Source organism: Nicotiana sylvestris, chromosome 6, assembly GCF_000393655.2.
Source record: "Nicotiana sylvestris chromosome 6, ASM39365v2, whole genome shotgun sequence".
In the NCBI taxonomy this organism is placed as follows: domain Eukaryota; kingdom Viridiplantae; phylum Streptophyta; class Magnoliopsida; order Solanales; family Solanaceae; genus Nicotiana; species Nicotiana sylvestris.
In genome coordinates this window covers 82,284,286-82,356,374 of record NC_091062.1, presented here as the reverse complement: position 1 = coordinate 82,356,374, position 72,089 = coordinate 82,284,286, and the positions used below count along the sequence as shown (strand labels likewise).

At 37.3% G+C, this 72,089-nt stretch overlaps 4 protein-coding genes and 1 long non-coding RNA gene across 6 annotated transcripts; 3 read left to right on the top strand and 2 right to left on the bottom strand.

Moving 5' to 3' along the window:
• Window positions 1–30,932: 30,932 nt before the first annotated feature.
• On the top strand, window positions 30,933–32,939 carry LOC104216701 (protein VACUOLELESS GAMETOPHYTES-like). Its single transcript, XM_009766819.2, has one exon. It carries the CDS (start codon window positions 31,123–31,125, stop codon window positions 32,116–32,118), a length of 996 nt encoding a protein of 331 aa, XP_009765121.1. The 5' UTR covers window positions 30,933–31,122; the 3' UTR covers window positions 32,119–32,939.
• Window positions 32,940–33,420: 481 nt separating this feature from the next.
• On the bottom strand, window positions 33,421–35,388 carry LOC104216702 (large ribosomal subunit protein uL29c-like). Its single transcript, XM_009766820.2, has 2 exons — window positions 34,959–35,388; window positions 33,421–33,742 (listed from the first exon to the last, which is right to left on the bottom strand). The coding sequence occupies exons 1-2, from the start codon at window positions 35,286–35,288 to the stop codon at window positions 33,569–33,571; spliced, it is 504 nt and encodes a 167-aa protein (XP_009765122.1). The 5' UTR covers window positions 35,289–35,388; the 3' UTR covers window positions 33,421–33,568.
• A 1,323-nt stretch (window positions 35,389–36,711) lies between these two features.
• LOC138870856 (uncharacterized) lies at window positions 36,712–40,287 on the top strand. The gene is made up of 10 exons (XM_070148696.1): window positions 36,712–37,356; window positions 37,440–37,589; window positions 37,682–37,780; window positions 38,082–38,358; window positions 38,442–38,624; window positions 38,690–38,833; window positions 38,918–39,064; window positions 39,181–39,487; window positions 39,867–39,996; window positions 40,228–40,287. The coding sequence occupies exons 1-10, from the start codon at window positions 36,712–36,714 to the stop codon at window positions 40,285–40,287; spliced, it is 2,142 nt and encodes a 713-aa protein (XP_070004797.1).
• Window positions 39,445–41,127, top strand: LOC138872030 (uncharacterized). Of its 2 annotated transcripts, XM_070149978.1 has the most exons (4): window positions 39,445–39,608; window positions 39,867–39,996; window positions 40,107–40,619; window positions 40,702–41,127. In XM_070149978.1, the coding sequence occupies exons 3-4, from the start codon at window positions 40,294–40,296 to the stop codon at window positions 40,925–40,927; spliced, it is 552 nt and encodes a 183-aa protein (XP_070006079.1). In that variant the 5' UTR covers window positions 39,445–39,608; window positions 39,867–39,996; window positions 40,107–40,293; the 3' UTR covers window positions 40,928–41,127. The 2 variants fall into 2 exon arrangements, with proteins under 2 accessions (XP_070006079.1, XP_070006080.1); XM_070149979.1 differs by lacking the exon at window positions 39,867–39,996.
• A 1,783-nt stretch (window positions 41,128–42,910) lies between these two features.
• LOC138870011 (uncharacterized) lies at window positions 42,911–43,664 on the bottom strand. The gene is made up of 2 exons (XR_011400174.1): window positions 43,548–43,664; window positions 42,911–43,464 (listed from the first exon to the last, which is right to left on the bottom strand). It is a non-coding gene; the product is annotated as an uncharacterized lncRNA (long non-coding RNA).
• Window positions 43,665–72,089: the final 28,425 nt, after the last annotated feature.

Here is a 72,089-nt window from a genome sequence, read left to right as displayed (position 1 = left end):
GAAAAAATCCTAATTAATTACATGCTTAAAAAAATCGTAACATATTAAATGCTATATTAAGACAAATGTTAACGGAAAGGAATATTACTAAAATTGAAATTATAAATAAAATACGGAATCGACAAATAATATATTTAAAAGAAACTAATTATCCTATAACTAGATTAAACTCGCATTGTTAGATGACTTGAACCATTGGAATTAATTATTTACAACTATTTGAAACTAGAATCAATCTTAATTACTAATGCATATTCGAAAATTTATTAAATTTAAACATTAACTCATCTTGTTTGAACTCAAATCATGCCATAATGCCTAATTCGCGAAATTAATTTAAATTCATGCTTTAACTAAATTTAGCTACATGTTCACGATTAACCTAATGTTGACAATATTAAAACCTTCATAGCTAGTGAACTTAATCAGTTTTGCCAAGCCGATTCACTAAAGACCAACTTATGTTATTTTCCTCTTATTCCAATTATTAAACAGTTTGACAGTAATGAGCATGCTTAAATATATACTACCTAATAATCAAGTTAAAGCAAAGTATTATTTAATACATCACTACAAGATGCCTAGTTATGCAAAGCGATAGAAATTTACAGAATAATAATACATGAAATAGCCTAAATACAATTAGTAAAAGAAACAAAGAAAAAGCTAAATTAAAACTTCAAAGTTCCATTCTTCATATGTATTCATGCTTTCACATTTCAGCTTACAATATGCTAAAGTTACAGTTGTGTACCTGGTATTGCCAATACAAGAAGAAGAAGGTCAGCAAAGTAGTATGTAACACAGCAACAACAACAATAACCAGCAACAACCAACAAACGGAACACCCAGTGACAGATTTGAAAACCAAAATAAAAATCCAGCAGTAACCAGAGAAGTAGTAGCAAATAACCAACCAAACTCAAGGAACAAACCACATGAAAATCCAGAAACACCAACAATAATCAACGGGCAAAAATAAAGTGAACCTTTTTTTTAAATTGAAAGACCAGTTAATGTTTAACCCTTAATTCTCTCTTAATGTTCAGAAAATTCTTTCTTTTAAACTCTCTTCAAATTCGAATCCTCAAAAATCTTTTAATATTTCCGAATTCTTCTCCTCCCCACTTCTGTCCAGCTCTGTCTATAACTGACTCTATTTATATCCCAACACTGGGCCTGCCTCCCTTACCTTATCAGATCCTGCCCATCATTTTCCTTTACAGCCCATTATCAAGTGTTTTGTGCCCAAATGGTATGGGCAGCTTACAATAATCAATTAATCCCCCATGCTTCTATGTTTTGTTCTCCACTAATACTAATCAATTCATTAGTTTAATGGATTTTTAATAATTAGTGGACAGAGCACTCAAACCACCCATTTCTTCCTGTTTTCAATTCCCAGATTACCCCATAAAGTCCTAAAATTACTGCAATCTAACCTAATGAACTTAAGGTTCAAAAGTGATCCTAGGTTCAATTCACATCAGATCCTAACCTGTTATGTAACCCAGCCAATTCCAACAAATACTGAACTTAAGCAAGATAAAAAAATGAGAGATTCAGTGATTCAGGGAAACAAATACACACATATTGAAAGCCTTTGAATTACTACTATCAGAATAACTCATAGGAGAATTACTGATATTGAAATAACTTCGAATTTTCTCAACTAAGCAGAAGAAAGCAGAATCCCAAACAGGCTTAAGCATACAAGACGAACTAACAGATGAAGTTATTTCGAATGATTCACACAGTCAGTAGTGATAATCGACAACAACAAACAAAAATTCTACTGAAAGTGGACCAAATAAACGGTCTGATGAGAAGGAGAAAAACAAAGTAACCAAGCAATCAAAAGATTAATTAAGCAAAACAACACTGAACCTAAAACAGGTAGCAACAACTAAGAACAGAGGATGAAGAAACTAATTGACCCAACGTGAATTACAACCAGATAAAATAGGTCAAGAACAACAACAAAAATGAATGGAAAATAAAAATAGAAAAGATACCCGGAATTAAACCACACGGACCCTGCTCCGTCAACCTTGACTTCGAGTTTTTGGGGATCAAACAGACCTTAATCGAGTGTTCTCGACTGAGAACACTCGACTAAGGTCAGTCGAGACCTCAAGTTTTTCCCCCAATCTAGACGAGCTCCGACTTCTTGGCATCTAGGGCTCTTCTTTGTTCGATTTGGAATTCGAGCGGTTCTCATGAGATTCGAACGGGATTAATGGTGGTTTAAGCATGATGGAGGTTAGGTGGGTGGGTGGTGTGATTTTAGGACTCATTAGGTGATTTAGGGTTTTGGCTCGAATCTTCGATTGAAGATTCGAGAACACTGGGGATGATTCGAAGTTAAGTGACCAGGGATTCGTGTTCAGGGTGGTGTGGAGGTTCAGTGGTATGGCTATGGCGGCCAGCGGCGTTGTTGCCGCTGGGTTTCAGGTGGTAGGATTTGGTGGCGGCTAGGGTTATCGAGGGAGGAGTTTGGTTGGTCTCTGAGAGGTTAGAGACGGAAGGGGTAATGGCTATGGGGGGGTAGTGATTTTAGGTTTATACAGTGGAGTGGCTGAGGAATCCTGGCTGTTGGATCAATCATGATCAACGACCTGGATCATTTTAACAGGAGAAAACGCCATCGTTTGGTCTAACAGGGGGTCCGGTTTGACCGGGTAATGGGTCGGGTACAGGGGACGGGTATGAAAGATGTGATCTTGGCCGTTGATCTATTTGAGATCAACGGCCCCGCTCAACTGTGACAAAAATGGTGCCGTTCGGGCACCTCTGAGGAGACGGACCGGTTTACGCCTTGGGCCAGCTCGTTTGGGCCTGCTTTCATTTTAATTTTTTGGCCCAAACCGAGTTTTCTTTATTTATTTTTTCAACTCTTTTTCTTTTTCTACTTTTAATTAACAATCAATAAAATTCTAAAAATAATTTGTAAAACCAAAATTAGCCTACAAAAATGTTAATTAAACCTTAACAACAATTAACACACAAGGTCAAACATTTAATTAAAAAATAAAATTACACAACGGCACACATAAATGACAAAATGCAACAAATACATATTTTTGTGATTTTCTTTCTTCTAAAATAAAACATGGTTTAATTAATTCCAAAATGCACAATTAAATCTTGAATGTGCATGCAACATGTATTTTTGTATTTTTTAATTAATCACAACAAGGGTAAACATTTACGGACAAAATAATTACCAAAATATCACGCAAGTTCTCAAAATTGTACACAGATGAAATTTATTTTATTTTTTATTTCTTTTGGAGTAGTTTTCGTGAAGCAAAAAATCACGTGCTCACAAGTAGCAGAGAGTAATTTGTTTCATATTCTCTTGCAGTTGTTATTCTTACAGATACTGGGCAGGATTCATGCCTTAGAAGATTTGAGCAAGTCCCTCGAGATATAGATGAGATGTTGAAGTAAGCTAGTTGTATATAAATTTTATTTGTTATGATATACGAGAAAATTACTTTGTACTTTATCTCTCATGCTAATATTATCAATTCAGTGCAACGCCATTGCTATACCAAGTGCTCGAGACTTATATCTTTGAGATTTGGGATCTTTTTTTCTTCTTATGTTACCATATTTTTCCATTTAGTCTGTCAGAAAAATGCTAGTAGTCTATTAGTTTTTTATCAAATATGTTTATTCAATTGTTTAAGCATAGTGACGTTAAGAGTGCGCCTACTTGTATAACCGGATGGAAGCAATACAAATGACTGATCAAATACTTAGCACTTTTGTGTATTTAATTAATTATTATGGAGCTACTCTAGGTTATGTTATGTTTAAGTTAGCGTATATGAGTTTGTATTACTTAGTTTATATGTATTTGAATTTGTGATGTTTGTTACTATAGTTTAGGAGATACCTCTATTGTACTCTTTCCCATTTACCTTTTCATAATGCATGATATGTTTGGGTGCAAAGAAGTATGGTGAAGAAATATATTTCACTGGTGAATATGTGTACAAAAGTTTGCGGATTGTTGTACTAGCATGATAGCATTGAGGTTTAAGTTATGCTTCTTAACTTGTTTCTTGACTAGGTATTCATTTCATAGAAAGCTTATTTTTGCATAACAAATTTCTTGGATTATAGGAAGCTACAGTAATTGGAAGAACATTTGCAGCATCGAACACTAGTTGAAGTTACAAAGAAATGGTAGCCTTCTACATTTTCAATTCTTGCACTTCTCTTCCCCAGGTCATGTTAAGTAACCAAGAATAATTTGTCTCATATTCTTTTACAGTTATTACTTATAAAGATTATAGTGAAATTTATGCCTTATAAAATTTAATTAAGTCCTTTAAGAAACGAGATACTGAAGTAAGCTGGTAGTATATAAGTTCATTTTTTTTGGTTGAAGTTTTGGCACTATTTTTGATTCTTTTACTTGAAATTAGCTCCAAAAGATTGACACTGGTTTGTTTGTTTAACTAATTATTAGTTCCCTCCTATTTTATCAGTTTATTTCTTCTATTAGTGTTCCAGTGTTATTAGCGTTCAACTTTATTGCAAGTTTAACTTTCGTATTGGGCTGGATTGTAGGTTATAATTTGTTTCTTTAATTCTAATGTTAGAAAGCTTATAGAGGTTCACTTAATACTTAGTAGTTACATAGCTGGTCTTTTTCATGAATATATAGCTAGAATCTATATTTCCAAGTAGAATAGCTTGTGGAGGTAAGTTTTGTGATGATATACGAGGAAACAACTTTGTACTTTAGCTCTTATTCATGTGAAAGTATCCAACAACTTCTGTTCAATGTTGTTGTTAGACCAAGTGACAAATTTATTTGTTAGAAGATTTGGATTTTTCGTCTATCTATGTAACTAGATTTGTCTAGCAACTTTTGTACAATGCCATTGTTAGACTATGCTAGTCATTTATATATTTTTCATCGAATGTTTTTGTTTTATTGGTTCAGCATATGATGGAAAAAGCGAGTCTGCTTCGCGCGTGGATATAAGAGTATCATCAAGTGGCAACAATACAAATCACCAAGTACTTTGTATTTTTTGTATATTTGTTTGTTGAGGAACTACTCTAGATTGTCTAATGTTAAAGTTATCATTTAGTATGTGTTTGTAAACTTTAGTTTGATATGAATTTGATTTGTAATGTATGTTACAAACATACAATAGATACTTTAATCGAATTTGTTTTTGGATGTATGAGTTATTTAGTAAAATTATTTGTTGAGTCCTAAAATTTAAATTTTGAAATAGGTATTGCATCATTTATAAACTGCTAGTATTAAATATTTTTTTTAATGATTGAGTTCAAATTGCGGGGGTTATAAATCCCCACAAATAAATTTTTTGTAAACATTGAAATCAAATTACAGGGGTTATAAATTATCACTAATTGCCTTTAGAAACTGCCACAAATTGAAATTTTATTTTGGGGCGGTCGTCGTGGGGGTTTTAGAAAACCGTCATAGAAATGCTCGTGGCGAACATAACTACGGTGTTTTTTAAAACCGCCATAATTCATTTTGTGGAGGTCGGAAACTGCCACAAATTGACAAAAAGACCCTGCAAAATGAGCTTTTTTTTGTAGTGTTAGACAAACATGTCAAACTATGTAATTACATTCAATTACACAAATCCAATTCCTAAGCGACTTTTCAAACAAGCTCTAAATAGGGGTCTCAAAAAAAATAAAGGAGGGGGGGGGGTTCTTAACATCAGTAATGTTTATTTGATTGTGTAAATTTGTTATTACGCTCCGGTGATGGGTACAAAACCAAAGACCGTCTGTTTTGAAGAATATAATTAAGTTTTTGAAAATCAAGTCTAAATGTTTTCTTGAAACCAGAAGCAAACAACAGCATGGTCTTTGATATGATTTTAATAAATCTTGTATATACGCAATAATCTTGAGCTAAAACTTCATTTGATTTCTTGCAAACTGAAAGCTCTCAGTTCTCCTACATATAGAATTTTTATGTTGACAATATCCTAGCTTATATATAAGAGAAATTTTCATAAAGCACTATCTTTTAGTGTTAATTAGCTATCTATAGATAACATTTGCTATTTTACGGATTGTAGATACGTTTTCTGTTGTTATAAGATGTATTAGATGTATTTAAGCTATTGTATTCATGAATATAGTAGCAAAAATAGGTGTGAATCAGGGAAGTCCAGCTAATCAGTTGTTGTATTCGAGTATATTCTACTGTATTCATGGCGTGAAACATGGGATTACAGCTGGACATATTATTGTATTCGACTGTATTCACGGCGTGAAACAGGGGATTACAGTGCTTTTAAACGGAAAGTGAATCAATTAATCATAATAGACTCCTAATATAGCCCAACAAACTCAATTATAACACACAAATTTTGTATTTCCAGTTATAAAAAAGATTCTCAACCGAAAACACCCCAAAAACATAGCAATCTTGAGAGAAATTATATAATACATCTCAATACATAAATTATATTAATTAAAAAAAACATATGAATATATTCATGGAATATAGCGAGACAGTGAATACAATGAAATACATAGAATACAACGGGATACATTGAAATACAATGAAAAAAGAGACAATGAATACAATGAAATTATACATAGAATATAGCGAGATACATTGAAATACAATGAAAAAAAAGACAATGAATACAACGAAATACATGGAAATACAGTGAGATTTTCAAAATTATTAACAAAAAATTCAAGTTGCTCAGCCCCCAACTCCGTCGTCTTTGTTCAAGAACAACCCTAATGTCGTCTCGTTGAAGCAGCATCAGTATCCAATCCTCGCTCGCCGTCACCGTTGCCTCTGGTTGCCGACGATTGGCATATAATTACCAGCAAAATAACGAAGGTTTTTATTGATCCGATATGTTGTGTCAGAGAATGTGGCACGCCACTAGCTGTGAAATCGCCCGCCACTATGGTGCTGACGCCGCCCAGTTTCTCCTTATTGAAGGCGGCAACTCGGGTCCATTAAAAAATGGTGAAGAAAATGTTAGAGATAAATATGGTAGAGGCAAAGAGAAGAAGAAGGGTATGTGGAGGCTGATTAAGGCATTGAGTTGCAGCGGTGGTGCCTCCTACGAGGCACAATCAGTTGCCAAAGGGCTCCATTGGTTGCATTTCACTTGTCTAATACGAAAAAAAGATCGTTCAAGATTAATTTCATTGGCAATGTCAAATACAACCCAATTTTTGATCTATACATAATCATCTAGCATTAGTCGGCACAGAGAGAGAGAGAGAGAGAGAGAGCGAGAATAGATATGGGGTAGGGGATAGGAGAAATTTGAGGGGATATGAGAGAGAAAAATAATACAAAGCTGATTTTATGGCTTAAGGGTAGGAAGTAACCATAAACAGATATTTGACTATAAAAAATCAAAAGGTAGTTATGGAATATAATTTTTTAAAAGGGTATTTATTTAAAATAAATTAGGTAAACTTTGCTATAGGAGATAACTATTCCAAAAATAATACATTTGATTAAAAAGAACAATTTTGCATCGTGTTCTTAAGTTTTCATTAAATTTCTTATTTCTCCTGATTTTAATCAAGTGAGAGAACTCAAACTATAAGCTAGACAAATTTCAAATCTTCCAGCATGTTTTCCAATCTTGTATTCTTTATGAATCCCAAATTGATTTAGCATGTGTTATATTTAAAAGATTTGCTTAAAACTTTTATAAACACAACAAAGAAGCAAATTTAATTCCCCTATATTTCAAAGCACATGACTTTAATTTGCTGATTTCTACCTCTAAAATGCACGGTTCTATTTTTTTTATAGGTAAGATTATTGTGGACATCTAGTGGAGAAAATTAATATAAATCTTGAGGTTCATACTTTTATTTAAAGGCAACAATTTTCATGTATGTTGATGATCAAAATATATTGTTAATGTTGTATAGATCTTCACTTTGTATATTTGTTCCTTTGCTACATATTGTACGATAAACAAATATGTCAATCTTAGTTTAAGCTCCAAAATATTCAAAATCTAACAATAATGATAATATTTTTTTCTTGTAAAAAATCTTCTCATACTTTCTAGAGCAGGCGTCCTAATATTTTAAAAGCCTTTCAAATTTTAAAACACATTTCTGTTTGAAAAGTTCAATTTTGATTTCATAAAATCAAAATAATCTTTGAAATAGAAACCATTTACCTTGTTAGGAGATTCATAGAGCAGTATAGGAATAGAAAGAAGGACTTGCATATGGTGTTCATCGACTTAGAAAAGGTATACAATAAAATTCCGAGGGATGTTTTGTGGAGATGTTTGGAGGCTAGCTAGAGGTGTACCTGTTGCCTACGTTAGGTTGATTAAGGATATGTATGATGGAGTAAAGACCCGAGTGAGGACGGTGGGTGGGGATTCGAACCATTTTCCGGTTATGATGGGGTTGCATCAGGGGTCGGCACCCAGCCCTTTTTTGTTTGCTCTAACGATGGACGTACTGACGCGCCACATCCAAGGGGAGGTGTCGTGGTGCACGCTATTTGCAGATGATAGTGTATTGATTGACGAAATGCGAGATGGTGTCAACGCACAATTAGAGGTATGGAGGCAGACCCTAGAATCTAAAGGTTTCAAGTTGAGCAGGACCAAGACAGAATACTTGGAGTGTAAGTTCAGTAGCGAGACTCAAGAAGGGGAAAGGGAGGTGAGGCTGAACTCGTAGGTCATCCTTATGAGAGGAAGTTTTAAGTACCTTGAGCCTATTATTCAGAGGGGTGGGGAGATTGATGAAGATGTCACACAATATATTGGGGCGGGATGGATGAAATAGAGACTTGCTTCCGGTATTTTGGGTTACAAGAAGGTGCCACCGAAACTTAAGGGTAAGTTCTACAGAGTGGTGGTCAACCAACAATATTGTATGGGGTTGAGTGTTGGCCAGTCAAGATCGCTCATGTCCAGAAGATGAAGGTACCAGAGACAAGGATGTTGAGATAGATGTGCGAATACACCAGGTTATATAGGATCAGAAATGAGGTTATTCACGACAAGGTGGGTATGGCCCCTATTGAGGACAAGATGCGAGAAGCGCGACTTAGGTGGTTTGGTCATGTGAGGAGGAGGAGCACAGACGCCCCAATGGGAGGTGTGAGAGGTTGATATTGGAGGGCCTGCGGAGAGGTAGAGTCAGGCCAAAGAAGAGGTAGGGAGATGTGATTAGGCAAGACATGACGCAATTTCAGCTGACAGAGGACATGACCATTGATAGGAAGGTATGGAGGTCGATGAATAGGGTAGTAGAGTAAACAGTCTAGAGTGTTCATAACAGTAGTATTGACACGCAGTCTCACTTTCTGTTGGTAGCAGGTCTTTATGACTAATCGTTGTTTCCTTCATTGTTAATCGCCTTACTATCTTTTTGTTTTTATTCTGATTTCATATGACTTTTTGGTATTGTCCCTCCTTGTCTATATTTTCATTAATGTGGTGCTTATGTTTTCCTGAGCCGAAAGTCTATTGAAAATAGTCTCTCTATCCTCACAAGGCAGGGGTAAGGCCAGCATACATACTACCCTCCTCAGACCCCACGGTGTAGGATAATATTGGGTATGTTCTTGTTGTTGTTGTTGATCTTTGAAACAGAACATTAAAAAAAAAGGACAAAGGTATGATTTGAAACAAAACCTAACCAAAATGTTCTATACATCTTTTCCCAAAATATTGTTCTTCAAGAATAAATTTAAAGAAACAAAACCAAAATCAAATTAAAATTAGGCAAAGAAGATTAAGGAGACACCTTTGATGATACCCCTGGGAGTAACATTACTTTAAATTCCTACAATCTTCTTAACAAGAAAAAAAATCTATAAATGTCCACACCAAAATAGAGTTTAAAAATATCATGCTTACTATGTTTTACTTCTCTCTTTAATATTTGAACTTTTAAAGAATGTGTCTATGCACATATTAGCAGCGATAAAATTATGAAAACTGGTGAATTTGAGTTTGGATGCTTATCTTTGGTCTGTAAAGGTAAAAGCTGTCACGACCCAAATCCCGGTCGTGATGGCGCCCAACACACTACTAGGCAAGCCCGATCATTATTCAACACTTAACCCAATTTATCAAAAATAGCGGAAAGAAATATCAATTAAGCAAGATTAAAGTACTGAAGAATTTAACAAAATACACAATATAATCTCACTAGGATCCGGTGTCACGAATTTGAGCCTCTAGAATACAGAATATCATCCTAATACATGGTATATCCAAAGTCTGATAATGCGGAAATAAAGAGATAGGATAGGAGGGAGAAGATCAATGGCTGCGAACGCCGTGCAGCTACCTCGATACTCCCAGAAGCTGGATCTGCTGATCAACTGGATCTACTGAGCCTGAGACCGCCTTGGATCTGCACACAAGGTGCAGGGAGTAAAGTGAGTACTCCGACCTAGTGAGTAATAAAAGTAACTACAGTCCGAAGATAAGAAAATCCAGTAAATACACAAAGTAAGCTAAAATCCAAATATACAGCAACATATGGAACTGAGCAGCAAAACAACAGTATAAATAGAAATCCATGAACGCAATGCAATGCATATGATGGTACATTCCAGTACCCACTGCGGCGTGCAGCCCGAGCCATCCATATTTATTTATCGTCGACGACGCTCACTGGGGGTGTGTACAGACTTCGGAGGGGCTCCTACAGCCCAAGCGCAATATCTTGGTCAGTCATTGTTACCTGACCGGTCAGCCATTGTTACCTGACCAATTTATATCATACAGTGCCATTGTTGCCACTGTTCAAGTATATCATCCAGTGTCATTGTTACCACTATTTCAAGTATATCACACAGTGTCATTGTTACCACTGTTTCAAGTATATCACAGTGTCATTGTTACCACTGTTTCAAGTATATCACACAGTGTCATTGTTACCACTATTTCAAGTATATCACACAGTGTCATTGTTACCACTGTTTCAAGTCACTTTATAATCAGTCCAAAAAATAATATAATAAGCCCCTTGGGCATTTACAAAACAGAAGTTCCCAGCCCGGAATACATTTAAAAATATCATTTAAGTTTTCAACACTTAGAATTATGGCTGAGTTTGCAAAACAACATTTAAAACCTTGGACTGAAATTAAATGATATGCAAATCATGCTAAGCAGTAATATCAATCCTCGAAGGATTTTACAAATCGGCACAAGGCCCCAAACATGGCATCAAGCCCAGTAATATCAATGAAGTATGTGTATCAATCACCAGTATAGTATAAACATCACACGGGATGGACCAAGTCACAATCCCCAATAGTATCCGACCCCGCACTCGCCATGGAGTGCGTGTCACGCCTCAATATAGCGTTACGATGTGAAAGTCCGGGGTTTCAAACCCTCAGAACAACATTTACATCTATTACTCACCTCTAACCGGCCGTAGACTATCCGCAATGCCCTTTCCTCTTAAATCGACCTCTTCGCGCGTCGAATCTAGTCAAAATCACAACGAATATGTCACAATAGGCTAAGGGAATATAACCCAATCGAAAAGATTCGAAAAATATCGAAAATCCCGAAATTAGCAAAACCCGAGCCCCGGACCCACTTCTCGAAAAATTACGAAAGTCACATCACCGGATTTCTCGTCTCGCTACGAGTCCGTACATATAAAATTTACCAAAATCGGAGTTCATTTGACCCCTCAAATCACCAAATCTTATTTTCAAATCCCTAGGCCTAAATCCTCAATTTTTCTACAATTTTCATGCTCAAATCCATACATAATTGATGTACTTAACTCAAAATAGGTGGAGATAACTTACCTTCACATTGATGATGAAAATCCCCTCTTGAAGCTCCCCAAAAATCGTCCATGCTTTGAAAAAATGAAGAAAAGTGAGCTAAATCCGTGTATAAAAGAATCTGCCTGTGCTTCGTCGAGTTGTACCTTGCACTTGTGTTATACAAGTTGTACATCCTATTAAAATTGTTCCTTGTCGGACACCTTCTATTTAAACACCCATAATGTCTTGTATAAATATCCAAATGACACACTCCTAAGTCCCAAATAACTTAACGAAGCTATCCAAACCATAAAATTCACATTTTGAATCCGATATCAAAATTTCCACTTCCGACCAAATTTTCTCAAAAACCTTCAATTTTCCCTCTTTAGCCGAACGGCTCAAAAATGACCTACGGACCTCCGAATTCATTTCCGATCGCGTTCCCAAATCCAGAATCACCATACGGAGCTACTCCCAATTTCGAAATCCCAAACGGACATCAATAACACTGAAATGCATTTTAAACCAAACTGATGCAATTTCTTCTAAAATGCTATCTTCCAATAGGCGCCAAAACGCTCCCGTGTTATCCAAAACCCGATCCGGGCATACACCCAAGTCTGAAATCATCATACAAACCTGCTGGAACCTTCGGATCCCAATTCCGAGGTCGTTTACTCAAAATTCCAATCCTAGTTCATTTCTTCAATTTTAAGCTTTCAAAATGAGAATTTCCATTTAGATTTGACTCCAAACTTCCTGAATTTTAATTCTGACCATACACACAAGTCAATATACCTGAGATGAAGCCGCTCATGGCCTCAAACTGCTAAATGACGCGCCGGAGATCAAAACGACCAGTCGGGTCGTTACAATCTCCCCCACTTAAACATACGTTCGTCCTCGAACGTGCTGAGAACTACACTGAAGTAGTCTGAAATCACTTGTTTAACACATCATGCACCTTCCCATGCTACCACTACTCCGTTGAGCACATTAGCTCGATAATTCTGTAGATATACTTATTTATTCAAGCAAATAAGCCATTAGGCCCAATTCCAACATCCTGAATTTCCCTGCCAAGCCTGTTTCCATCATACGACCAACATATCAATCTCCACACGCTGTACCCAAACATGACTGCATAACTTTGCTGAATTCACACTTTGCATCACTTTACTCATAGAACCACAATAACATTCTTTAAACATAATAGTCGGAATTCCATGAATCTGATGCTCCCATTGCATCTCATGATCTACACAGGTCTTGCTCTAGTTTATTTTATTATTATTATTATTTTTTTTCAACACCGATACGACTGAAGAGATGTGCCGAAATTCACAACCAACTGCTGAATCAACAATTCATTGGATCTACACTCCTGACAAGTTCCATTACCTTGTCCCAAACCAAAGAATGATCTTTGCTCTATAATATACTTCATATAATCAGTTTGCACTGACCCCAAATCTAGTAACCTCGTCTCACCCAGTACGAACTGCTCAGGCAATAAGCCACCTCAGACATAATCAAAAATCCCACAAGACGCCACAATGTGCCAGTATGCTATCAATTCGAACGCGATACAAAAGGAAGGCGAACTCTAGAAGGAACTACTCAACTCGCACACTAACATAGACTTCCTCAGAAAACAGGGAAACATAACACACAAAAGCAAATATGGGCACTGAACTGAACATCGCATTGTTGCGGCGTGCAACCCGATCCAAACAACATACCCATGGCGGTGTGCCACCCGATCCACATATAGAACTCACATAAGGAGATATACGTTGAGTTGAAAAGCTCATCACATCAAAATACCGGATATCGGTCATAAACACACTAAGGTGCATAATACCATTCCCAAGGAAACATATAGCTCTATAGGCTACAAACTCAAGCACAACTGAGGTGCGATACATGATCTAAGTCTCAAGAGCCATCCTGCTCATATAATATCACCGCTGAGCGGAACCTCAACAAAAAAGGAATTTACCAAGCCGTCTCACAACTCATACGATGCAATATATCTTTACATGAATTAACTGACCACGAAATAAGACTGCGACTATCCTTCCATAAAGAGCGCATTGCTGAAATAAACACAACTGGCCTGACGTAAGGCTCACTTCCACATTTAAATCTATCCACCGACCTCAAGTCGATCCTGATCGTGCCAAGCTAGGCCAATAATCTTTCACAGGTCCATAACCTAATAAACAGAGTGCCCTCCAGGCATAAATTCTTAAATGGATGATATTACCAAAATCCTCATACTTGGTTTAAATTTCTAATTAATCAAGTGACTACATGTCACACTTATACAATATTCCTGTGGGACAAGCTCCACCATCTTCCGAAATAATTAACGGGTCTGCACATCCAAACTACCGGCTGCACTAACGCTGAAAAGCGATCAAGAATCCCTAACCAGGATGCAAAGCCTTTCTCACAGAACACCGACCTCAGGTGATACTGACGTCAATACCCATCTTACTCGAAACATTGAAACTCATATACTGCTCATCTGAGATCGTGACATTACAGTCATTGACCAAACTGCAACCTTGGTCCTTACTTCAAATTCCATACCACTCACTGCACCTCACGTGCTAATATACGATAGACGCGACTTCCATCACAACTCTTGAACCGCCGATAAGCTAATACTTCATCACATAAGACCTTCCATTTAACTCACTTCAGGAGAACTATAGCAACATACAGGCGAATTCTCATAACCATCGAATATTCCAATCTCTAAGTAGTGGTCCAAGCCACCATAACCCTTTCTGGGATCCGCCTACTCATAACAGGCCCTAACAGAAGAATGATTCAGAATAACATCAATCACTACAGCCGACAAGCCTCACACGCACCGCCACAAATCACATGCATAACTCGATCACGCTGAACGAACCGATCACTGACACCAATATGCCAACTCAACTATGGCTAATCAATCTACTTCCTTCCAGTTTATCCTTGATTGCCTTAGAAATAATAATATCTCCCTTCAACACCTAACTTATTCCAACCGCACTCACCCCGAGTGACCTTAAATCATGAGACCATGCTGTCTCAAAAACCATGACCATTTCATGTCTCTCAATGCTACACCGCAAGTCAAAACATCATAGAACATTCTGTGTCTTTCTTCATAAGCTGCTTCAAAAGCTTGACTCTTAACTGTACTTATAGACTCAGAATCATCAGGCACCACACTTTGCCTCTTGAATTCACTAGGACCACTATTGAGAGCCACCCAGCTCTGACTTGGCCCCGAATGCAACCAACTCTACTGAATTTTATAACATATGAATACCATCTCGATAAAGCACCCAACGGAATCACTTTCCTCGAAGCCTGCACCTATACGAGGCATAAATCATGAATCTTCCCTCAAGTCTAAATATGAGCCAATAAGGCTAACCATAGCATGCATCCAACAATTCATTTACTCAAATTACCACTCATGGTCCTTTTCCGTAGCTGCAATAACCCACCAATACGCCAATAACCAGAATTCACGCAGGTAATAAACCGTGCAATCAGCTAATCAACAGCAAGCTCCCCAACTTGGCTCGAAGCCATAGATCACAACACATATACTCTATTGTTGTCGTAATATCATGGTGAGATTAAACTCACTCCATCATAAGCTCGTGGAAACACGAATCATCTGGAATTTTAACTCTTCTGCAATTCTTGCATTTACTCACACAACAGTTAAGCCCACTCTCTAGGCGACCATTTTTTTTTGTTTTTTACTAAGTCCTAAATTTTTCAAAAATTTCGGCAGAGCCTCCTTTGTAATTGATCCTATCCACCTGCTAGAGAATCACCAAAACCATCCTAACAACACATCCACAACTTGACAAAGCATCACAATGCATATCAATTACATAAATCTAAATTGATACATGGACATGCATTGCACCTATTTGAATCATAACACATAGAAAATACCCTTCAACCCTCCATTATTGGGCTATTCAACCAAGTAGGAACATATTCTTTCTTTAATATTTTCGACCTTCAAGGTGGTCTCCTTGACTCAACGATTTCGTCATAATACATTTACGGAAACGATCTCAGCTCCCAGACTTATCTAACTAGGAGACACAAAAAAATATTCTTCACGCGCCTATAACTCGGGCTACACAACAGATCACAATAAGAAACGAATCACTTAACAGTTCATCTACTATCCAGTAGGCTTCTTCACCACTACCAAGTCGTACAAATACACCTCGCAACACTAACATACTCATCACCTGGATATCCAACCGCCATTCCGGCTAACAAGGACAATAATGAACATATGAGTTCAAAACACTTGCTCACCAAATCAGCACCTCGGTGCTCAAGCCATTGGCAAAGATTTGGCCTCAAGTCCTCAAGACTGGTCTAACTTCAAACTCACAGAGATTACACCTAGCCCCTCGATCGGGGAATCAAAGCCATCGAGACACATCTGATACTGAGCGCCCGTTGGTGCATACGATCACGCGGAAGGAATTTCAAAAGTTTCTTTTCAAGCTGAATCAAGGACGCACGATAAGAATTCAAGAATGTGAAGTTTTCCTAAAGGTTCGGCAGCCTCTCGAGGATAAGTACAGACGTCTCCGTACCGATCCGCGAGACTCTACTAAACCGGCTCATGACTCGCGAGACCAAGTAACCTAGGCTCTGATACCAACTTGTCACGACCCAAATCCTGGTCGTGATGGCGCCCAGCACACTACTAGGCAAGCCCGACCATTATTCAACACTTAACCCAATTTATCAAAAATAGCGGAAAGAAATATCAATTAAGCAAGATTAAAGTACTGAAGAATTTAACAAAATACACAATATAATCTCACTAGGACCCGGTGTCACGAATTTGAGCCTCTAGAATACAGAATATCATCCTAATACATGGTATATCCAAAGTCTGATAATGCGGAAATAAAGAGATAGGATAGGAGGGAGAAGATCAATGGCTGCGAACGCCGTGCAGCTACCTCGATACTCCCAGAAGCTGGATCTGCTGATCAACTGGATCTACTGAGCCTGAGACTGCCCTGGATCTGCACACAAGGTGCAGGGAGTAAAGTGAGTACTCCGACCCAGTGAGTAATAAAAGTAACTACAGTCCGAAGATAAGAAAATCCAGTAAATACACAAAGTAAGCTAAAATCCAAATATACAGCAACATATGGAACTGAGCAGCTAAACAACAGTATAAATAGAAATCCATGAATGCAATGCAATGCATATGATGGTACATTCCAGTACCCACTGCGGCGTGCAGCCCGAGCCATCCATATTTATTTATCGTCGACGGCGCTCACTGGGGGTGTGTACAGACTCCGGAGGGGCTCCTACAGCCCAAGCGCAATATCTTGGTCAGTCATTGTTACCTGACCGGTCAGCCATTGTTACCTGACCAATTTATATCATACAGTGCCATTGTTACCACTGTTCAAGTATATCATCCAGTGTCATTGTTACCACTATTTCAAGTATATCACACAGTGTCATTGTTACCACTGTTTCAAGTATATCACACAGTGTCATTGTTACCACTGTTTCAAGTATATCACACAGTGTCATTGTTACCACTATTTCAAGTATATCACACAGTGTCATTGTTACCACTGTTTCAAGTCACTTTATAATCAGTCCAGAAAATAATATAATAAGCCCCTTGGGCATTTACAAAACAGAAGTTCCCAGCCCGGAATACATTTAAAAATATCATTTAAGTTTTCAACACTTAGAATTATGGCTGAGTTTGCAAAACAACATTTAAAACCTTGGACTGAAATTAAATAATATGCAAATCATGTTAAGCTATACTATCAATCCTCGAAGGATTTTACAAATCGGCACAAGGCCCCAAACATGACATCAAGCTCCGTAATATCAATGAAGTATGTGTATCAATTACCAGTATAGTATAAACATCACACGGGATGGACCAAGTCACAATCCCCAATAGTATCCGACCCCGCACTCGCCATGGAGTGCGTTTCACGCCTCAATATAGCGTTACGATGTGAAAGTCTGGGGTTTCAAACCCTCAGAACAGCATTTACATCTATTACTCACCTCTAACCGGCCGTAGACTAGTCCGCAATGCCCTTTCCTCTTGAATCGACCTCTTCGCGCATCGAATCTAGTCAAAACCACAATGAATACGTCACAATAGGCTAAGGGAATATAACCCAATCGAAAAGACTCGAAAAATGTCGAAAATCCCGAAATTAGCAAAACCCGAGCCCCGGACCCACTTCTCGAAAAAGTACGAAAGTCACATCACCGGATTCCTCCTCTCGCCAAGAGTCCGTACATATAAAATTTACCAAAATCGGAGTTCATTTGACCCCTCAAATCACCAAATCTTATTTTCAAATCCCTAGACCTAAATCCTCAATTTTTCTACAATTTTCATGCTCAAATCCATACATAATTGATGTACTTAACTCAAAATAGGTGGGGATAACTTACCTTCACATTGATGATGAAAATCCTCTCTTGAAGCTCCCCAAAAATCGTCCATGCTTTGAAGAAATGAAGAAAAGTGAGCTAAATCCGTGTATAAAAGAATCTGTATGTGCTTCGTCGAGTTGTACCTTGCACTTGTGTTATACAAGTTGTACATCCTATTAAAATTGTTCCTTGTCGGACACCTTCTGTTTAAACACCCATAACGTCTTGTATAAATATCCAAATGACAAATAATTGAAGATTTAGAAACTAGACTCAAAGATCTTTAATTTGATAGGTTGTACACCACATAACTCTTTATATATCCCGAGATATGAGCTTCTAAAGTGCATCGTAAATTCTGCCGAAATTGCTCCAGCAGCCCTATTCGATCCATCGTAACATTCTGAGATTATTTCCAAATCACGAATGGTTTAACTTTCCGAAAACTAGAATGTATGGGCTACAACTTTTGTGTTTTGCACTTTTTCTGATTTCTTATAGATTACAAGATATGAGCTTCCAAACTGGACTACTCGCAGCAGAATTTCTGCAATTTTCTGCAATTTTTCCTAAGTCCGAAATCACTCGGAGACACCTCCGAAACACTCCCGAGCCCTCGGGGCTCCAAACCAAATATGAACAGTGACTCTAAAACATCACACAAACTTGCTCAAGCGATCAAATCGCCAAAATAACATCAAAATCAATGATTTGAGCCTTAAATCCAAGAATTCTTTCAAATTTCATAAACTTTCAAATTTTCCAATTTAAGGCCGAAACCCGTCAAACAACGTTCGTTTGTAACCAAACTTTACAGGAAGCGCTTAACCAACATATATGACCTGTACCGGGCGTCGGAACCAAAATACGAGCCCGATACCATTACTTTCTGATCAAATTTCATTTTCATTTTCCTTAAACATTTTCAGAAAACAATTTCACGAAAAAAATTCATTTCTCGGGCCTGGGACCTCGGAATTCGATTCTGGAAACACGTTCAACTCCCATATTTTTCTATGGACCTTTCAAGACCGAAAAATCACGGGTCCGGGTCCATTTACCAAAAATATTGACCAAAGTCAACTTTAACAATATTAAATATCAAAATTCTTCAAATTTTTCACATAATTCATATATTTCAACACAAAAATATTCCGGATACACTCCTAAGTCCCAAATAACTTAACGAAGCTATCCAAACCATAAAATTCGCATTTCGAATCCGATATCAAAATTTCCACTTTCGGCCAAATTTTCTCAAAAACCTTCAATTTTCCCTCTTTAGCTGAACGGCTCCAAAATGACCTACGGACCTCCGAATTCACTTCCGATCGCGTTCCCAAATCCAGAATCACCATACGGAGCTACTCCCAATTTCGAAATCCCAAACGGACATCAATAACACTGAAATGCATTTTAAACCAAACTGATGCAATTTCTTCTAAAATGCTATCTTCCACAATAGGCGCCAAAACGCTCCCGTGTTATCCAAAACCCGATCCGGGCATACGCCCAAGTCCGAAATCATCATACGAACCTGCTGGAACCTTCGGATCCCAATTTCGAGGTCGTTTACTCAAAATTCCAATCCTAGTTCATTTCTTCAATTTTAAGCTTTCAAAATGAGAATTTCCATTTAGATTTGACTCCAAACTTCCTGAATTTTAATTCTGACCATACACACAAGTCAATATACCTGAGATGAAGAGGCTCATGGCCTCAAACTGCTGAATAACGCGCCGGAGCTCAAAACGACCTGTCGGGTCGTTACAATAGCTCCATAAAAGCTATAGTACTTCAGTTTTAAGTATAGGACCAAACATTCTGATTAAGATGCAACAATGACTCCATTTGAAGGCTTAAGAAAGCTCAAAAAGTTAGTTTTATTTACTAAATGTCTGAGGGCATCTACTTTAATAAAGGGCTAATGTAGGGTGAGAAGGGATTGTGGAGAAATATAATATACTAGGAGTATCTCCTATAAGAAACCTATACAATTACAAAATAGGACTCAAAAGGGTTATCATTAACTCAAAACCCACAATATTAGTAATAAAAAATGACAGATTTAACGGTAATAATTCTGAAAACTTGTACGTGAGGACGGGAAATTTTTTGGGTCGTCCCTTATTAATAGTAGTAATATAAATGAGATTAATTGTACATTGTTATAAATAGTATTTTATTTATGGTGAATATCTATATTTTAGAGAGATTTTAGGGATTTTATTTGGTGGCTAAGTCACTCTTTCCCTACAAATAGAGAGGTCATATTTCATTGTAATTGATCTCAAATCAATAAGAATTCTCTCTCCCTACTTTTCTCTGCAATACTCTTCTTCTTCTTTTATTGTTTCATAACACGTTATCAGCACGAGACTCTAACTAATTGAATATAAACTTTGGGATTGAGCATAATGATTGTCAATTGTTTTATGAACTTCCTTCATGATTAAATTCTGGATTTAAGGTAAGTATTTACTTTATTTTTCTCTTTTAAATTCTTGAAATTCTATAATTTGATTTTAAAAATAAGAAAAGACAATAAATTTTGATTATAGCTCTAATGGAGTTTGTAAGAAATTATAACCACCTGAGTGGTAAAAATTTTATGCCTTGTCATGATCAAATTCATGTATGATTGTGGTCAAACTATTGAAAACCCGTCACATTGAATTTGCTCCATTCACATTCCCTTAAGAGAATCTGATAACAATATGTCATAAGTCTGAAAGAAGACAAAATTATTACCGTAAAGGTATCAATGGATGTGGACGTGGTAATAAACGAAATTATAATCGTCATCATTGCTATAATGAAAATAATAAGTATTCTCAAAATAATCCTTCACTTTGTGAAAGTAATATTTGTCATCGATTTGACATGAGATTTTGTAAAGCACATACAGATGATTATGGTCCATTCATGATGTGAATGTGATAACATGTGATTTATGAATACATATTCATTCTTGGAAGAATATGAGCGTGCTAGTGGTATATACCACACTCACCTCTAGAAGGAGGTTTGAGAGGAAATAAGAAAATAATGTCATTATTATGGCATAAACGGTCATTGGTCACGTACCTATTGCACGCCAAAATATTTTGGTAATGTGATTATTAAAGAATAACATTAATGCAAATTGCATATAATTTTGACCATAACCATAATGGTATAACTTTCTCTTTAAAAGAGATATTCACCATATGGATGTTGATGAATATGTGGTAGTACCAAATTAATTGAGAGCTCTGGAAGAGCCAATTATTACTATCTTGGAGGAATAAAATTGATTATCAATAAGGCATTGTGTTATAGTAACTCTCAAAGAAACTTATTTGAGTTTCTAAAGTATTCGCGAAAGCGGTTGGTTATATTGAGACTATAAATAAAGGAAAGATTTAATATCTTCTATTACTACAACTTGTAGCGGGGTAATATGTATGTGAAAAGTTACCCGCTTTATTCTCCAGTTTGTACTACACAAACAAAAGAATGCCACAATAAAGTAGAAGTTTATTGATATAAAAACCCATATCATAATAAACTTGGAGTTTATTGATAATTGCACACGTCATGATACAAATATGAAGTTTACCAATATTGATAATTTATCCAGTTGGCATAACTAGTTTAACCATATCAATTTAAGTATGATGTGCAAAAATAAAAGAGAATTCACATGGGTAAATATTAAAGAACTAGAAAGTTCTTTACGAATTCTCTTATGTTGCTTGTTCTTATTAATTAATAGACCAACTAAAATTGTGATTGAATCTTATGAATGTTGAAAATATCAAAGGTGATATACCACATAAGATGCATCTATGAGATAGTTACATGTGCGATTATTATTAAACCGCAACCTGGCCGGTGTTTGCGAGGTAACTTGCGCAGTAATTTAATTTCGAGCATAATTTCAATATTTTCCATTCAAGAAAGTTTATCTTGATAAGTTGGTTTACATAACAGTTAGTTTAGCAAAATAATTATTGAGTGCCTCCACTTAATAGCTAAACTATTGCTTATGAGAATAAAGTTATCTATATCAGTTTGATATACGTTATATAAGAAAGTATATTATATTCTCCCCTCACAAGTGATTTCAGGGTCAGGAACCAAATAATTTCATCTCATTATTATTGATGTATGGTGTATATTTCGATTAACACCATAACGCACAAAGATGAACTTTCAAAGTTGAGGAAGCAAGTTAGTTTTTCTAACATGAGGGGGAGACAAGATAAACAGTTGAGAAAAAGTTACATGGAATGAATTATCATGTGTACATCTAGATCCTCGAATAAAATAATATGAACTTGAAGTTCATAAAAGCATAATTCATTTGCAATATATTGCAAAGCATGGCAGACGCATTTGCTGACCCAAAGATGTCACGATCCCAAACCCGAACCCAGTCGTGATGGCGCCTCTCGTGAAGACAAGGCTAGCCAATCAAACCCAATTCACTTTTTAAATAGTTAAATAACGTAAAAGCGGTCTAAAACATGATATAGCAATACTAAGTAGCAGATAATGTCAATAAAGTGCGGAAATACAACCCAACACAGCCCTAATCAGGGTGTCACAAGTCATGAGCATTTATAGGCCATAATACAAGTCTGCTAAATCCATAAACTAGTACAAATGTTTGAAGGGAAATAGAAATGATAAAAGAGTAGAGACACGGGGCTGCGGACGTCAACAACTACCTCGTAGTCTCCTAACGCTCGCCTGAAACTGGAGGAATCAGCACTCAAGAGCGGAACCAGCTACGCCTGAATCTGCACACATGGGTGCAGGGAGTAAAGTGAGTACTCCAACTCAGTGAGTAACAAATGTAAATAACGACTGAAAGTAAGAAAACACGTAAGGCACAAGGCATTCTATAATGAAGCAGCAAAACCATTTAAGCGCAAAAAAAGTGGAAAGTCAAGTAAATCCTCCTTCAACAAGTAAACAAGTAATTGACAGGTAATTAAGGTAAAGTAAACAAATAGAAGTTCGCCCCTCAGGCACAATATCAACAAATCCACCCCTCGGGCAATATCTCAGAACAATACCAGCCCCTCGGGCTCAATCTCACATCACAATAGGTACCCGTGCTCACTGGGGGTGTGTAGACTCCTGGAGGGGCCCCTTACGGCCCAAGCGTAATAATAAGCCATCTCGTGGCATCAAACTAGGCCTTCGGACTCATATCAGTATTAGTGTTTCCTCACAGCATAACCCTCGGCCTTACTCAGTCAAAAATCATCACAAGCCTCTCGGCCAATAGTAAAACAGTGTTTCTCAGCCCAAACATTATTTAAAATATCATTTAAGTATTAAAATTGAGTAAACATGGCTGAGTAGCAAAACAGTGGAAAATAACATGACTGAGTTCAAGTATAAAGTCAAACAGTAAGGAAATATCAATAAAAATTCCCGAAGGGTTCAAATAGTTGGCACTGGGCCCAAATATGGCATTCAGCGCAAGTAAGGATGCTAGCAAATAGTTTTCAACCAAATACGCGGTAAAATCATCAATTGGGACAGACCAAGTCACAATCCCCAATAGTGCACGACCCCACGCTCGTCATCGAGCGTGTGCCTCACCTCAATATAGTACTACGATGTGCAATCCGGGGTTTCAAACCCTCAGGACATCATTTACAATAATTACTAACCTCGAACCGGCTAAATCTCTAGTTCGCGACGCCTTTGCCCCTCGAATCAGCCTCCATGCGCGTTGAATCTATCCAAAATCAGAACGAGTACATCAACATATACTAAGGGAACAAAGCCCAAGCGAAAACAATTAACAAAGGGCACAAATCCCGAAATTACCAAAACCCGACACCCGGGCCCACATCTCAAAATCCAAAAATTTTCACATCAACGGATTCCTTATCTCCCCACGAGTTCATACATACCAAGAACATCAAATTCCATCCATAATTGACCCTTCAAATCCCAAATGTTTGGTCTCCAATTTCAAGCCCTAGTTCTTCAATTTTAGGCTTAGATTCTATGATTTTCTAGGTGAAATTCACATAATAATCGAGTTTTAAGTCCAAGAAACTTACCTCCCAACGATTCCCCTTGAATCCCTCTTCAATCTCCTTAAAACATCTCCCAAAATGGCCAACTATGGAGGAAATGAGCCCCAAAATCGCGGACAAGATGAGTTAAAAACATTCTGCCCAGGCCTTAATTTCCTTCTTCGCGAACGCGGTCAAACCCTCGCGTTCGCGAAGCACGAACTTACTTAGACCAACTTTTCCTATATGCGAACACGACATGAACATCGCGAACACGATGCTTCCTCTACCTTACCCTTTGCGAACGCACCCCTCTTTCGCGAACGCAAAGAACAACCGCGACCTCAGACCAGCTAACCAAAAAGACCCTACGCGAATGCGACTTACATCTCACGAACGCGATGCACGAGATCCCAGCCCTTCGCGAACGCGGATCCTCCCTTGCGAATGCGAAGGCTAAATTTCAACTGACCCCCACTGATTCTTCATGAATGTGAGGGTCCACTCGCGAACGCGAAGAGTAAAATCCGTCTATAGTTGAACCTGCAACTTCTGCAATTTCCTAACTCCAAAAATGATCCGATAGACCACCGAAACTCACCCGAGGCCCCCGGGACCTCAACCAATGGCACAAAAATATCTTAAAACCTTATTCAAACTTGTTCCAATCATCAAAACACCTCAAACGACATCAAATCACCCAAAACACATCGGATTCAAACCAAACTTTCTAAAATCTTCCAAATTACGCTTTTGATCACAAACGCAACCAAACCACGTCTGAATGACCTGAAATTTTGCACACACATCCCAAATGACACAATGAAACTACTGCAACTCTCTGAATTCCATTCCAACCCCTATATCAAAATCTCGCCTATCGACTGGAAATCGCCAAAATATCAATTTCGCCAATGCAAGCCTAATTCTACTCCGAACCTCCAAAATCCATTCCGATCACACTCATAAGCCATAAATCACCTCCCGAAGCTAACCGAACCATCGGAACTCGCATCTGAGCCCTCTAACACATAAGTCAACATCCGATTGACTTTTCCAACTCAAACTTCCTTAAAAGAGACTAAGTGTCTCAAACCTTACCAAAATCATTCCGGATTCGATCCGACCAACCCGATACCGTAAAAAACGGATAGCGAATCATAAAGAAGTAGAAATGGGGAAACGGAGCGGTAACTCATGAGACGACTGGCCGGGTCGTCACAAAAGAAAGTAACAATATTCATATTGCATGCTCATATTAAGTCATAGAAGGAGAAAGTCTATAGTACGCGTAAAGCGTATAGACAGATCGGTTTCAAATAAACTTCTTGACAAAGAAGATGAGCAAATGATCATAATAAGGAGGCAAGTGATCTAGAAGATCACATGACATAACACTTCATAAAATCTCAGGAGAGAGTCAGGTACCTGAAAATATGAATGAAGAGATCTCTATGTCATGTCTTTATGAAAAAATGTTGGAACCGATATAAAACGTTCGTCGATGACATCGATGATAGCGCTAAGTATAAATGAGGATCTTAAGTCTGTCGAATACAGACACAAAAAATATTGGCCAAATGGAAGAGACTAAATTCGAATAGAATTGGTTTCATATGAAAGACATGTAGTTTTGGACATGAAGTTCAAACACTCTAGAGTCAATGGTGTGTTTGCAATAACTTTCATGTATCTTATATGTCTGGAATGACATAAAAACTTAATATGCATCTAAAGTCTATTTATATGGTTTATTTGGCCATACTTATATGATAATCCCTGGAGGATTTAAATTGCTTGAAGCATATACTATTCTTGATTTTGAAGTACCACTTCCTCAGTGCAATTTGTGCACAAATATATCTTGCTATAACTATAAGCATGATAATATGATAGCAAGGGTTTTCACCTCTATGTGAAGATATTGAAATGACTATTCCAACAAGATCATATGAAGACATTACATATCTATCAAGAACGATGATTTCAAGGTTCAGCATGCTCATTCAAGTTCATATGGTTGACTTGTTTATCAAATCTCTACCAATGATCTTTTGAAGATAGTGCACAAGATTGGAATGTGAATTGATGCTCTCTTCAGGGAGTTAGTACACGTTGTACTCTTTTTCCCTTACAAGGTTTTGTTCCACTGGGTTTTCCTTGCAAGGTTTTTAACGAGGCAACCAAAACGTATTGTTACATATGTGTACTCTTTTTCATTCACTAGAATTGTTTTTCCTCACTGGGTTTATTTTAGTTAAAGTTTTAACGAGACACATTATCTGTTGGATAGACATTCAAGGAGGAGTGTTATAAATAGTATTTTATTTATGGTGAATGTCTATATTTTAGATAGATTTTAGGGATTTTACTTGGTAGATACGTTACTCTTTCCCTATAAATAAAGAGGTCATATTCCATTGTAATTGATCTCAAATCAATAAAAAGTCTCTCTTCCTTCTTTTCTCAGCAATACTTATCTTCTTTTATTTTTCCTAACATACATTTAATACTGTACATCTCTCATTTATGATTTATACTATCTTGTTTCTCTCCGGTAAAATAAGATATTCACCCTAGGAAGAAACGTTTTGATGTATTGTTTAACCGGTACATGATATAACGAATCAGAATATACCACAGGACACTAATTTCTACCATTCAGGTTTTATGGGAACCATCTTTTTTGTAAAGGGGTGATTATATTCATCCACAATGTAACTTCAGAGAAAATTAGAATTACAATCCCTCTCCTTCATGTATTGCATTACTGGTTTATTAATAGGCTTATAGACGGGTAGGGTTTATACCTAACCTCTCACCACAATGGCGGCTTTTGATTAAAAAAAATACTCAATAATTTTATACTGCAAAAATTGTAGATATTCAACGAGTTACTTTCTTGTACCTAAGTATATGACGCCCCTTAATTTCTGCTAGAAAACGTGTGACTAGTAACATCTTGTTTGGATGGTCATTACCTATTGTATTGTATCATATTGTTACTTTAAATATGATATTTGTTTTGATTGTTATTTAAATTTTATAACATTTTCCAGTTATTACGGGGTTGCACCAAGGGTCTGCGCTCAGCCCATTCCTATTTGCCCTGGTGATGGATGCACTGACTCATCATATTCAAGGAGAGGTGCCATGGTGCATGCTATTTGCTGATGACATTATTCTAATGACGAGACACGAGGCGGCGTCAACGAGAGGCTAGAGATTTGGAGACATGCTCTTGAGTCTAAAGGTTTCAAGTTGAGCAGGACGAAGACGGAATACCTCGAGTGTAAATTTGGAGTTGAGCCGACGGAAGCGGGAGTTGAAGTGAGGCTTGACTCTCAAGTCATTCCCGAGAGAGGTAGTTTCAAGTACCTTGGATCGGTTATTCAGGGGATCGGGGAGATTGACGAGGATGTCACACACCGTATAGGGGTGGGGTGGATGAAGTGGATGTTAGCGTCGGGAGTCTTGTGTGACAAGAAAGTGTCACCGTTACTAAAAGGTAAGTTTTATAGAGCAGTGGTTAGGTCTGTCATGTTATATGGAACTGAATGTTAGCCGGTAAAGAACTCACACATCCAGAAGATGAAAGTAGCAGAGATGAGGATGTTGAGGTGGATGTGCGGGCATACAAGGATGGATAAGATTAGGAATGAAGATATTCGAGAGAAGGTGGGCGTGGCCCCCATGGAGGACAAGATGCGGGAAGTAAGACTCAGATGGTTCGGGCACATTCAGAGGAGGAGCACTGATGCACCGGTGAGGAGGTGTGAGCGACTGGCTGTAGTGGGCACGCGGAGAGGTAGAGGGCGACCTAAGAAGTATTGGGGAGAGGTGATCAGACAGGACATGGCGCGACTTAGGATTACTGAGGACATGGCCCTTGACAGGGAATTATGGAGGTCGAGCATTAAGGTTGTAGGTTAGGGGAAAGTGTGAATATTTCTACAGCACAATAGAGTGAGACTAGCCAGTTAGGAGTTAGACTAAGAATGTCATTGGTCGTCTATTGATGCAGGGCTTTACCTGCTAGTTTTACTATACCAGCCATCTATTTCGTATTTCGTATTCTGTATTTAATATCTCTTATATTGATGTTATTTTATTATGCATTTCTTATGGTACTAATATATCGCTCCTATTGCTTTTTTGAGCCGAGGGTCTCCTGGAAACAGCCTCTCTACCTTTCGGGGTAGGGGTAAGGTCTGCGTACATATTATCCTCCCCAGACCCCACTTGTGGGATTATACTGGGTCGTTGTTGTTGTTGTTGTTGTTGTTGTTGTATTGTATCGTTAAATCCGTCGTTACGTAACGACGAAATGTGCCACTTTATGTAACGACCGAGTTGGTGTGGTCGCGTTGTTACCTTGTCTTTTTCTCTCAATCTCACCCTTCATTATTATTAAATACTTTTATTTTATCATTTACCCTACCTTTTTATATACCGTATCATAATTTTTTTATAATATTGCAAGTTTATTCTTCATATTGCTAGTGTGTGATATCATAAAACGACGGCAAACGACATAATCTATCCAAACATTGTATTAATCAAACGATACAGTACAATACAATACAATACATTTTGAAACGATATGTAACAACCATCCAAACAAGCTGTAAAAGTATGGGGTGTTCATGATTCAATTTGGATCGGTTTTTTCGTAAAAAGAAACCAAATCAAATAAGTCGATTTTTCAAATATTGAAACTAAACCAAACCAAACCAATTAAGTCAGTTTTTTATCGATTCGGTTTATGCGGGTTTTTTGTCAATTTTTTTATTTTTCCGGTTATTTATTGATTTTTCCTTAATATGAGACATACATGCACTATTAAACACATATTCTGGCAACTACATTTTCAACATAATACTATCAGACCAATTGCTCTTTGAAAAATATATCATTTACCAAGATATATTGGTGCTAATTGAATCAAATAGTGATGAAAAATTTAAGGACTCAATTAAAAATAGATTATTTTTAACATAAAATAGACTCTTGTACTTAGTAAAAGAAAACTACCAATCAAACTAGAATGTAAAAGCAAAGAACTAGATTATTGTTATAATAGCACAGAACTAGACTAAAAATACAAACGATTAACATGTACCATAGAAATTTAGAAACTTTGTATAAAAAATATATACAGTGTAATAATAAATTTTAAATAACTACTTCTGTAGTTGGTTTGGTTCAGGTTTTCCGGTTACTTTTTCATTAAAACCATAATCAAACCAAATTTGATCGATTTTTTAAATTCAAAACCAAATCAAATAAAAAAAAGTATCAGTTTTTTTGATTGGTTTGATTCAGTTTTCATTTTGGTTCGGTTTTCAGGTTTTTATGAACACCCCTAAGTAAAAGCAACTTAGAGGAGTATCTCTCATGATTTTCACTTGCTTTATTAGTCGCTAGACCATACCCTTGGATGCAATTTTCCGTTTCCTTTTTTGGATAAATCATGTGCACCTCGACTATTCTATTATATACCTGTGATATCCCACTAATATAGGTACATGTAATTCTACCCACCAATGTTCCTTTTTATTTCTTTTTTACTTTGAGTTTCCAATACTTTTCCAAGAAATCCATTTTTCAATATTGAATGAATGTAGAAAAGGTCAAGTCAGTTACAGAAGTTGTATCCTAGTATACGTAAAAATAGCACGGTATAGCCAGTTTTCGGATTGGTCATTCAAAAATAGTCTGTATTTACCAAGTCAATGAAAAATAGTCACTATTCTGCTGCAACAGAGATCCGTCCAGCATAATATACTGGAGTTCGGTGCACCTGTGTATGAACTTCAGCATATTATACTGGACCGGTATACTTTGCTGGTTCCAGTATAATATACTGGAGACTGGAGCACTGGTGCTCCAAACTCCAGTATATTATGCTGGACCGGTATACTTGCTTGAACTCCAGTATATTATGCTGGAGTTCTAGTGTACTTATGTTGGAACTCCATCATATTATGCTGGAGTTCCATCATACTTATCCTGAAACTCCAGTATAATATGTTGGAGTTCAAGTATACTTATGCTAGAACTCCAGCATAATATACTGGCGTATTTTCCGGGTTTTGAATAGTATTTTCTCTCAGATTTATCTTTACATGAAAAGTGACTAAATTTCGGTTACTTTTGAAACTGAGCTATTTTTGAACAACCAGTTGTAAATCTGACTATTTTTGAATTTCACCCTAGTAAACTATTGAGCTTCAACATTCCAGCAAGTTGTGATGAAGTTGCTCCTCAGCTCACTTCGACATCATTGTTGGTGGTTTCTGGGTCCAAACTCAATTTAGTTTTAATGTTATGTGGTAGTATATTTGAAAGAGAAACATCTAATTTATTGCAGCTGAAGTCAAAAAAATTCCAGATAAGAATGTCAATATAATTGGCCAACACATCCTCGTTATCCCCTTTTCATAAACCCATCAAATTATTTTTCTTTCCTCCTAATAACATTTTCTGAAAACATGGATAAACATGCTTTTAATGTATCGTATTCTTAATTAAGAAACTAGAGAACCACCAACCATTCCCTACACCAACAGAAAATTTGAAGTAAACGCCTAAAAGAATTAGTCAAAGAAGAATCAATCAACGCTGTTTGCATAACCACAGATCCTAATCAGTGACAAATACCGTGTTGGACGTTGACTTGATCCAAAAAATTTTAAAGTCAACTAGCAGCCACTCTGTCTTTAGCTACAGTTCATCCCCTCATAACTTCATTTTATAATATTTAAAACTCCCAAATCAGAATAATATGAGGGAGAATAGGAAAAAAGAAGAAGAAAGCGCAAGAAGATGGGGAGGGTGAAATTGAACAATGATCCAACTCCAAGCCTCAGGCACTTCAGTCATCCACATGAATTAGAGCTATGCATCCAACTCCAAGATCTAAGCCCTTGTTCAGGATGCAGACTCCCACCATTAGGCCAAATGTACATATGTAAGCCTTGCAACTTCACTCTTCATTTGAGCTGTGCTAAATTCCCACAGCTGATTACTCACCCCTCCCACCCCAACCACCCTCTCAACCTCCTCCCCACATCCAAGTACCCTGGTGGCCGATTCAACTGTGATGCCTGCAACCACCGTGGAGACGGCTTCAGCTACCACTGTGGTAGCTGTGAGTTTGATCTTCATGTAATCTGTGCAACTAGACCACTCAAAATCACACACCAATTGCACCAATGCTTGCTGGAACTCACCTTCAAAAATCCTTATACTGGTGCCAAAGGCTTCTCTTGTGATGTATGCCGCAAGATTGGAACAAAGCAGTGGCTTTATAGATGCCCCGCTTGTGAGTTTGATGTTCATTTAGATTGTTCAACTGCTGCCCCTAGACAGGCAATTCAAGCACCCGCTTCACAGCCGACTGCCCTCCAGCACCACCACTCATTCCCGGGAGCCACTAACCAATTCCAGCAGCCAACTATGGGTACACAAGCAAGGCCAAATCAATACATGCAGGCTCCTTTGGGTGTAGGCCAAGTGAGGCCAAACCAGTTGTTTCATAGTGCTAGTACAAGTGCAATTCCCCAGCAACAGTTCCAGCAGCCTCCTATAATGCAAGGACAAGTAAGGCCAAACCAGTATATGCAGCCTCCAGGGGCAAACAACGGTTTCGGGAATGGTTTGATGAATGCTGCAATTCAAGGACTTGTAGAAGGTGCTGCTCAGCAAGTTGGTCAGACTTTCATGCAGGGAATCATAGGCGGTGGTAATAATGGTGATGGAAATGAGGGATCTTCAATCCTGGGAGGCATTTTTGGTGACTCGTCCGACACACAATACTAGAATGACATCTTTTTTCTTTCACTTTACTTGTCTGAGTAAAACAGGTCAGAGTTCGGGTTAAACATAAAACTCCGGAATGGATCACACTTTGGTGCCTTTTTTTTTCGAGAAGTAGATACATGCTTTTGTATCTTGATGCTTGTGTTGTATTCTATAATCAGTTTGTCTCAATCAGAGCCATTTACTTGAACTATGCAATGTCGCACATAAGTCCTTTTAGGACTGGTTAAATGTTATTGATTCTACTATAACATTGAGATTTCTCATCCATTATTCAGAATGAAGGTGATTATTGAGAAAAGAATGAGGCAAATTTGAAAGATCCACCACCATTTTCCTCTTTGTTAAGATGGATGGTCCTAACCCAACATCATCTCAGAGCCAATAGTCAGGTGCTAGTGGTTTGTGGTCAGACATTTGACTTTATAGAAAGGTAACCTTCTTTAAATGATAATATTCCATGGACAGGTTACCACGATCCGAGCAAACAACATAACAATCTGCATAGTATTACGCTTTCCATATTTCAATAACGCAAGGACATCTGCATTAAACAAAAGCAATTGCAGTACTAGTGTTAAGCCAACTTAGTTATGAAGAAGCACGAAACAGAGAGTGAAAGAGGAGGGCAGTTGATGGAGCATTAACTGTTGAAATGTTTGATTCATATCCAGGTTGCATTCTATCCAGGAGAAAAAACCCTGTATCCAACTAAAACGGAATGAAGAAGGCTATAGAAGCTATGTATGGAGCATCTTATCTGCATAATTAAAGCAATAAATGAGAAAAAGAAACTACACAGTTTCAGAAATATTGATCAATACTTGAGCACGAATGTATCAAGGAAACTAAATAATGGGATGTACCACTATTTCCTTCCCATAAGCGAATAACAGTTCCACAAAGAAACAGTTTTTAACTATTGCCCAAATTCCTATAGCAGCATAAGGTCTAGAATCTACTTCATATTTCTAATTCTAAAGTTTAAGCCAACTTTGCCATTTATTCCCTATTTGAAATCAACTTTGACAGACTTTTCACCAGACTATCTTTGCTTATAGTTAAGTGAGGTTTTCTTCAGCCCAATCATGTAATTTGCTACTTGTTTCTTCAGCCCAATCTTGTAATTTGCTACTTGTTCTTCCCCAGAGGGTGAAATAGTTCAGATTACAGGAATCTTCTAGCTGATATTTCGTGGCAGCCATAATTGGAGTTTCAGAAAAATAAAATTAAGAGAACTTGGAAGAAACAAAAACAGATTTCACCATTCAGGTGCATGAAGAAAAAGGACACCATCCTCGGTGATTGAGAACATAATAAGAATGATCGCAACTTAACTTGGTTTTATACAAAAACTCAGGAGCAGTTATAGACTATACGTACAGGGAAGCAAGAGGAGAATCCAGAAAAGAAAACATAACATTTGCCTGCTGATTTAAGTGTCTTAAAATCAGGCAGATTCCTTAGCTTCTGCTGCTGCCTCCTCCTCTTGTAGCTTCTTCAAAGAGGGGGGTGGTCTAGGGACAATGCTTTTCTTCCATTTCCGGTCAAGCTTCCTGGATATCCTCTTGTTAATCCCTTCTTCGAGCTCTCTCTCCCGTTTAACCGTAAGCATCCTAGCAATCTAAAAAATTGTGTAAACCCACATCAAAGTGAAGAAAATCAGACCAAAAAGTAAATCTATGAAGAAAAGTAACCTGCAATTACTAAAGTACAGGAAATGGAAAATGAACATGATTATACATTCATGAGTAATGTCAAAAAAAGAATAGGAAATAACGCATAATACCTATTGGTACAAACATTTAAGACAAATTTTTGAACAACATTGAAACCCCCTTAAGCTGGTTAAGCTACTGATTGTGGCCATCTGGTCTGGCTGAATGAATCTATTGAGATAGAAAATTCTGATGTTGTCTCACACAAATATGAATTCATTTGTATTGAGTAAATAGATGCAATTCAATTTTACTTTCATTTTAAGTTAGGCTCACAACTACATACCAAAAAATAAAATAAAATTAAGACTCACAACAAGATGCAGCGGTTTCATAACATTGTTGAATTCACAGGAACATCTACAGCCTACTAAGTTTCTTAAAATAGCTTAAGCAAACACAAACAGATGAGTAATTGTTTCCCCTAGGAGGTAGTCTAATGCCACAATGCAACTATCAGTCAGAAATTTTTAGCACTATGTCTTGACCAAACACAAGCAGCTTCTGAAGCTCTACTTCACCGAATTAATTGTCTAAGATGCTCGTAACCTTAAGATTCCAAATCTTGTAAATGTCAGCCAAAGAACACTTTTTTATAACCGAGACCTTTACCCTTCTCCACTTAAATACCGGTTCGAAACTTTTACCCTTCTCCACTTAAATACCGGGTTTTTGTTTATAGCAAGGGTCCGAAACTGTAACACGCCCCTAACCCACACCGCACATGTTGTGCTCTTACCATTAGACCAAATCCCTGTGGGCAAATGTAGACCAAAGAATTTTGAGCTAAATCATTATAGTGAATTATAGACAGAATAAGTTACGGCATTGATTAGGCACCAGCATAGACATCCATATCCAAGAACTATTCCCTATTTTTGCAGTAGACTTTTACCAGTGACACTTACTCGTCTTTGCTTAATCATAGGCAAATATTATGTCCCCCAGCTATTTTCAGTACTTGCTGTAAGACACAAAGCAAATGTATGTCCAAATCTTTGAACTGCTTTATTTAAAATTTGATTCAGGTTTCACTCAGATATACACCTAATAATAAGTAGTACACAAAAGGCGGAAATAAAAATTAAATATATAGCAATATTAGAGAAACATGGAGAGTACCCTTTTGCGCATTCGAAGAAACTCGCTGGACTTAAACTCATTTCTCGCCGACCTCTGAAGACGAAGCATGAAGAGCTCTCCTTTGAGGTCTACAATCTCTTCCAGAAGCTCTTCAGTAGTTTTAGTTCTAATTTCCTTCAATTCCTCTTCTCTCTTTGCCATTTTCACCACCAAAGATGAACAAGAGTGAGTGGTCCTGATTGTGGACGCGCTTGGTGCACGCGCCGGAGAGGCTTGAGCAATTCGAATGCTATGGAAGGAGGACTTTGAGAGGTTAATTTTCGGAGTGAAGGTAGCACCAGAAGGCGAGGCTATGGAGAGGCTCATCATCCTTTCTGATGTTCTGCTGCTGGGGATAAGGGGTTTTTACTTTCAGCATAGAATTATTATAATTTCCTTCTTCTTTTTTTCCTTTTTTACTTTTAAATTCGAGGGAAGGAATATGGAGGTGAAAATGGCGTGTAGTAGCCACTAAATAAGGGTGTATTTAATTTTTATCCACTATTTAAAATGCTTATCAAAAATAGCCACTACTAAGGGGGAAAAGACACAATTACCCTTTCTCTATTTCTTGTATAATCCCAAAATCAACGAAAACCCTTATTTCATTCGTTCAGAGTTCTGCGTTTCTTCATCTTCCTCGTATGCAAACTGCAATCTCAATTAAACTTTTGCTCCTTCATCTTCCGTCATCTTCATCTTCATCTTCTCCGTCATCTTCTGTCCGTCATCTTCTCCGTTATCTTCGTTTTTCTTTATTTGTAAGTTGGTTCAATGCCGTGTGAAGTATGTGTGAAATTTCAAAAATTAGCATTATATGTTGATTCAGTGTAGTATATTTTGTGTGATTCTGTTTTTGATAAATTTTTAGTGTGTGAAATTTGAAATGTGTTTGTGGTTGATTCAATATATTTGATTATGTAGGTATATTTCATAAAAATAGTCGTAGAAATTCATAAGCTTACTGATTATGAATTTTCAGTTAACTGTGTTCATTAAATGTAAAGAAGAAACGACATTAAATTTTGTAGTTGGAATTCAAAGTTAAGGACTGATTGTCCTTAACTTTTGCACATGAAACTTGAAGTTAAGGACAAAGTGTCCTTAACCTTTGGATGTTGAAAGTATATGTTAAGGACTGTATTTCCTTAACCTATGCACTTACAATTTAAAGTTAAGGACTGATTGTCCTTAACTTTTGCACATGAAACTTGAAGTTAAGGACTAAGTGTCCTTAACTTTGGATGTTGAAAGTATAAGTTAAGGACTGTATTTCCTTAACCTTTGCATTTACAATTTAAAGTTAAGGACTTATTGTCCTTAACTTTTGCACATGAAACTTGAAGTTAAGGACTAAGTGTCCTTAACTTTGGAAGTTGAAAGTATAAGTTAAGGACTGTATTTCTTTAACGTTTGCACTTAAAATTTAAAGTTAAGGATTGTATTTGCTTAACTTTTAAACTTGAAATTTTAAGTTAAGTCCTAATCTTTGTTTGTTTTTCCTTCTTTTCTAGTGTTATAATGGAAGGCGATCATTTTTTTGATTTTGACGATTGGCGTAATTTTTCTGGTATATTGGAAAGGAGATTTTCAATATAAGGAAACAATTAAAAGTTTTCTGTCGAATAGCCAATGGAAGAAATTGAGGGAAAGTATTTTTGGCAACTTCTTCAGATTACAAAGTGTGAAGTTCTCGGGTAACAGAAAGCACTGTGTATTGCTTTCTGAAATTGTTAGTAATGAACCTGATTCGATGACCTTCAAGGTATTTGACCGCGATATTAAGTTTACTCGTGATGCATTCCATATTATTACTGGTTTGAAGTCTTATTCGTCGCTTGACATGAAAGGTTTAAATGAGAAAGAGAATAGGCTTTTAAGAGTCTATTTCCCTGGAAAGGACAAAATTGAGTTGGCTGATTTGTATAGTTTTATTTCTAGTCGCCCACATGGTACAACTTCATCATTTGCTGGCAGTGATGATGATGCTTTGAAGTTGGCAACACTCTATTTTGTTGAGTCGATTTTGATGGGCAAGAGGAAAAATAGGAATATGTCGGAGCAAATAATGAAAATTGTTGACGATGATGCACTTTGCGCTTCCTTCAACTGGGGCTTTCTTGCTTATGAGACGCTATTAAAATCATTGAAGAGTTGCTTGAAATCAAATGAGAATGATGTTCAGAAGGAGAAAGAGAAAGAAAAAGATATTGATAGCTACACTTTAGTTGGCTTTCCTTTTGCGTTTTGTGTCTGGATTATGGAAGTACTTCCTATTTTCCAAGAGAAACAATTTGTGAACTTCAAAGAAGTTGGTTATCCTCGAATGTTATGTTATTCTGAAATGAAGTCTCCACAATTTGATGCTCTTTGTAGAAAATATTTCCATAATAAAAAAGTAAGTTAATGTAATTACTATCTCTTTTTTTGTTTATTTGTTTTAGTTATGTATACTTATGTTTAGTTTTTCTTATATAATAGGTGTTTAAGTTGATTGAGGTGTCACCCTTTATTCCCGTGGAAGAAGAAGATACACAGCCTCTTTGTGTGGAGGAGCCAGTTTCACAAGATCAAGGCTCAAGGTCTTCTTCCACACAATTTGACGAAGGCGTACTTAAGGAAATTGTTAGAGTATGTGTTTCTGCCTTTGAATAGTATTAGTTTTTTATTTGATTATTTCTTGCTTACGAACACCTTTTTTTATATTATGTTTTTTGATTCAGAGATTATCAGAGAGTTTTAAGAAGGATTTGCAAGCAGAAGTTACCAGAGTTAATCAGAAAATTGTTGTATCAGAACAAAAGATTGAGAACGAAATCAAGGTAATTTCAGTTAGTCCAACTTTAGGATTTTGTGTCCTTAAATTTTGAACTTGGAATTGAAAGATAAGGACTTCTTGTCCTTAACTTTTGAACTTTGAAATGAAACTTAAGGACATCATGTCCTTAAGTTTTGAACTTGGAATTCAAAGTTAAGGACTTCTTGTCCTTAACTTTTGAACTTGGAGTTCAAACTTAAGGATTGCATTTCCTTAAGTTTTGAACTTTAAGTTCAAACTTAAGGACTGCCTGTCCTTAAGTTTTAAACATGTCCTTCTCTTTGTAACTTAGTTGGCTTTCTCAGGATTTAAAGAAAACTCTAGGATCAAAGCTTGATACTTTGATGAACATGTTTGGGAAAGCTGATCAGATGAACACAGATAGAGAATCTAGTGTTCCAATTAGAAAATATGGAGTTGATGATCATTGTCGTGCTACTGAGCGTACTGGCATATTCAACCAAGATGCAGGTGGTGTTGAACGTGATTATATGGATGTGCATGCAGAGGGTCAGTATGAAAGAGAATTTAGAGATGCACATCTAGATGATGAAACTGAAAATGTTACTGATATTGGGAAAGGTTAGTTATAGATTTTGATTTTTATTTTCGTTGAAATGTATATTCAATAGATTAATACATATAAACTATGCATGTGCATGCAGAAGTTTGTGGAGTGCCGGAGAAAATTTGTAGAGTTTGTGGATTGCAATCACAGGAGGATTTAACAAGTCCATTGGGGACAAGTGTCAGCGAGATTGTATGCAAATGCTTAGAAGGAACGTATGATCTCTCTACACCGCTGTCATACAAAGAAAAATTTGGAGTTCAAACTTGTGCCAGTCAAGGTTAGATAAAATTTTCATTATATATTGTATCTTTATTTCATTATATATTGTATCTTTTGAAGCAGCAAGCGAAGAAGCTGGAGTGCAGTATCAAGAGAAAACTGGACTACAATCTCAAGACATAGGCAGAAGTGAGATTGGTTCCAAATCTATAGATGCAACATGTGATGATGATGATGTAGCTGGAATGATCTTGGATATTGCAAATGGTTAGGCAGTGCTTTTTTAATTTTATATATGTTTGTTTTAATTAAAGATTATTAACATGTTAGTTGTTGTAAATATTTTTGCAGAATCTTGTCAACAAGCATCTAAAGATCATGGTGAACAACTGCAAGATAAAGAAAATGTGGAATTGCAAGAAAAAGAAAATGCTGCACGCAATATTTTAGCTGAGTTGTCTCTTGAAAAAACACAAGAAGGTACTACGGAGAAGACAGGTACTGATTGTGCCCTAATTATTATATGTACAATTGAAATTTTGTCTCTTCATTTGACCTGTTGCAGAAAACTAATATGAATATGTGTATATATATATATATATATATATATATAGTGTCGCCAGCAGAGGAAAACAAAGAGGACACCAATGATGACAATCTTAACCAATATACAAGGAAAAAAAAGAGAGACAGTATTGGTTATGATGGTCCGTCATTTTCTCTTCTTACTCCTACTCCTCCAAGTATACAAATGGACATTGATGCGACTTTGACTATGGAGGGTGAAGGAAATGTTGAAGAAGAACTTGGTCGAGGTAAAAGGAACAAGAAGTTAAGCTGGCAGTTGAAATCTCCTTTTGATAAGGAAGGAAAAAGCAGTAAGTTCCAAGGCAGACAATCAAAATACTCTGAAGAGTTCAGGTTGGATAAAATCAACCTATACTCGTAGGTGTATTTTTCATTATGCCAAAGAAGATGAAAAATTAGTGAAGAAATTCATTGTGTGGTTGGGCAAGGAGAAAAGGAGAGGTCGCAAAAAAGAGTAAGTCTCTTAATGTGTTTCACTACATCCTTAACTTCTGTGATTGTAAGACTAATTTTAGGACTAACTGTCCTTAACTTATAGATTCAAGTTTAAAACTTAAGGACTTCTTGTCCTTAAGTTTGAATTCAAAATTCATAAGCTAAGGACATGCAGTCCTTAAGTTTGAGTATCAAATTCAAAAGCTAAGGACACTTGGTCCTTAAGTTATAGATTAAAGTTTTCAAAATTCTAAGTTGACATTTTCAAAATTTTCAGGGGACAAATTGATTTATATGTTGATGATAATAGTTTGAGGAAAAAACCATACAAATTGTATCATCAAAAAATCAGTAGCAAAATGTTTTTCCTTGAGCTTTCAGATAGCAAATTTGTTCTTGATGATAAGGTTAGATAATTCACAAGGCATTTATTTTTTCTATTATTAATTTATCATTTTTTCATTATTTTATGACTGATTTGTTATTGATTTGTTTTATTTTTTGCCTTTTTATGAAGCATATTGACATTGCTCTCTATTATCTGAGAAAGAAGGAATGCTACCACCCTCGCGATCATCCTTTTCGATGCACAACTACTGATGTTCTTTTTGATAATTATATGGAACTTGTGTATAAAGATTTCAGTGAAGATGCTAGTGATGAGTTTTGGTGTGCTGGTGATAATCAGTTATTTCTGACACCATATGTGTGGGGAGACAGCCATAGATGTGGAATTGCATGGACTGAGGTTGACAAAATCTTTTTTTCCATGTCGGCTTCCTTCAGAAGATGATGAAGTTGTGACACACTTTTTGTTGGGAGTATTGGACTTGAATCAAAAAAAGATTGATGTATATGATTCCATATACAGTGAGTCATATGAAGCAGGAATGAACTACATGCAAATGTATGCACGCATGATCCCCCATTTGCTAAAGTTCTCACAGTTTGACAAAAATCACAAGTCTTTTGGGAATGTCTTCAACAAATTTGATATACAGTGGCAAAGATCACCACACCAAACTGGATCGTACGTGTTATTATTTGTTATATTATTTATATGTACTTAAGATTTATTGTTTAATTCACTGCATATCTTACATTTCTCTTAGGACTGATTGTGGTGCATTCCTGATCAAATTTGCCGAGTTGCTGATGATTGGAAAGGACGTGCAGCAATTCCAACCCGAAGACATAAAAGACTTTCGAAAAGAACTTGCTGCAAATCTTTGGGCACATGGTGAATGGAAAAGAAATTCTGGTTATGATACTCCACCAGAAAATGTTGGTGATGATTATGAGAGTGAAAATGAAACATTCTGTCCAAAGGAGTTGTAAAGAAATTGTGGTGTTATTTTTGTATAAAATTGCTGTAAAGGTGACATCTGAATTATGCCAGTTTAGGATAGTTCTGAAATATTCTGTAAATTTGTGAAAAGGCACTTATATTTTGTTTTGTTGGCATAGCGTAATTTTTTGTAACAGCTATGCAAAATTACAATTTCAAAAGTTATGTCAAGGCATTTTGTTATTTATTTCGTTGTTTCTCTCAACTGTTGATTTGTCCATTGAGTTTGTTAGTATTTGTTCATGACTAAGTCTAAGTGAACTTCAAATTCAAAGTTAAGGACCAAATGTCCTTAACTTTTGAACTTGAAATTCAAAGTTAAGGACCGACAGTCCTTAAGTTTTGAACATGGGACTATAACTTAAGGACCTTCATGTCCTTAACTTTTGAACTTGTATTTCAAACTTAAGGACTCCTGTAGTTAATGACAAACAGTCCTCAAGTTTTTAACATGGGACTATAACTTAAGGACCTATGTCCTTAACGTTTGAACTTAAAATTCAAAGTTAAGGACAGACAGTCCTCAAGTTTTTAACATGGGACTATAACTTAAGGACCTCATGTCCTTAACGTTTGAACTTAAAATTTAAAGTTAAGGACAGACAGTCCTTAAGTTTTTAACTTGTATTTCAAACTTAAGGACTCCTGTAGTTAATGACAAACAGTCCTCAAGTTTTTAACATGGGACTATAACTTAAGGACCTATGTCCTTAACGTTTGAACTTAAAATTCAAAGTTAAGGACAGACAGTCCTCAAGTTTTTAACATGGGACTATAACTTAAGGACCTCATGTCCTTAACGTTTGAACTTAAAATTCAAAGTTAAGGACAGACAGTCCTCAAGTTTTTAACATGGGACTATAACTTAAGGACCTCATGTCCTTAACGTTTGAACTTAAAATTTAAAGTTAAGGACAGACAGTCCTTAAGTTTTTAACTTGTATTTCAAACTTAAGGACTCTTGTAGTTAATGACAAACAGTCCTCAAGTTTTTAACATGGGACTATAACTTAAGGACCTATGTCCTTAACGTTTGAACTTAAAATTCAAAGTTAAGGACAGACAGTCCTCAAGTTTTTAACATGGGACTATAACTTAAGGACCTCATGTCCTTAACGTTTGAACTTAAAATTTAAAGTTAAGGACAGACAGTCCTTAAGTTTTTAACTTGTATTTCAAACTTAAGGACTCCTGTAGTTAATGACAAACAGTCCTCAAGTTTTTAACATGGGACTATAACTTAAGGACCTATGTCCTTAACGTTTGAACTTAAAATTCAAAGTTAAGGACAGACAGTCCTCAAGTTTTTAACATGGGACTATAACTTAAGGACCTATGTCCTTAACGTTTGAACTTAAAATTCAAAGTTAAGGACAGACAGTCCTCAAGTTTTTAACATGGGACTATAACTTAAGGACCTCATGTCCTTAACGTTTGAACTTAAAATTTAAAGTTAAGGACAGACAGTCCTTAAGTATTTAACTTGTATTTCAAACTTAAGGACTCCTGTAGTTAATGACAAACAGTCCTCAAGTTTTTAACATGGGACTATAACTTAAGGACCTCATATCCTTAACTTTTGAACTTGAAATTCAAAGTTAAGGATAGACAGTCCTTAAGTTTTTAACATGGGACTATAACTTAAGGACCTCATGTCCTTAACTTTTGAACTTGAAATTCAAAGTTAAGGACAGACAGTCATTACGTTTTTAATATGGGACTATAACTTAAGGACCTCATGTCCTTAACGTTTGAACTTAAAATTCAAAGTTAAGGACAGACAGTCCTTAAGTTTTTAACATGAGACTATAACTTAAGGACCTCATGTCCTTAACTTTTGAACTTGAAATTCAAAGTTAAGGACAGACATTCATTACGTTTTCAAAATTGCAAGTTGAACTTACTGACTCCTGTTAATAACTTTTAATTGTTGAACTCAAAAGAAATTAAAAGAACGTAACAAGATATAAATATTGAAAATCTAGGCATCCGCTCAAATTAGAATAATAATGAATACAATCTATAGCAAAAACTTAAAAGAGTCGATAAACATAAGTGTATATTTCTACTCTTCTCTATGCTTTCTTGAAAATGGATGGAGTGCCGGAGAATATATACAAGCTGTTCTATTATGACCAATTCTTCTGCAACGACCACATTTGAATGTTATTTTTGATGGCTCGGTAGCAGGAATATGCCTTTTCTTTTGCCTTCTACCTGGTGGCACTTTGAAATCTGGAGGTTTAACAATTTGTGACTTAACACTCTCTGGTACAATCCATGAATCAGTATGTCCTACAGGATGTATTTGTCTTTCATATGTTTTCAGCCAAGATTCCTTTAAGTACCAGTGCGAACAAAAGTCAGACTTCTTGATGTTTCTCTTCTCGATAGCTGCAATTGCATGTATGCATGGTAATTCATCAAGTTGAAATTGAAAACAATCACATGTTCTTTTGTTTAAGTCCACCAAGAAAGTTATTCCTTCTTCTTCAACTCTAGAACGCCATGAATCAACAGGGAAGACCTTCAATGTTGAAAAATTATAAGTGAGTACATTATGTTAAAAAATGTCAAAATCATAATATAAACATAAAACATAATACTTACGTTCAAAGTAAATGCTAAATCTATTCTGTTCTTCAATTCCTCCTCTACCCAACAAGAAACATCATAAAATGTTCCTTCTGCTTTATTTCTTCTTTCATAAAACCAATGTTGTAGCTTCACTTGAATGAAATCCATCATTCTTAGTATAGGCAGCTCTCTTGCTTCTAATAGCACTGAATTCATCGACTCAACTATGTTTGTTGTGAGCATGTCATATCTTCGTTGTGGACTACAAGAACGTGCCCATCTTTCCGGTGGTTCTTCCATCAAGTAGTCATAAGTTTTCTTATCTACATTTGCAATATCTGACATGTATATGTCAAATTCTTTACGCTTGTATACTCTTGCAGCACTTTGGAAAAGTTTTATGACCTCACTTTTCACCTTTCTTCGCTTTAGGTTCTGCTCCAAATGATAGATGCAAATCCCATGATGGCTTTCAGGATATACCTTTACAATGCCATTTGCAATAGCTTGATGCCTGTCTGATAAAAAAATCAAATTCTCACGGCTCCCAATTGCATTGCGAAGCTGACTAAAGTACCACTCATAGGAATTGTTGTTTTCAGATTCTGCTATTCCAAAGGCTAATGGGACTTCAAAAAAGTCGCATCAATAGCAATCACTGGTCTACAATGATTCCAACCAGCTATCGATGATCCATATGCATAAAACATATAAAGAAACTTGAAAATACAATATAAAACAAGGTTAAAATACCCGAAGTTTAGGACAGTCAGTCCTTAACTTACATTTACAAGTTATAAAGTTAAGGACATGCTGTCCTTAACTTTTATTTCAAAGTTCAAAACTTAAGGACTGGAAGTCCTTAACTTTTAATTACAAGTTCAAAACTTAAGGATAGGCAGTCCTCAACTTCTGGTTATAACTCAAAAGTTAACAAGGCTAAAGACAGCATGTCCTAAATTGTTTACCTGTTGTTGTCGTCTATCTTTATGTTAGTATAAGTTCCCGGGTTTTTACTTGTCATCATATACAAGTATGAACACAATAATTCATAATTTTCTTCGGGACTTCCTCTTATTAAAGCGGAAGCATGTTGAATAGCACGCCACGCCTTGTGATATCCAATGTCTAGTCCATGCAATTTTTGCATCTCTGCCATGACAAAAGCTGGTGTAACTTCAAATCTTGGGTCCCGAAGATTATCGATAATGTAACCACTAATCAACTTTGAAGTAGCATGCCTTTGATCTGCTTTCCTAGTGTTAACATAGCAGTCATGCTTTTTCTCAAGCTTTACTATCTTGAATAATGTTGAGTCTTTAATTCTGAAAGCACGCACACACCAATGACACCTATCATCATTGCATGTCAACGAATATCTTGTTGAGCTTGATCTAACAACTTTGAATTCAAAATGTCCTTTGATTGCTACATTAGAAAAACAATTAATTATGCTCTTCTTCTTGTCAAATACTGATCCGACTTTTATTTGATCCAAAGAAGCATTTTCTCTTAATATCGTAGTTGGGGATTCTTTTTGTTTCAAATTTGATCTTCGTTTAGTTATTTGAGTGCAGGTTTTGTCAGCAACTACTTCGATTACCGGTGCACTCTCTAAGACTTGAATACCCAAAGCTTGTTCGTTGTCAATCTCTATAATGCTTTGTCCTTCTACTTGAATAGAATCAAATGTTTGATGCACCTCTTCATTTAATGGTTGAGCTTCAACCATATCTACTTCAACTATCTGTTGGCATCGCTCTTGATTGTCATGTTGAGTTTTTGTGTTGGCATGTTCATTGCTTGTTGATGCAAAAACTCTTTCCGAAATATCAACTATGAAACGACAGCTCTTGAAGAGTGAATGAGTTTTTAGCAACTCTATACATGTGTGAAGATCTAAATCTTTGGATACAAGCATTCCTTTGCTTGTTCCAAGGTTGATATCAAACCATATCACTATTTCAAACTTTTCTCTATCCAATTCAATAAGCTCAAAAATCTGTTTAACGAAATCTTCAAACTGAATTGACTCAGGTGCTAGGAAAAGCTTTGTTTGATGATCAAGATATTTATAGTCTTCAGTCCATCTACCATTAAAAGCAACTATTATGCATATTGTTTCCATCCTACAAGTCAAGAGAATGGGAAACAAAGGACATACGTTATAAAGCAATCCTTGTAGAATTAAGAACAGGTGTACTGTAAGTGCAAGACCAAGATAAGGACTGTATGTCCTTAACATTTAAACATGTAATTAAAGTTAAGGACTGTCAGTCCTTAACATTTAAACATGTAATTAAAGTTAAGAACTGTCAGTCCTTAACATTTAAACATGGAATTAAATGTTAAGGACTGCCAGTCCTTAAGTTTTAAACATGGAATTAAAAGTTAAGGACTGTCAGTCCTTAAGTTTTAAACATGGAATTAAAAGTTAAGGACTGTCAGTCCTTAACTTTTGAACAAGAAATTAAAAGCTAAGGACTGTCAGTCCTTAACATTTAAAGATGGAATTAAAAGTTAAGGACTGCCAGTCCTTAACTTTTAAAGATGGAATTAAAAGTTAAGGACTGCCAGTCCTTAACTTTTGAACTAGAAATTAAAAGCTAAGGATTGTCTGTCCTTAACATTTAAACATGTAATTAAAGTTAAGGACTGTCAGTCCTTAACATTTAAACATGTAATTAAAGTTAAGAACTGCCAGTCCTTTAACATTTAAACATGTAATTAAAGTTAAGAACTGACAGTCCTTAACATTTAAACATGGAATTAAATGTTAAGGACTGTCAGTCCTTAAGTTTTAAACATGGAATTAAAAGTTAAGGACTGTCAGTCCTTAACTTTTGAACCAGAAATTAAAAGCTAAGGACTGTCTGTCCTTTAACATTTAAACATGGAATTAAAAGTTAAGGACTGTCAGTCCTTAACATTTAAACATGGAATTAAAACTTAAGGATTGCTAGTCCTTAACTTTTGAACCAGAAATTAAAAGCTAAGGATTGTCTGTCCTTTAACATTTAAACATGAAATTAAAATTAAAAGTTAAGGACTGCCAGTCCTTAAGTTTTAAACATGGAATTAAAAGTTAAGGACTTTGAACCAGAAATTAAAAGCTAAGGACTGCCTGTCCTTTAACATTTAAACATGGAATTAAAAGTTAAGGACTGCTAGTCTTTAACATTTAAACATGTATTTAAGAGTTAAGGACTGTCAGTCCTTAACATTTGAACCAGAAATTAAAACATACAATTTGAAACTCAAGCTACAGGACTTTGTATACAGAAGAACAACAACAAAGTGAAGGACATTTTGTCCTTAAGTTTTTTTATTCAATTTGCAAAATGAGGCCAGTAGAATCAAAGTTAAGGACATAGTGTTCTTATTTTTTTGAATTCAATTTCCAAAATGAAGACACTATGTCCGGAATACAGAATTATCATAGGAGGCGGTGTCTATAAATTTATCAATCCAGAAATTCAAAAAAAATCAAATTCTTATCTAATATATAATCAAATCAATACAGATCTAAAAAAGTATAACTATAGCGAAATAAAAATTGATAGAAACACATGAAATTACAACTTACTGTTTATCTATGTTGTTTTTTTGGATTAGATTGCTGAATTTTTGAAATCGGGAAGAGAAATGGTGGTTCGTCCTCAGTTGATCGCCGCTGCTGTTGTTGCTCGCTTCTTCTCTTTGTGTAACTGCTGCTTGTGTTGATAGCGTAGGTATAAGTTATACCAGAAGGGTATTTTCGTCCAGTCAGGTATAAGTTTTTTAAAAAGAGTGGCTAAAGTCTAAATACATTGAAAACAGTGGCTTTAAAATAAAAGTCACAGCTTTTAGTGGCTATTTGTGTCGTTCGCCCAATATGGAGCAATTTGATTTAACTGCAACCCTCTTTTTCTTTTTTGGATTCATATGACCAGCAAAAAATTGCACGGCATGTATCCCAACGGGATTGGTTTTGGTGGAATATTTACGTTTTTTACTGTCTTGGTAAAATATCTCTATTTTTTACTTAAACGTCATAATTTTTAATATTTAAAGCTTAAAAATCTTTATTTGGTGGTGGAAAGTAGAAGGTTAATGATCCATTATTTATTAAAATCATTTGAAAGTTAATAATTTATGCTTATATTCAAACAACGATTTAGTGATTTACTTTAAAAAGCTCAAAGTTTCATTCTTGGACCTTATAAAATATTGAAGAAGACAAAATAGATCTTTTTGATTTGGTATTATTTGATTAAATTGGCGATTGGAGATTGTTTGTGTTGCTATTTGAAAGCTCTGTTTGAAATTTGAAATCATTTAGAGCAGACTTGAGGTGGTCTGATAGAAATTGAAGCTGCGAATTCGAAAAATACTTTGTTAAAATAACATACCAAAATTATGTAAATCGGGTAGACTTCTATGAACAACTTAACAGATATATAGAGCAAATAAAGCATAATTTCTACTCTGATAGAAAAATTCTTGAAAAGCAAAATCATACCAACCTGATAGACTTTGATGAATAACTTAACAAATATGTAGAGTAAATATAGCATAAATAGCAAGAGGAATAACAAGAAGTTAATTTTCTCTAGCTTCTCTCTAGAGTCAGATAGGGTGTACTACCGACGTCGGCGACCGAAAATGCCAAGAGGAAGGCCATCACGAAATTGGAATAAGAACCAGACGATAGAGAACACCATATGGGGGAAAATCCATCAAGTCAACCATTGAAAACACCATATCATAGTCTCATAGTAGGAATCATATTGACTATTGTGCCTGGCCAGTCCGGCGGAGGAATCCCAACTAGAGCTCAATGTGGGCAGAATCCTATGTATGGGGGGAGCTCAAGGCGATGGTGGTGGAATACTCAGAGGCTATTGAAAATCAAAAAGTGGACGCTATCAACCCACCGAATATTTCACTAAAATTAGAGGGGAAAACATGGGCGAATCTCCTAAGTGGTAACACATTGGCAGTTAAGGGAATGAGCTTAACATACATTTCACCGGTGATAGATTGATAGGGAACGGGTAGTCCAATTGCAAAAGGAAGAGCTCGCGGAAGAACCGGAGACATGGAATAGGGCGCTGATCCTATATGAGTTGGGAAAATCTCTGTCAATTGGAGATGTGGGAAGATTCATTGCAATGAACTTGAACTTTGCTGCAAAATCAAAGGTATACTATAACAAAGTCGATTACTTTGTCATCCGGTTTGCTAATCTAGAAGATAGGGATGCAGTTTTGTACTCAGGGCCTTATGCTGTAATTGTCAAACCATGATCGCCTGAATTTAACCTAGGAGATGAAGTTCTACATACCATTCCCTTGTAGGTTTAACTAACTAACCTACCTTTAAATTGCTGGGGTTTTAGAAGACACTTAGTATAATAGAATGTGAACTGGGTAGACCTCTGTTCGCATATCATATACTAGGATCCTAGTGGAAATGGATGTCAGAAAGGAATTTCCAGCAAGTGTGGAAGTGCAGGACCCAAATAGCAAGATGTTCAGTCAACCAATGGAGTATGATTGAAACCATTATACTGTCACATTTGCCTTCAAGTGGGACATAGCTACCAAACAGGAAACAATAATCAATCAGAACAATCACATACAAGTTCAGGCAGACTTGAAACAGAAGCAAGTTGAGCTTCCTATTAAGGAGAAGCAGCAGAAGCCAAAAGCAGTAAAGGCAATATGGCATCAAAGACAAGCATTAGATATACCACACATCAACGATCCTGGTCTAATCTCACAGGTGATGCAAACTACTAATGAAAGGCAAGACATTAGGAAGCAGAGAGCTAATGAAGATTGGGCAATAGCAAAGGGAAGATCAGCAAGCAAAGGAGCCTCATCTTCAACTGATAATGTTGTTACTACTACCAGTGGGTTTGATTGCTTAAGTTCCCAAGCAGTTGAGACAAATGCAACACTTGCTAAGGAGAAAGTTGGTTATGTAGAAGTTCTGGATCCTAAATCTTTTCCTCTATTACGATGAAGATAGTAACATGTGTCGCGCCCCCTTTTTCTCACGAAATCGGGTTTATGACATTTGGGAGGACAACTCGTTCCCTTTCGGGAATTTGGGTTTTAGATTGAAGAGTCACCACCTAATGATTTAAGTGCATTAGGACACTAAGAAGGGTTTGATTTGAGCAACCAGAGATAGGGTAAATGCTTGAAATTATCCCAAAGGGAAGGTGTTAGGCACCCCTCAGGATCCACTAGTATGGTTCCCGGCCAGACTATTATTGTGACTTTAGGTACAATAACACGTAGGCAAGTAAGACATCATATAAGAGGGGATTTTTTACATAAGGGTTACAAATAAGCAAAGTAAAAAAAGAAGTTGATTTTTTCTTTAAAGAAATAGTTTAAAAGAGAAAGAAACAAAAGGAGAGGAGGGGGGTCCTCGGTATATTAATAATATGGATCACCCCATACAATGCCCGGTAATCGCTCCTCGACGAGGGGTTACACGTGACATTATCGTGTGGTCATCATATCCATATCTACCCTTCCCACCCGTTAAGCTATTAAAGCGCGAAATAGTCTCGTTTACTTATTGCATGCCATTACCCGCCCCAGTCCTATCAGCCCCGGCGGTGCTTGGGACTACTAATCCTAAAATGGTGGAGAAATTGGGCTTATTTGTGGTTTTAAAAGGTAAAAATACTAGGGCGACAAACAAAACACATATAGCAAGTATGGGGAAGCATATAAACAAATGAAAAGGCTCAAACAGACCTCCTTTAAATAGAGAAAGCAAGTAGTTAGCATGACTTACACATACTGTTTAGGGTCTTATTAAAACTTAAAAGGTCGAGGCAGATTGATTTATTACATAGTTCAGATAAGAAGCCCGAATCAGGACTGCCTACTGGTTGTAGCATATAAAATCTGATTCAGTTTATAAGTTATCCTACGGCTTGCCTAAGTGTTGGACGAAGACCTATATGCATGATGTCTACTGATTTTAGAAACAATGAAGTGAATTGATTACATACTGAAGAAAGAAAGGTGAGTTTTTAGCAAAAGATCGCCAGTTCTGCAACTGGTAATGCATTATTATTGCTGATTTTAGGCTTATAAACGAGTGAGGCGATTCAGATTTTGATTAAAGCTCCTATAGGCATGCTTTCTATGCGTTTGTTCACTTTAGAACACCTTTATAGACATAGTGAAATGCAGAGTTCCTATAAACATGATGTCTAGGTACTGTGTATTATATGAACATGATATCTAATTGTAGTTGGTTATTAAGACCTATAAACATGTTTGCCTAATGAGAAGTGGATTTGCAAGATTCAGAAAATCCTATAGGCATATTTTCTACATGCATATGCAGAATTCAGATTTCGAATAATTATAGACATGGTATCTACATGAGAGTGCAGAAATTCATATAGGCAGGTTATCTAATATGAGAATGCAGAAATCTTATAGACATGGTATCTATATAGAAGTGCAGAAATCAGAGATTCCTATAGATATGGTATCTGTATGGAAGTGCAGAAATTCAGAAACTCCTATAGGCAGGTTATCTATCCCTTTTGCATACAAAGTTACCCCTCCCTTTTCATTAACCATCCCCGAGAGTTTTATTACAAAGTTATTACAGCCCAGAAAAATAAAGTAAAGGAAAATATATTAGAAATTAAAAATACAACCAAGGAGAGCCTGATTCAGACTTCCTTTCTGAAGTATGAAGTAAACCAACTCCAAGAGATCATATTTCAAAGCCTTTCTCCCATTTGGGGTGTGTCAAAGTTCCCTAAGAGTTTCATAAGAACTCCGAGCAGTGCTTACACCCAAATGTATCACTAGATTAAGCCATAGTGCAGTGTGGAAGGGCCATCCCTCAGGTGTCCAAGTTCAGAGGGAACTCAAGGTCCAAAGGCAAGGCTGACAAGAGGGGGCAGAACTTAGGAACTAAGAGAGAGTGCAAGTGTAAAAGTAGAATTCTGAAAGGGGAAAGGGAAAAGGGGAATAACGTAAAATCAATACACATAAGGGTGTAGGGGAATGGGGGAATTTGCAAGAGCAAAAGAAAAGTAGGCTGATGGGCACACCCAACAATGGGAGATGCTGGCGGCCTCTAGCCTGTTTGCTTAGAGGTTAAGACCCCATTGGTTCAAACTTAATTCATGGGCAACAACTCACATTGACATGCCTTAAGTCATAACTCTCAAACACATAGGGGTAATTGGGGTAGGGATCAAGGATTCACAACAGAAACAGGCAGAAAGATATGAGCATACTAACTTAAATATTGAACTTTACAGAAACAATAAAGTAGACATGGATATAAAAGTTGTAAATGAACACATTGTGATGATGTTGAAGCTTAAATTAGGACATACCAGTTTCAAAGAAACAAATAGAGAAAATGCAGTAGTCTTGTAAAAGCCATAGTGCAGACAAGAAGAGAGAATACTATTATGTGTAAGTAAGAGTTCAGAAGGATTGTGAAAGTGTGATGTTGTTTGTGAAGAGGGTCGTGCCTTTTATAGTGTAAAATCAGGCAGAAATAAGGTAAGAAAATAGTTGAGGAACTGATTGTCAATCAATTACACAATACTCCCTTTAATTAAAGGATTCAGATTCAAAACGGGTAAAAACCATTTAAGAAAAAAAATTGAATAAACACTTTGTGCAAAGCATGCAATTAGGGGCAGGTACATAAAAGGTTATTTAAGGACAAGGTTTTGAAATACACGATTTGTGTAAATAAGGTAAGCAAATCAATTAACAAGTAGTAAATCAAAAATGTTGAGATTTTGCATGAATGAACCGAGTCAGAAAAGATGAAGAAGGGTTTTAACTTAGGCCGAGTCACAGAGAAAATCAACAAACAATGGAAAGAAATCAATCAAGCCATATTGAGAAGGAAGTTTTAACTAATTGCAAATTTGAAAACCATTTTAGAGGGAAATTCATCATATATAAGGAGCATACGAACATGTTAAGCATGAAAAGATTGTGGTGTCATTGTAAAATCAATAGAAGATCCAGTGCAAAAGAGTTTAGCAAGAGCTGGAATCATATGAAGAACAAATGTTTTGAAACTCATTTCAGAGATTCAAAATAGGTTCAGAGGTCTCAGAAAGAATTGAAACCTCTACCATGTTCCTCAACTGAAAATCGTGATAAACATGATAGAAAAATAACATGCAGAGCATAACGGAAGAATTCAAAGAAAATAGAGTAGAAGAAGCTAACATGAAAGTAATGGAAAAGACTGATAAGAATAGCAGAAACATGCTGAGAAGTTTTTAGAAGAAACTTAAACAGAACTTAGTAGAAGGAAAATAGTAAAACACTTAAGAATACAGTAGAAAAATATAGTAGGAGAAACATATCAGAACATAGTAGAAGAAAGTACCAGAACACAGCAGAAAAGCATACAAGAACATAGTAAAGGAAAACACAGCAGGAGATGCATACAAGAACAGGATATAGAAAACACATTAGAAGAAGCATACAAGAACAGGGTATAGAAAACACAGTATAAGAAGCATACAAGAACAGAATATAGAAAACACAGTAGAAAAAACATACAAGAACGTGGCAGAAGAAAAAATATAAGACCATAGTAGAGGTAGATGCACACAAAAGAAAAAAGAAAGAAAGTCAGAGAAACACTTAAACATTTTTCCAGAAAACCCTAGATCGGAAAAGAAATGGTTCTGAAAGTAATTTTGAAAGAAAAGCCAGAAAAATCATTTGAAAACCTAGGAAAAGCATAGATACACAACAGATCTAAAAGAATCGGAGAAAACCTCGAAGGGTTAGGGTTTCAGATGAACCCCAGTAGTGAGAAAGGCTTTGAAGAGTCACTGATCTAAGTCGGAGAGGTCAAAATCAGGTTCGAACAACCATGGTACGCCGGAATAAGGCCGGAGATAGCCGTGGAACCTCGAATCGACAGAGGTCTAGGTATAATCCTTCAAGGTCAGACCTTGAATCTTCAGAAATTAGGCATGTGGGAGTCATAGGAGGCCTGTGTAGGACTCTCATAGCCTTGAAAACCATAGATTCCGGTGGCTTTCAAGGCGGAGATGGTATGAGAAGGTTCGAGAGTGTTTGAGAGAGTGGAGAGTTCAAAGGCGGCTGGTAGGTGAGAAATGAGAAGGTTAGGGTGGTCGTTTGGGTTAAAAAAGGTAAGAGTGAATAGGGGCCGTTGATCTTAGAGATCAACGGCCAGGGTGAGAGTGGTCTGGGTCGGGTAGGATTTAATTGGGTCAGGGGCGAGTTTAAATTAAAATTGGGTTGGGGAATTGAGATTGGGAATTGGGTTCAATTGGGGCTGATTTAAGGCTATAATCGAAATAGTTGGAGCTAGTATTTAAATAGCCACTTTTTCCCTTATTTATTTTAAAAATAGTAGAATAATTTCTGGAAACAAATTAAAGGTACTAAATTAATTAATAATATATAAAAATTAAATTAAAAATATTGGAATTAATGTTGTAATTATAAATGTAATTAAATCTTAAAATAGGCTAATATGTTTGACTTTAAAAATATTAAATAAATTTGTAAAAATGTGCAAAAATCATACTAGCTATATTTTAGTATAAATATGAGAGTCCAATAAATGAATTACCAAAATGATAAATTTGGGGATAATTATTGGGTTTTTCTTGATAAAATAGGGCAATAAATTGATTTAAAATCTTTTTTAAAAAAATGTTATACTTATATATGCATATACATGCTATTTGAAAGACATTTTGTATATAAAAAATACAAGAAAAAATTGGGTATCAACAGCTGCCCCTCTTTACCCGGGAAGGATGAAAGAGTTTTCGGGTAAAGAAACGATGGCCAATTTTGACCGAACGAAAAGGTTTGAGGAGACTCAGGACGTACTTTGATTTTTGAGCTGCCTACATATCCGTGGTTTTATAGGAATCAGGTCATATGTTGTTCAGGACCCGTCAGCGGAGTAGGCCGATGGAGACTTTCAAGAACTGATGCAATATTCAGGTTGGGGTGAATGGCTTGAACCTGCAAGGGCTGCGGGATTGCTCCTGCTGAGACGATCGTTGCTCACTGGTTTACCTACAAATAAGCAATACAAGTGTATATTGTGCGGAAATTTAAACGTGATGCAAGTTCCCATCGGACCATGAATGTTGTCATTGGACAGTTAGGATGACATCCTCAGACCATGACGTCCTGGGCCATGAATCGTATGATAAAGGATTCGCAGGCCATGAAATAATGCTCTCGGGCTATGAGAATGATGCCTCTGAACTATGACGCCTTTGAATAATGATATGCAAAAGATAAAAGGGGTCCTCAGGCCATGACATGACGTTCTCGGGTTATGAAGATGGTGCCTCCGAACAATGACGCCTTTGGATAGATTGGCGATCTTTCAGCCCATGAGATGCAGAAGGTGGCGATCTTTCAGCCGATGCAAGATGTAAATGAAGTGGCGATCTTTCAGCCGATGCAAGATGTAAATAAAGTGGCGATATTTCAGCCATGCAAGATGTAAATGAAGTGGCGATCTTTCAGCCGATGCAAGATATAAATGAAGTGGCGATATTTCAGCCATGCAAGATGTAGATGAAGTGGAGATCTTTCAGCCGATGCAAGATGTAAATGAAGTGGCGATCTTTCAGCCATTCAGAATGTAAATAAAGTGGCAATCTTTCAGCCATGCAGATGGAGGTAGAGCTTAACCTCGGAAGGCAGAATGGTAACCTTATGCAATTCAGGGAATGCAGATGGAGACAGAGCTTAGTCTCAGAAGGCAGAATGGTAGTCTTATGCAATACAGAGAATGCAGATGGAGACAGAGCTTAGTCTCGAAAGGCAGAATGGTAGCCTTATGCAATGCAGAGAATGCAGATGGAGACAGAGCTTAGTCTTGGAAGGTAGAATGGTAGCCTTATGCAATGCAGAGAATGCAGATGGAGACAGAGCTTAGTCTCGGAAGGCAGAATGGTAGCCTTATGCAATGTAGATAATGCAGATGGAGACAGAGCTTAGTCTCGGAAGGCAAAATGGTAACCTTATGCAATGCAAAAATGCAGATGGAGACAGAGCTTAGTCTCGGAAGGCAGAATGGTAGCCTTATGCAATGCAAAAATGCAGACGGAGATAGAACTTAGTCTCAGAAGGCAGAATGGTAGCCTTATGCAATGCAAAATGCAGATGGAGGTAGAGCTTAACCTCGAAAGGCAGAATGGTAGCCTTATGCAAGAAGTAAAAAGGCAAATGATAATAAAGTTTTCTTAGCTGATAGCAGATTTCGATATTGTGGCTAATGGGGACATTGTGCCTACTGGGGACACTGTTGTGTGCGGATAGCAACTGCGAATAAGTGCAAAGTTCTGAGAGTTGTATGTCTGAATAGTGTGAGTCTCATAAGTGTATGTCATATTTGATGATTTTGCAACTCAAGTACCTGCATCCAAAGAAAAATTGTGAGTTTTGTAAAGGGGAAAGGTTAGTTCGTATTCCTGCTGGCTTTGCTTGACCTGCTCGGCTTTGATCCGGCGATACTGTATATATCACTGGGGTAGCATTGCTAAACAAGGCAATTTTAGTAATAAACATGCATGATTTAGTAAAAGCACAACATAAGTACATAATTAAGAATAGTTTTCTTTAGATGAACCGACGACTGCGATGTGGTTCAAGACATTGCAACTTCTCTTGCTCTGGAATTTTGAGGGTCCTTCTCAAAATTTTGCCCCAATTTACTAGGCTGCTGCTTCTAACAGCTGTTAATGATAAATGGCTGGAATAGACTTCGGAATTTTGAGGGTCCTCCTCAAAATTCTGCCCCAGTTTCCAATAGTGGGGGAAATGAAACTTTTATTGAATTGTGACCGAACCCATAGGGTTGCCTACGTATCCCCTACTAAACGGGAATCAGGTTAGGTATAGTTCAAATTACATCATATGAGGAAAGTATAAAGATTACACATAGTAACGCTTGACTGCATCTGAATTGATCGGCTTCGGCCAGCCTTCTCCGTCCATTTCTGTGAGTATGAGGGCTCCTCCTGTCAGAACCCGGTGAACCATGTATGGGCCCTTCCAGTTGGGAGAGAATTTCCCTTTGGCTTCATCCTGATGCGGAAAATTTTTCTTTAATACTAGCTGCCCCAGTGTGAACTGTCTCGACTTGACTCTTTTGTTGAAGGCTCTAGACATTCTGTTCTGATAAAGTTGACCATGGCAAACTGCATTCATTCTTTTTCCATCTATAAGAGCCAGCTTCTCGTAACAGATCTTCACCTATTCTGCATCGTCGAGTTCTGCTTCTTGTATGATCCTCAAGGAAGGGATTTCTACTTCGGCGGGAATGGCAGCCTCTGTACTGTAAACTAGCATATAGGGGGTTGGCCCTGTTGATGTGCGGACTGTGGTGCAGTATCCCAATAAAGAAAATGATAGCTTCTCGTGCCACTGCTTATGCTTCTCTATCATTTTTTTAGTATCTTCTTGATATTTTGTTGGCGGCTTCTACAGCTCCATTCATCTGAGGTCTGTAGAATTCTTATGTTTGATCTTGAAGGTTTCACACATGGCTTTCATCAGGTCACTGTTGAGATTGGAACCATTATCAGTGATGATTGATTCTGGGATCCCGAATCGACAAACGATACGATCGCGGACGAAGTCTGCCACGACTTTCTTAGGCACTGCTCTGTAAGATGCTGCTTCAACCCATTTGGTAAAATAATCAATTGCTACTAGGATGAATATGTGCCCGTTTGATGCGGCGGGTTTGGTCCAACAATATCCATTCCCCATGCGGCGAACGGCCAAGGCGAGCTTGTCGCATTAAGCTCATTTGGAGGCACTTTTATTCTGTGTGCATGTATCTGACAGTGGTTACACTTTCGGACGTATTGGATGCAGTCCGTCTCCATAGTCATCCAGAAGTAACCAGCCCGGAGTATCTTTTTTGCTAAAACAAAGCCATTCATATGTGGACCACAGGTCCCAGCGTGGATTTCTTCTAGCAGTTTAAATGCTTCTTTTGCGTCGAAACATCTTAGCAATCCTAAATTAGGAGTCCTCCTTTACAGGATTCCTCCGCTGTGAAAGAAATTGTTGGACAACCTCCGAAGTGTGCATTTCTGAGTAGGATTTGCAAGTTCTGGGTATTCTCCTTTCGTCAAATATTCATTGATATCATGAAATCAAGGCTTTCCGTATGTTTCTTCCTCAACATGAGCACAATAAGCTAGCTGATCATGGATATTTACCGGAATAGGATCAATAAAGTTCTTATCTGGATGTTGTATCATGGATGATAGGGTAGCCAATGCATCGGCAAACTCATTCTGGACTCTGGGAACATGCTGGAACTCTATCTTTGTGAACCTCTTTCTCAACTCCTGTACGTGATGCAGATAAGGGAGTATTTTGGAATTCTTAGTTGCCCATTCTTCTCGGGCCTGATGTATAAGCAAGTCTGAGTCTCCAATTACTAGCAACTCTTGAATGTTCATGTCAATGGCCATCTTGAGCCCTAAGATGCAGGCTTCATACTCGGCCATATTATTGGTGCAGGGAACCTGAGTTTGGTAGACACTGGATAATGCTGACCGGTTTTTGATACTAGGACCGCTCCTATGCCAACTCCTTTGAAATTTATTGCTCCATCGAAAAACATTCTCCAACCATCATAGGATTCTGCAATATCTCCTCCTATGATTAATACCTCTTCATCAGGGAAATATGTTTTCATGGGTTCGTATTTTCCATCCACGGGATTTTCAGCAAGGTGGTATGCTAGTGCCTGTCCCTTTGTCGCTTTCTGAGTCACGTAGACAGTGTCGAATTCACTCAACAGGATTTGCCACTTGGCTAGCTTTCCAGTGGGCACGGGCTTCTGGAAGATGTACTTTTAGGGATCCATCCTTGATATAAGATATGTAGTATAGGCACAGAAATAGTGCCTCAGCTTCTGAGCTACCCAAGTCAAAGCACAACAGGTGCACTCTAACAGAGAATACCGAGCCTCGTGGTGAACTTCTTACTGAGGTAATATATGGCCTGCTCTTTCCTCCATGTTTCATCATGTTAACCCAAAATGCAACCGAACGCTCCATCCAATACTGCAAGGTAGAGTAATAGAGGTTTACCCGACTCGGGCTGGACCAAAACTGGTGGTGTTGACAAGTACTTCTTGATTTTGTCAAAGGCCTTTTGGAAGTCATCAGTCTATTTGGTAGCGGCGTCCTTTTTCAACATCTTGAAGATTGGCTCACAGATGATAGTAGATTGTGCTATGAACCGGCTGATGTAGTTGAGTCTCCCCAAGAAGCTCATTACGTCCTTTTTGTTCTTTGGCAGTGGCAGTTCTTGAATAGCTTTGACCTTTGATGGATCTAGTTCTATCCCTCGGCAACTCACAATGAACCCAAGTAGTTTTCCGGTAGGAACCCCAAATGCACATTTCGTGGGATTCAGTTTCAGGTTGTACCTTCTCAGTCTGTTGAAGAACTTCCTCAAATCTTCCATGTGATCAGTGGCTTTCTTGGACTTTATGATGACATCATCTACATACACCTCAATCTCCTTGTGTATCATATCATGGAAAATAGTAGTCATGGCCCTCATGTAGGTAGCCCCTGCATTCTTTAACCCAAATGGCATCATCTTGTAGCAGTACATTCCCCACAGCGCAATGAAAGCCATTTTCTCAGCATCTTCTTCGTCCATCCAGATCTAATGATATCCAGCGAAACAATCTACAAATGATTGCAACTCATGCTTGGTGCAATTGTCGATCAGGATGTGTATGTTCAGTAAGGGGAAGTCGTCCTTTGCACTGGCCCAATTGAGATCCCGGTAGTTGACACAGACTCTGACCTTCCCATCCTTCTTCGGCACCGCACAATATTGGCTAACCATGTCGGATATTCTACTACCCTGAGAACCTTAGCTTTGACCTTCTTAGTGACTTCTTCTTTGACTTTCGGACTCATATCAGGCTTGAACTTTCTAAGCTTCTGCTTTACCGGTGGACATGTCAGATCAGTTGGTAGTTTGTGGGCCACAATAGATGTGCTCAGACCATTCATGTCATCATATGACCAGGCGAATATGTCCTCGTGTTCTTTTAAAAATTCTATATACTCTTCCTTTTCTGACGGTGATAAGTGAACGCTGATTCGTGTTTCTTTGACATTTTCTGCATCTCTCATGTTAACAATCTCAGTCTCATCCAGGTTGGACTTCGGCCTGTTCTCAAAGTTCTCGACTTCTTTAACAATCTCTTCTGGTATATCATCTTCCTCTGAATCTATGTCCGTTTGTTGCGTTGTCTCGTTGCATGTCACACCCATTGGTTCATCAAGATAGGTAATAGTAATGTTGTATAAATAAAGTAATGAGAGAAAATAATAAGAGTAAGATTTGTAAGGAAACCGAAATGCTTTGATAAATTTCATAACTGTTTTGAACATCGGAAGATCTTATTGCGAAAATTCAAAAATGCGAAAGGAAAATCACCTAGTAAAAATAAAAGATAGTGCATGATGCTTTGTTCAGCCTTGCTACCCCAAGGCTTTCCGGGCTCTGGTGGTTCTGATGGTCCAATTGTTGAGGCATGCTCCTCGGCTTACGGCCTATATGAAAGGGCTTTGTGAAGTAAAATGATGATGTGAGAGTGCACGAACTAACCTTTGGGGAGGGGACTAAAAATGAAAAATAAAACAAAAGGTAACAAGTTAGTGAGGATTATAAGGAAAAGATGTTGCGATATTTAAACACATAGTGCAAGAATGTAAATCGTGGCCTAATTTAGGAGCCTCGTTGTGCCCGAGGTAGGCCTAGAGACAAATTGATTTGGATAACTTAGAATGCTAAATGCCTCATTTTATTGATAAAAGTAGACGAATCCCAAAACGACACTAAATAACAAGGAATAAAATGTCACTAGTGGCCATTGGCCTTATTACATTTCTTAAAGCAAAAAGAAAAGATTCATATCTATTTGGTCCCAGAAGGGCCTTCCCCAGACTCGGCATCTTTGGCTCCATCGAACAGCTTCACCAGCTCGCGAATTCCCAGCAACAGGTAGGCTCTGGCCAGGTGTACACCCTCGTTTCCTTCAGCATTCTGGTAGTCCTTGATCCTCTTGAGAAACTTCCTTTCCAGCTCCACTAAACCTTGTTCCAAGTACCCCAATCGCTTGTTAGCACTGACAACCATGTCTTTCCACTCTTCAATCTATTTTTGGTGGGTTTCATGAACCTCACGGTGCTCGTTTTCACATTCCCGAATCCTCTTGCACAGTTGGTTGTATTTGACTTGTGCTTCAGCCCTCCATCGATGATTACGTGACCTCAAACAAACCCAAGTTAGCCCAGACCATTGTGATTATCTTCCAGCCAGCCTACATAGTATGGGGTGCAGCCAATATGGTATTTGTCCGGCTCGATGCTATCTCTTCCTAGAACAAGTTTACGGTGTCACATATGCTGAGCTTGGCACTTGTAAGGGCTATCATCGTCCTGGAAGTCGGCCCGGAAGTGACTTATCTTGTCGACCCTTGGTATAACCTACTTCCTGCCAGCCTGTCTCATAACTCGGAGAGGGATATAAGGGTAAGTTTTTCTCAAACCTATCAGTATCAGAAATGGTGCGTCCCTGGATCGGGCGATGAACTCTTCAGTAGGGAACTACTCGAACATCCATTGTATTTGATCCTCAGTTAGATTTTCAAATAGCTCCACCTACCCCTTGGCATCTTCTGGCTGAGCAAACATGTTGGGCATGTAGTTCATTTGCCTTGGTTGATGGAAGGCTATATGTTCGTCCCAGTCTCTACGCTGAATCTCTTGCCGATATTCACCCCTTTGAAGATGCTCCATGAGCCAGAGCTGGAGTAGCAAGTTGCAACCCTCGAAGTGTTTGGCTCTTTGTTGACACTTTTCCAAGGTTCGGTATATCTCTGCGATGACCATGGGCACTATGCTAAATGGTTGTCCACTAATTCCCTCCATCAAACTTTTGGTGACCATGGCTAGCCTGGTGTGGATCCTGGCTTTCTTCATTGGAAACACTATCATCCCCAGGAAGCAAAACATGAAGACAAAGACTCTTCGGTGAATATGCCCCAATGATGTGAGGGCAAACTCGTCAGGATAAGTACGATAAGATTTGCTGTGACCGTACCTCTCATACAAATAATCAAAGGGGATATACAACTCTTTCAAGCATGTCAAGTCTGGATTCTTCTTTAGACCCATCATTTTGAGGAAACCTCTACCCTTGCGATTTTCCGGCATTAACAAACCCGGAGTTTCCCATGGTATACCAGCCAATCCTCCTATTTCCTCTAGTAGGGGTATCATCTCAATCTCCCCGAAGCGAAACACAGATCTATCACAATCCCAGAACAGAGTAGCAGTTTCTATGATTTTGTTGTTGGGTTAGACCTCCAGGAGGGAAGGTAGATTTCCTAGGTATTTCCAGACAAGAGTCTGATCACTGGAATAAAGATCCTCCCACCAGCTTAGCTACCTTGGGTGGATGTTAGTGACCATGCCGAATCTGGGGACTTCGTGCCTCATGTTTCTGCAAGACAAAAGGGTTAGGCCCTTACCCCCACCAGACTTGACTATGAAATACCAATAATTGGCATAAGAAATTTAGTTCTCCAAATAAATGCATAGAACGTGGTAGTGTCCGCTTGGGTTTTGGGAAAACCTAGTGGACTTTGGACAAGGCTATCTTAAAGAGTCATTATGCGGACCACATAACTGACTCGGCTAGGTTTGACCATGATGCATGCACAATTAAACAGAGTAATGTTTCTAAAAGGATTTTAGACTGGTACCCTTGAGTAGACAACTCAAGAGGGAAAGGCACGGAACCGTCGACTACACCGTTGATCGACTAGTTTTACCGCAAATATGTCTTTGCCGGATTTAAAGGGTGATAATATCGAAAGAGCAAAACCACTCATTATAAGCGTTGCTATGGTATTTGTTTGGTACGAGTAGAATATGATGTTGAAAACATGCTTATGCAATAATTAAAAAGTTTTCATGTATTTGCACGTTATGAAGTAATTACAACAATTCTTCATAATTTAAAGCAGTAATAAAGGAAAGCAGTAAAGGAAATCGGTAAAAGAAATAAAAGATAAGTCAGTTTTGTAATAAGAGAGGGAATTAAATACTTAAAGGCATTAAGCAAATAAAGACATATAGAGAAGCGTAAAGTCACAATAATAGCCTGAAATGGTAAAAGCCTAAAAGAAATACCCAGTAGAGTCGCCATGCTGTCGCGCCCCCTTTTTCTCGTGAAATCGGGTTTATAACATTTGGGAGGACAACTCGTTCCCTTTCGGGAATTTGGGTTTTAGATTGAAGAGTCGCCACCTAATGATTTAAGTGCATTAGGACACTAAGAAGGGTTTGATTTGAGCAACCAGAGATAGGGTAAGGGCTTGAAATTATCCCAAGGGGAAGGTGTTAGGCACCCCTCAGGATCCACTAGTATGATTCCCGGCCAAACTATTGTTGTGACTTTAGGTACAAATAACACGTAGGCAAGTAAGACTTCATATAAGAGGGGATTTTTCACATAAGGGTTACAAATAAGCAAAATAAAAAAAGAAGTTGATTTTTTCTTTAAAGAAATAGTTTAAAAGAGAAAGAAACAAAAGGAGAGGAGGGGGTCCTAGGTTTATTAATAATATGGATCACCTCACAAAATGCTTGGTAATCGCTCCTCGACGAGGGGTTACACGTGACATTATCGCGTGGTCATCATATCCATATCTACCCTTCCCACCCGTTAAGGTATTAAAGCGCGGAATGGTCTCGTTTACTTATTGCATGCTATTACCCGCCCCAGTCCTATCAGCCCCGGAGGTGCTTGGGACTACTAATCCTAAAAGGGTGGAGAAATTGGGCTTATTTGTGGTTTCAAAAGGTAAAAATACTAGGGCGACAAACAAAACACATATAGAAAGTATGGGGAAGCATATAAACAAATAAAAAGACTCAAACAGACCTCCTTTAAACAGAGAAAGAAAGTAGTTAGCATGACTTACACATACTGTTTAGGGTCTGATTAAAACTTAAAGGGTCAAGGCAGACTGATTTATTACATAGTTCAGATAAGAAGCCCGAATCAGGCCTGCCTGCTGGTTGAAGCATATAAAATCTGATTCAGTTTATAAGTTATCCTACGGCTTGCCTAAGTGTTGGACGAAGACCTATATACATGATGTCTACTGATTTCAGAAACAATGAAGTGAATTGATTACATACTGAAGAAAGAAAGGCGAGTTTTTAGCAAAAGATCGCCAGTTTTGCAACTGGTAATGCATTATTATTGCTGATTTTAGGCTTATAAACGAGTGAGGCAATTCAGATTTTGATTAAAGCTCCTATAGGCATGCTTTCTATGCGTTTTTCCACCTTAGAACACCTTTATAGACATAGTGAAATGCAAAATTCCTATAAATATGATGTCTAGGTACTGTGTATTATATGAACATGATATCTAATTGCAGTTGGTTATTAAGACCTATAAACATATTTGCCTAATGAGAAGTGGATATGCAAGATTCAGAAAATCCTATAGGCATATTTTCTACATGCATATGCAGAATTCAGACTTCGAATAATTATAGACATGGTATCTACATGAGAGTGCAGAAATTCCTATAGGCAGGTTATCTAATATGAGAATGCAGAAATCCTATAGACATGGTATCTATATGGAAGTGCAGAAATCAGAGATTCCTATAGGCATGGTATCTGTATGGAAGTGCAGAAATTCAGAAACTCATATAGGCAGGTTATCTACCCCTTTTGCATACATAGTTACCCCTCCCTTTTCACTAGCCATCCCCGAGAGTTTTATTACAAAGTTATTACAGCCCAGAAAAATAAAGTAAAGGAAAATACATCAGAAATTAAAAATACAACCAAGGAGAGCCTGATTCAGACTTCCTGTCTAAAGTATGAAGTAAACCAACTCCAAGAGATCATATTTCAAAGCCTTTCTCCCATTTGGGGTGTGTCAAAGTTCCCTAAAAGTTCCTCAACTGAAACTCATGAGAAACATGATAGAAAAGTAACATGCAGAGCATAGCGGAAGAATTCAAAGAAAATAGAGTAGATGAAGCTAACACGAAACGTAATGGAAAAGACTGATAAGAGTAGTAGAAACATGCTGAGAAGTTTTTAGAAGAAACTTAAACAGAACTTAGTAGAAGGAAAATTGTAAAACACTTAAGAACACAGTAGAAAAATATAGTAGGAGAAACATATCAGAACATGGTAGAAGAAAGTACCAGAACACAGCAGAAAAGCATACGAGAACATAGTATAGGAAAACACAGTAGGAGATGCATACAAGAACAGGATATAGAAAACACAGTTGAAGAAGCATACAAGAACATGGTATAGAAAACACAGTAGAAGAAGCATACAAAAACAGGATATAGAAAATACAGTAGAAGAAACATACAAGAATGTGGCAGAAGAAAAAATATAAGAACATAGTAGAGGTAGATGCACACAAAAGAATAAAGAAAGAAAGTCAGAGAAACACTTAAACATTTTCCCAGAAAACCCTAGATCGGAAAAGAAATGGTTCTGAAAGTAATTTTGAAAGAAAAGCCAGAAAAATCGTTTGAAAACCTAGGGAAAGCATAGATACACAACAGATCTAAAAGAATCGGAGAAAACCTCGAAGGGTTAGGGTTTCAGAGGAACCCCAGTAGTGAAAAACACTTTGAAAAGTCACTGATCTAAGTCGGAGAGGTCAAAATCAGGCTCGAACAACCATGGTACGCCGGAATAAAGTCGGAGATGGCCGTGGAACCTCTAATCGACAGAGGTCTGGGTACAATCCTTCAAGGTAAGGCCTTGAATCTTCTGAAATCAGGCACGTGGGAGTCATAAGAGGCCGGTGTAGGACTCTCATGGCCTTGGAAGCCATAGATTCTGGTGGCTTTCAGGGCGGAGATAGTATGAGGCGGCTAGGGTTTGAGAAGGTTCAAGAGTGTTTGAGAGAGTGGAGGATTCAGAGGCGGCTGGTAGGTGGGAAATGAGAAGGTTAGGGTGGTCGTTTGGGTTAAAAAAGGTAAGAGTGAATAGGGGCCGTTGATCTAAGATCAACGGCCAGGATGAGAGGGGTCTGGGTCGGGTAGGATTTAATTTGGTCATGAGCGGGTTTAAATTAAAATTGGGTTGGGGAATCGAGATTGGGAATTAGGTTCAATTGGGGCTGATTTAAGGCTATAATCGAAATAGTTGGGGCTAGTATTTAAATAGTCACTTTTCCCTTATTTATTTTAAAAATAGTAAAATAATTTCTGGAAACAAATTAAAGGTGCTAAATTAATTAATAATATATACATATTAAATTAAAAATACTGGAATCAATTTTGTAATTATAAATGTAATTAAATCTTAAAATAGGCTAATATTGCAATTATATGCAATTTGGCTTTAAAAATACTAAATAAATTTGTAAAAATGTGCAAAAATCATACTAGCTATATTTAGTATAAATATAAGAGTCCAATAAATGAATTACCAAAATAATAATTTTGGGGATAATTATTGGGTTTTTCTTGATAAAATAGGGCATTAAATTGATTTAAAATCTTTTTTTAAAAAATGGTATACTTCTATATGCATATACATGCTAGTCGCCCCCATTTAACCTATACCCATATTTTTAAAAACTTTTAATTTGTACCCATTTTTTAAAAAACTTCAGCCTCTTTCTCCTCCTCCTTGCTTTGCAACTCTCTCGAATCATATACAGGAGAATCTCAGCTAAGAACCTTAGGGCGTTCTTCCCATGCAGTGATACTATATAAATGAACACTTTCTTCCTGGTCTCTCAATGCCAGTCTCCTTGTACTAGTTTTCTCAACAAACCCTATTATCTTTTTTCTCTGATTTACATATATAATTTTGGTTTTTAGTTTAAAGCATATTGTGGAAGTCAAACCCTTTCGGTAACGATTACAATATCTTTTGCTTTTTCTCTTTCGAACTTTCTTTGCACAGGTTATAACCTGCAACTTATCTATCAGATTTCTCTTCAGAGGTTTACACGCTATAGCTTATCATCGATCTTTCTACCTTTTTTTTGTTTACTTCTTTCAACCTTTTCAAGTTTGCTGGATATTTCTGGAATCCGAGATCATCTGTATTTTCAGGTGAATGTACTTGCAACATCAAAGTTGATCAACCGCGAAACACCAAAAACAGTAGTGATTCCCTTAGACTTCAGCTCTAGAGCTGAAGTTTCCAGTTACAACACAAAAACTTCAGCTCTAGAGCTGAAGTTCGCCAGTTACAAAATAAAAATTTCAGCTCTAGAGCTGAACTTCAGGCCCGGCTACTAGAATGCTGAATTTTTGCGTGATTGCCTTTGCTACTTCAGCCCCGTGTGCTGAAGTTATGCGAAAAAGCGGGTACGCTTGCAATTTTTTTGCAAAGCGGGCACAAGTTAAAATGTGACACAAAAAGTGGGTATAGATACAAATGCCCCCTATTTGAATTTTGAAAGGCATTTTGTATATAAAAAATACAGGAAAAAATTGGGTATCAACAATATGGAACGTGAAAGGGGTGAATAAGGTGTATAAACAGAAGGAATTGGGGTAGTTTATTATGGTGAATAAGGTTGGTATTCTGGCGATCATTGAACATAAAATTCAGGAGCAATATGCAATAGTCAAGAAAATAGCTAAGACACGGAAATGGTGTAGAAATTATCAAAGTAATTGAAAAAGGGAGAATTTGGGTACCGTGGGACCCAATCAAATGTGACTTCAGTCATATTGCTAATAGTACACAATGTGTACATGGGATGGTGAAAACAACTCATGTTGAATTTAGCTTAACTGGAGTTTATGGGCTACATACTATCAATGATATAAAGGAATTATATTATGGTAGGAATTAAGAGGATATGCAGGAATACAGCAGGGACCATGGCAATTGATGGGAGATTTCAATGTTATAACTAGCATTGATGACAGATTGAATGGGAACCCAATCAAGGAATCATAAATCCAAGAGTTCAATGAGTTCATGCAGGATGCCTCTATCACTAAACTAAAAATAGTTGGTCGAGACTTCACTTGGACAAATAACCAGGTGTATAATAGAATAGAAAGGGCCTTTGGGAATCCGGAATGGATACACAACTGGCCATATATTGAAGCCACTATTCTTGATCTGTTATTCTTAGATCATTCTTCACTCGATATCAATATAAGCACAAGGCAAGGGATAAGGACAAAACCTTTCATTTTTACAATTACCTGGCAGACCATCAGGAATTCTCAATGAGAGTAGAGGAACACTAGGGAGGCGTAGGACAAAGTATGACACTACAATAGGTATGAAAGCAATTGCAAGCAGTGAAACAGTTATCTCAAGGCCAATATAATGGACTACAAAAAAAAGTCAACAGAGCAAGGCAACAACTCCATGATCTACAAGAAAAAATAAGAACTTACAACCAACATTGTTAGTTATTTGAATAAGAGAAAAGTCTAAAGCAACAACTAGAGAAATGGTCTACAATAGAGGAGGGCATAGCTAGGCAAAAGTCAAGAGTACAATGGCTAAAACTGGGTGACTCGAATATAGCTTTCTTTCATGCATGTGTTAAAAATAGAGAAGCTCAGAACCACATAAGCAACCTTATGACAGCAGATGGGGAGATTGTGCAGACAGAGGAAGCAATAGAAAAAGAGATACTAGGGTTTTATAAGCAACTGTTAGGGAGTGAAAGGAACCAACTACCTTGTATTGATCCCATAGTAATGCAAGAAGGTTAGGTGCTCAACAGGGAGCAACAACTTCTGCTAATTGCTCTTGTGACCAAGGAAGAGATTGCGCTAGCAGTTTAGAGGATTGATAGCCATAAAGCACCTGGTTGTAATGAGTTTAATTCTTTGCTTTTTAAAAAGGCTTGGCATATTATAGGCAATAATATTACAAATATTGTCTTGGACTTCTTTGAAACAGGTGAAATGCATATGCTTGTAAATTGCACTACCGTAACACGTATTCCAAAGGTGAAACACCCCTCTTCAGTGAAAGAATACATGCCTATCTCATGTTGCATAATATCATATAAGATCATCTCCAAAGTTATTACCAACATGCTACAAAAGGTGATGGATCACTTAGTTGACCACAGTCAAGAAGCTTTTGTACCTGAGAGAGTCATTAAAGATAACATAATCATGTAGGACCCATGAAAAGGAAACAAAGAAAAAGATGACAAAAAAAGAAGGTCAAATTAGGTGGCTAAACAAAGTTTTCAATTCAGGCGGATGGAAAAAGTTGCTTCAATTTAGGCGGATTGAAAAAGTTGCCAAAAGTCACAAAACGTGTTTTGACAATGGCAATCCAATTCTCTATAAATAGAATGCTTCACTTCTCTGTTATACACACCAAAATAAAGAGAGAAGCAACATATAGTTAGTGAGAATTGTCTGTGAGATAATTAGTGAGTGGTAGTAATATTGTAGTGAAGTGTGTTAAATAAAGAGTGTTATTTCTTTTAAGGTTGTAGTAGTTTCTTGAAACTACTAAGTTGCAATATTATAGTGATAATATTGCTCCACTCGGGTATTGTATTTTACCCCGCTAAAATATTTGGTGTCATTGTTACTCTCTTGTGTTATTATTATTTGCTGTGGTTATTATTCCTGGGCGAGATTATTTATTTTATCCCAACAACGTGGTATCATAGCCATGGCAAATAATGGTCCGCTATCTTTTCACTACCCCCGTCTGACAAAAGATAATTATGAGAAATGGTGTCTACGTATGAAATTCATCCTTGGCCCTCAAGATGTATGGGAAATCGTAGACAGAGGGTATGCAAAACCCGATAATGAGGAAGCTCTGCCCCAAAATGAAAAAGAGGTCTTGGCAAAGACAAGGAAGAAGGATCAACAAGCCCTCACGCTCATCCACCAATGTTTGGATGATGCCATGTTTGAGAAGGTGGCAGATGCTACCACCTCAAAGGAAGCTTGGGAGATTTTACAAAATTCTCTTCAAGGAGTTGACAAGGTGAAAAAGGTAAAACTTCAAACTCTAAGGGCTGATTTTGAAGTTTTAAAAATGAAAGAATCCGAATGCATCTCGGATTATTTTTCAAAAGTGAAGGCTGTTGTAAATCAACTAAGAAGATAACGGGAGGACATAGAAGATGTCCGTGTGGTAGAAATGATCCTTCGCACTTTAACACCTAAATTTGATTTTGTGGTGTGTGCTATTGAGGAGTCTAAAGATTTAGACTCTATGATGGTGGAGCAATTGGAAGGTTCTTTACAGGCCCACGAAGAAAAGATCAAAAGGAGACAAGAAGTGCCATTGGAGCAACTTCTTAAAACTCAGGCATCCTTCAAGGATTATGGAGGTGAAACAAGCTATCGAGGAAACGGACGAGGACGAGGTCGAGGAGGTCATGGAAGAGGAAGAAGTAATGGTAACAACTTCAACAATGAAGTTAAAATCCACCAAACATTCAGAGGTCGTGGTCGTGGACAAAGAGGAGGAAGATGACGTGGATACTACCAAGAAAATAATGGACAAAGGTATGACAAATCAAAAATTGAATGTTATAATTGTCATAAATTTGGCCATTACTCTTGGGAATGTCGTAGCAATATTGAAGAAAAGGCTAATCTTGTTGACGACAAGAAAGAAGAAAATGAGTCAACGTTGTTGATGGCACTCAAGGAAGAAGACAGAGATGATTGCAGCTCGTGGTATTTGGACAATGGAACAAGCAATCATATGTGTAGGTGCAAAGAGAAGTTTGTGAAGATCAATAAAACAGTGAGAGGTAGTGTGTCCTTTGGAGATACCTCAAAGGTTCAAATCGAAGGGATATGTACGATTCTGATCTCCTGTAAAGATGGTAGTCACAAGTTAATTCAAGATGTTTATTATGTGCCAAAATTAAAAAGTAATATTTTAAGTTTGGGCCAACTTCTTGAAAAGGAATATGACATCCACATGAAAAATATGCATCTTTGGCTTAGAGATTCAAGTGGAATTCTAATTGCTAAAGTGCATATGGCAAAGAATAGATTGTTTTCTCTGAATCTTAAAACAATTGATGCAAAGTGTTTGAAGGCTAATGTGCAAGATGAATCATGGTATTGGCACATGCGATTTGGGCACTTAAATTTTGAAGCACTCAAATCAATGGGAGAAAAGAATATGGTGCATGGGATACCATCAATCAACCATCTCAATCAATTGTGTGAAGCTTGTCTTCTTGGAAAGCATGCAAGGAGGAGTTTTCCAAAGGAGACCATGTCAAAATCAACCAAGCCGCTCCAGCTTGTCCACACTGATGTGTGCGGACCAATCAATCCACCTTCTTTTGGTAAAAGAAAATACTTTCTGCTTTTCATTGATGACTTTAGTAGAAAGACTTGGATTTATTTCTTGAACCAAAAATCTGAAGCTTTTGCTGCTTTTAAAAATTTCAAAGTACTTGTAGTGAAAGAAAGTGGCTATGAAATTAAAGCTCTAAGGTCCGATAGAGGAGGGGAATTCACCTCAAACGAATTTAATGACTTCTGTCAACTTCATGGAATTCGTCGCCCTCTAACGGTACCTTATTCACCTCAACAAAATGGTGTTGCAGAGAGAAAGAATCGAACGATTCTTAATATGGCTAGATGTATGTTGAAAGCTAAAAGTATGCCTAAGGAATTTTGGGCCGAAGCTGTTTCTTGTGCAGTTTATTTGAATAACAGGTCTCCAACAAGAAATGTTAGAGATCAAACCCCTCGAGAAGCATGGAGTGGAAGAAAGCCAAGTGTCAAGCACTTAAGAATCTTTGGGAGCATAGCCTATGCTCATGTGCCACATCAAGGGAGAGCGAAGTTTGACGATCGAAGTGTCAAGCATGTGTTTGTTGGCTATGATACGAGTTCAAAAGGCTACAAGCTATACAACCCAAGCAGCGGCAAGGCGGTGGTAAGTCGTGATGTTGAATTTGATGAAGAATTGGCATGGAATTGGTAAGCTGAGGAAGAAACTTCATATGATTTTCTTCCATACTTTGGTGATGAAGAAGAACCAGAGATCGTGGAACTTGTGCAGTACACAACTCCACCTCCTTCTCCAACAAATGTTGCATCTCCCTCTTCTCAAGAAGGTTCAAATGAACAGCCACAAAGGACAATGAGCATTCAAGAGCTCTATGAGGACACAGAAGAAGTTACTAATTTTGATTTTTTATGTTGTCTCTTTGCTGATAGTGAACCAATGAACTTTGATGAAGCTGTTACAAACAAAAGGTGGAGACAAGCCATGGAGGAGGAAATTGAGTCAATAGAGAAGAACAACATTTGGGAGTTAACAACTCTTCCCAAGGGTCATCAAGCAATTGGAGTGAAATGGGTATACAAGACAAAGAAGAATGCTGATGGAGATGTGGAGAGATACAAGGCACGACTTGTGGATAAAGGGTACAAGCAAAGGCAAGACATTGACTATGAAGAAGTCTATGCACCTGTTGCCCGCATGGAGACGATTCGTTTGCT

Excerpts from the sequence above, each read along its gene's own strand:
- LOC138872030 (XM_070149979.1), top strand. The coding sequence starts at position 40,294 with ATGTGTGGGGAGACAGCCATAGATGTGGAATTGCATGGACTGAGGTTG. Across the intron at positions 40,620-40,701 it reads TCACCACACCAAACTGGATC|GACTGATTGTGGTGCATTCC; the intron begins GTACGTGTTATT and ends CATTTCTCTTAG.
- LOC104216702 (XM_009766820.2), bottom strand. The coding sequence starts at position 35,288 with ATGATGAGCCTCTCCATAGCCTCGCCTTCTGGTGCTACCTTCACTCCG. Across the intron at positions 33,743-34,958 it reads TTCTTCGAATGCGCAAAAGG|ATTGCTAGGATGCTTACGGT; the intron begins GTACTCTCCATG and ends ACAATTTTTTAG.
- LOC104216701 (XM_009766819.2), top strand. The coding sequence starts at position 31,123 with ATGGGGAGGGTGAAATTGAACAATGATCCAACTCCAAGCCTCAGGCAC.
- LOC138870856 (XM_070148696.1), top strand. The coding sequence starts at position 36,712 with ATGACCTTCAAGGTATTTGACCGCGATATTAAGTTTACTCGTGATGCA. Across the intron at positions 38,834-38,917 it reads GATCTTGGATATTGCAAATG|AATCTTGTCAACAAGCATCT; the intron begins GTTAGGCAGTGC and ends ATATTTTTGCAG. Across the intron at positions 39,065-39,180 it reads AGGTACTACGGAGAAGACAG|TGTCGCCAGCAGAGGAAAAC; the intron begins GTACTGATTGTG and ends ATATATATATAG.